The following is a 72,089-nucleotide window of genomic DNA, read 5'->3' as shown; positions in this document are numbered from 1 at the left end:
TACACCCCCCTAAACCATCATCACACAAGCTCCCACACAGGAATGCCAGCACTGGGGTACACGGTCACCCACCCATTGCACACCATGCCACACACAGATGCAATAATCATGCCTTTCCACCCCTGCAGGACCACTACCCAACGTCACCAGACAGGAGGGTCCATACATGTCCATTCCACCCACAGAAGAGGCCCACAGTGATGACAGCACCTCTGTCCAACTGGATCTAGATGACCAGCCCGGACCATTGTGCGCCTCGGGACAGTCAGTTCCCATCACACTGGCACAGGCCACCACAGACCTTCCCCCGTCTGAAAACACCAGCACAGCACCCACCCAGCAGCCCATACCTCCGTCCCCAGGACACGTCAATCAGCTGTGTGTCCACCACTACAGGGAACCCAGGATAACCCACCACCCCAACAACAACAGGGACCTGGGGGCAGTGGGCACACGGTCCAGGGGACAGAGGCCCAGGAACACAGGGGAACTGGGAGGGCTGCAGTGCGACGGGGCGGGACAGGCCAAGGTAACCCACTCTCCACGAGGCCCTCTCCTCCATCATGGGAGCATACCACCACTCCCAGGAGACAATGGCAACGGTCCTGGCCAAGTTTCAGGAGACCCAGCGCCTGCAGCAGGAACAGTATTTGGGCTTCAGGGAGGAACTCAGAACCATCAGCTCCACCCTGGGCACCATCGTAGGGGTGCTGAAGGAACTACTCAACACCAGGAGGGACACTGTGGCACTACAAGGGGCCCTTGACACTAGCATGGACGATCAACTGCCCACCACCTCTGCCGGCGCTAGTGGACAGGACGCCCCGCCACAGGACCACCACACCAGCACCCCATCCCCTGCAGATAGAGAACCACCCCGCAAATGGTCCCGGAGATCCAGGAACAAGACAGAGCACGATGCCAAGACCCCCGCCAAGAAATGATACCACCCTGATTGTCATCCCACTGTCACCCTGTCCATATTTAAACTGCCCCAGGTCCACTTCCTATGCCCATATGGGCAATGCACCTGTGAGACTAATAGACTGGACTCTGCCATGGACACTCCTCCGCCATCACCCCTCACCATTTAACTTCCCCCTCCAATTTTTTGCATTTAAATAAACACACCTAAAGCACAAAATGATCTGGAGTCTGTGATTTTGAAATATTGTATTTGCAATTACAGTGACAAAATGTTCTTGGAATAGTAATGTCAACATACCTATGTCACACAGCTCTAGTCCATGAGGAATCTAAGCAGATGACACACGTTGGGACCCACACCTGTGAAACCGTAAGGGAAAGTGACAACTAAGTGGCCATACACTGGGTGAAAACGACAGACAGGATAGAGGTAGTAGTGTAAAAGTACATGTAGTAGGCAGGAATGTATTCTCACCTGTGTTTCACTGGAAACATTGCTGGATCACTGAGTCCCTGTTCTGCATGTCTTCTTCCTCTGCTTCATCCTCATCACTGTCCAAGCTCCACAGCTGTCACAACACCGTCATCTGGACCATCCTCCTGCAGAAAAGGCACCTGTCGTCGCAAAGCCAAGTTGTGAAGCACACAGCAGGCCATGATGATGTGGCACACCTTCTTTGGTGAGTAGAAAAGGGATCCACCCGTCAAATGCAGGCACCTGAACCTGGCCTTCAGGAGGTCGAAGGTCCGCTCGATCACCCTCCTAGTTCGCCCATGGGCCTCATTGTAGCGTTCCTCTGACCTGGTCCTGGGATTCCTCACTGGGGTCAGTAGCCATGACAGGTTGGGGTACCCAAAGTCACCTGCAAATGGCGAGGGACAACTGTTAGACACACACTAACCTGTAGGGACAACCCCAGACAACCATTCCCACTGTCTTGCTTCCAGGGGCTCACCTAATAGCCATACACAGTGCCTCTGGAGTTGACCCATCATATAAGGGATGCTGCTATTCCACAGGATGTAGGCGTCATGCACTGAGCCAGGGAACATGGCATTCACATGGGAGATGTACTGGTCTGCCAAACATACCATTTGTACATTCATGGAATGATAACTCTTCCGGTTTCTGTACACCTGTTCACTCCTGTGGGGGGGGACCAAAGCCACATGGGTCCCATCAATGGCACCTATGATGTTGGGGATATGTCCAAGGGCATATAAGTCACCTTTCACTGTAGGCAAATCCTCCACCTGAGGGAAAACGATGTAGCTCCGCATGTGTTTCAGCAGGGCAGACAACACTCTGGACAATACGTTTGAAAACATAGGCTGGGACATCCCTGATGCCATGGCCACAGTTGTTTGAAAAGACCCACTTGCAAGGAAATGGAGCACTGATAGCACCTGCACTTGAGGGAGGATTCCTGTGGGATGGCGGATTGCTGACATCAGTACTGGCTCCAACTGGGTACACAGTTCCTGGATTGTGGCATGGTCCAACCTGTAGGTGATTATCAAATGTCGCTCCTCCATTGTCGGCAGGTCTACCAGCGGTCGGTACACCGGAGGATTCCGCCATCTCCTCACATGTCCCAGCGGACGGTGCCTATGAAGGACAACAGCGACCACAGAGTCAAACAACTCAGAGGTACGTACCCACAGTTTACACAGAACACCAATCTTACACAAAATGTGGCCTGTATGTGTGTTGAGACTAGGCTTAGGTATGTGTGACGCAGTTGGAAATTAGGCGATGTGGGCCCCTGAAATGGCGGCTGCCTGACCTCTAAAGTGGGACAATGGGATGTGAGGTAACTGCACTGGCGTTGTACACCGTCGCGGAAGGCGGTCGGAGACCGCGGCGCAATGCTGCATTGGTTAACATTGGACCATATGGGTTCCAGGAGCTAATGACGTGACCACCGTGGATGTGACCGCCATTTTCTATATGTTTAATCACTCGATACATGATCTTCGACAGGAGAGGACCTACACTGCAAGTGCTGCTGTGACCTCGGTCTGGAAGAGACAATAGCTCGTGCATCTGGGGAAAGGGCCCCTGTCTTCACATCGGAGGAGTTGGAGAAGCTCGTCGATGGGGTCCTCCCCCAGTACACGCTACTCTAAGGTCCTCCAGACAAACAGGTAAGTACACAGGGAGCATGTTGTATGGGCTATGCCTGTGTGGAGAGGGCTGGATGTAAGAAGGAAGGGGGCAGAGTTCTGCGTGCATGAAAGACGGTGGGTGCATGTGCCACATGGCAAGGGTAGGGATGGGGGCCACTCACTTCTTTCCCTGTACATTTCATGTAGGTCAGCGCCCACCAGAAGAAGGATATTTGGTGTGCCATCGCCAAGGACGTCCGGTCCCTGGGGGTCTACCACAGACGGAGCACCCACTGCCGGAAAAGTTGGGAGGACATTCGCCGAGGGAGCAAGAAGATGGCGGAGGCTCAGCTGGGGATGGCCTTCCAACGTGGGAGGGGTGCCCGTCGAACCATGACCCCCCTGATGTTCAGGATCCTGGCGGTGGCCTACCCGGAGTTGGATGGGCGCTTGAGGGCATCACAGCAGACACAAGGGGGTGAGTACACTATCATTCAGCGGACTTTGAGCGCAGTGGAGTTATCTGGGTGGGGTAGGAGGGCTGTGGGTTTCCCTAGGCCAGGGCGAGTTCTGTAGGCTAGGCCACTCCGTAAGGCATGGCCCTGTGGCCCCCCACCCCAGCTCTGTAGAGTGCCAAGTACAGCTATTCATGCCCCTGTGTCATCTACGTGTGCAGATGTCGTCCATAGCCTTGTAGGCCATTTCCAAGGAATTGCACTGTAGAGCCCAAGAGCGCGGCGTAGTGCAGGGGGCTTCTGTGTTTGTCTTGTCCGCCAACGGTAGCGGTAATCCATGCACTCAACATGTCTTTCTTCTGTTCCCCCCCCCCTTTTTGTGGTCTCCCTGTTCTTGTGTGCATTAGCATCATCAGGCAGAGGAGCAGTGGCACCGGAGCACAAGGGAGCTGCATCCCACATGGCCATGGAGGGCCACACTATGGACTCAGAATCCACCAGTGGGACGGAGGGCGAGGGGAGCTCCACGGCGGGGACAGGAGCTGACACCAGCGACACAGACTCGCCCTCTGATGGGAGCTCCCTTGTGGTGGTGGCAACATCTGTGCCCCCCGCATCTACAGGTACAGCCGCCACTCCCTTACCAGCACCGCCCTCCTAGCAACCCCTCAGCCTTTGCCCCGTGCCCGCTCACCCAGGAGGGTGGGCATCACCTTCGCCCCAGGCACCGCATGCCCTTCCCCAGTCACCCCTGCTGCCCTCAGTGAGGAGGCCATTGACCTCCTCAGGTCCCTCACTGTTGGGCAGTCTACCATTTTGAATGCCATCCAGGGTGTAGAAAGGCAGTTGCATCAAACCAATGCATTCCTGGAGGGCATTCCTTCTGGTCAGGCAGCCCTTCACCGAGCCTTTCAAACTCTGGCCTCAGCACTGATGGCAGCCATTGTCCCTGTGTCAAGCCTCCCCCCCTCCAACTTCCTCCACCCAGACCCAATCCCCTGTACCTCTGCCTATCCCAAGCACACCATCAGACCAGCCTGCACACCTCACCACACAAGGGAAGCTCAGGCAAACATAAGCACCACACATCCCACAGGCACTCACGCAAGCATCACACACATGCAGACACACCAACATCCACTGCCTCCACTGTGTCCCCCTCCTCCTGGTCTCCCTCCTCCCTCCCAGTCTCGTCTACACACACACCTGCATGCACTACCTCTACTGCCACTACGTCCCTCACCAGCACACCCACTAGCACACCCCGCTCACATGCAGTCACCACCCCCACTACCATTCACACATCCCCTGTGTCCTCTCCCAGTGTGTCTGAGACACCCCCTCCAAAGATACACAAATGCAGGCCAATACCCACCCAACAGCCGTCCAGCTCACGACAGCCTCCAGCGCATGCACCTGCACCCAAAGTCACCAAACGTACACCTTCTACTACCACCACCTCTTCCTCCACTCCCAAACCCCCTCCAGCTACCCGTCCATCTCATAGGTCCCGTACTAGCACCTCAGCCACAACATCTCCGGGACCAGTGGTGCCTGTAGTCACAGGTATGTGGAGTGCACCGGCCACCAGGACAGCCAGTGTGTCACGGAGCCACAGCACAGCCAGTCCCCCCGTGAAGCACCAGAAGTTGGCCAGTGCCCGGCGGGAGAGGGGGAAGGCTCCAGCCACCCAAGCCACTCCAGGGGTCCCGGTGGGAGTGTGGACCTCCCAAGGTGGGGAAGGGCCACAAAAACCCGGCAAGTCTGGGAAGATCAGCACGGCGGAGAAGACCGTCATCATCCCCGCTGCCCAGGAGAGCCCCGCCAGTCCCTTCCCCACTGTCCAGGAGGCCACCGCCAGCCCCAACCCCGCTGCCCAGGAGGCAACCGCCAGCCCCAGCCCAGCTGCACAGGAGGGCCCCGCCAGCCACTGCCCAGCTGCCCAGGAGGGCCCGCCAGCCACAGCCCAGCTGGGCCATGAAGGACCGCCAGCACAAGACCCGCTAGGCCATGAAGGACCGCCAGCACAAGACCTGCTGGGCCATGAAGGACTGCTAGCACAAGACCCACTGGGCCATGAAGGACCGCCAACTCAAGCACCGCTGAACAGGGCACCGCCAACTCAAGCACTGCTGAACATGGCACTGCCAACTCAAGCACCGCTGAACAGGGCACCGCCAAATCAAGCACCGCTGAACAGGGCGCCACCAACTCAAGCACCGCTGAAAAGGGCGCACCAACTCAAGCACCGCTGAAGAGGGTGCCGCCAAATCAAACACCGCTGAACAGGGCGCCGCCAACTCAAGCACCGCTGAACAGGGCATCGCCAAATCAAGCACCGCTGAACATGGCACCGCCAAATCAAGCACCACTGAACAGGGCACCGCCAACTCAAGCACTGCTGAACAGGGCACCACCAACTCAAGCACAGCTGAACAGGGCACCGCCAACTCAAGCACCGCTCAACAGGGCAAGCACCGCTGAACAGGACACCGCCAAATCAAGCACTGCTAGCCCATAAGCGGCTAGGTTACTGATGCAACTGGGACCGCCACGGGGTGAGTGATGCACTCTGGGCACCAGTCCCCCTCCAGAACCACTGGAGACATGCATCCACTACCTCTGTCCTTCACAGGATGAAGCACTCTGGGTACCAGTCCCCCTCCAGAACCAGTGGAGACATGCATCCACTACCTCTGTCCTTCACAGGATGAAGCATTCTGGGCACCAGTCCCCCTCCAGACCCAGTGGAGACTGTTATCCACTTGAGAGACTGTGGCTTTGCACTCCCCAGGATACAGCAGTGAGCAACCCACCCACTGTAGAGACTTGAGAGACTGTGGCTTTGCACTCCCCAGGATAAAGCAGTGGGCAAACCACCCACTGGAGAGACTTGAGAGACTGTGGCTTTGCATTCCCTAGGATAAATCAGTGGGCATACCACCCACTGGAGAGACTTGAGAGACTGTGGCTATGCACTCCCCAGGATAAATCAGTGGGCAAACCACCCACTGGAGAGACTTGAGAGACTGTGGCTTTGCACGCCCCAGGATAAAGCAGTGGGCAAACCACCCACTGTAGTGACTTGAGAGACTGTGGCTTTGCACTCCCCAGGATGCAGCAGTGTGCAAGCCACCCACTGTAGTGACTTGAGAGACTATGGCTTTGCACTCCCAAGGATGCAGCAGTGGGCAAGCCACCCACTGTAGTGACTTGAGAGTCTGTGGCTTTGCACTCCCCAGGATAAAGCAGTGGGCAAACCACCTACTGTAGTGACTTGAGAGACGGTGGCTTTGCACTCCCCAGGATGCAGCAGTGGGCAAGCCACCCACTGTAGTGACTTGAGAGACTGTGGGGGTCATTCCAACCCTGGCGGTCATCGACCGCCACGGTGTATGACCACGGAAGCACCGCCAACAGGCTGGCGGTGCTTCATTTGGGATTCCGACCGCGGCTGTAAAGCCGCGGTCGCCCAGCCGGGTCCGGCGGTTTCCCGCCGGATTTCCCCCGGCTGGGAGAATCCTCCATGGCGGCGCTGCAAGCAGCGCCGCCATGGGGATTCCGACCCCCTTCCCGCCAGCCTGTTTCTGGCGGTTTTTACCGCTAGGAACAGGATGGCGGGAACGGGTGTCGTGGGGCCCCTGGGGGCCCCTGCACTGCCCATGCCACTGGCATGGGCAGTGCAGGGGCCCCCTAACAGGGCCCCAGCATGATTTTCACTGTCTGCATAGCAGACAGTGAAAATCGCGACGGGTGCAATGGCACCCGTCTCACCCGTGCAACACCGCCGGCTCCATTCGGAGCCAGCTTCTGTGTTGCAGGGCCTTTCCCGCTGGGCAGGCGGGCACTCCCTTGGAGGGTGCCCGCCGGCCCAGCGGGAAAGTCTGAATGGCCTCCGCGGTCTTTTGACCACGGAGCGGCCAATTGGCGGTTTCTGCTTGGCGGGCGGCACCCGCCACCCGCCAATATTGGAATGACCCCCTGTGGCTTTTCACTCCCCAGGATGCAGCAGTGGGCAAACCACCCACTGGAGAGACTTGAGAGACTGTGGCTTTGCACTCCCCAGGATGCAGCAGTGGGCAAACCACCCACTGGAGAGACTTGAGAGACTGTGGCTTTGCACTCCCCAGGATACATCAATGGGCATGGAGCCCCCTCGTGGATCTGGCGTTGTGCACTCATCCGGCTGAGGTGCCCTCCCTTCCCTTCCCCCTGAAGTGCCTGTTGTATTTCTATCTGATGCCTCTGCAGTGTTCTCTCTGTTTTGATCTGGTATCGAGTGTGGGCCTCGCCCATGCATTTTGGGCCCAGTGGTCCACGGACTATGAATGGTGCAATACCTGGACTACTATTCTTGGTGTATATTTTGTTAACGGTGTATATATGTATATTTTTCCATACTGCGTTTTGATATATTACAATGATTACACTCATTTCCTTTTGTCTTTGCATTCTTCCGGGAGGGTTGAGGGGTGTAACTAAAATGTATAGATATGTATTAGTGTGTGTGTTGTAGTGGGTGAGGGTGGGGGTGGTGGTGTTGCGTGTGTGTGTCCCTGTTTTTTGCCTCCCCCCTCCCCTGTGTCGTAGGTGCAGTACTCACCGTGATCTTCGCCGCCGGCGTTGGTGCTCGTGATACAGGAGCAGGAAGACTATCGCAGGTAGGATTTGGAGTTCCGGGTCCATGGTGTCCTCCTTCCTCGTGGAGTGTGTAGAGATGAGCGTTTTCCCTTCGAAATCCTGTTTCTGCCGTGTTTTTATCCGTGGTGAATCCGCCCCGGAAAAGGTGGTGGATTGGCCTGTCATAATAGGGTGGGCGGTACATTGTCCTCCGCCTGTCTGTTGGCAGTGACCGCCACACTGTTTGTTTGTACCGCCGTGGCGGTCGGAGTGTTAAAGTGGCTATCTTTGTTGGCGGTTTCTGCCATGGTCGTAATTCCACATTTATTTACCGCCGACCTGTTGCCGGTCTTACCGACGCTTTAACACCGTCCGCCAGGGTTGTAATGACCACCTCTGTCTTCGCTGGATTAAATATGAGGTAGCTAGCTGTCATGCAAACCTATGCACCTCTCTGGGGTGTCTGTAAAGTTCAGTGTCATCTGCATATTGGTGGAACATGTTGTCTGTGTCTTCTCTTCAAAACACAGCAGTAGAGCCTTGACATACAAGTTGAACAGAACATGAGAGAGTGTAGAGCCTTGTGAGATGCTTGAAGGTATCTGTTTCCAATTTCGCTAATTGAGAATGTCTCAAAAGGAAGGATTTGAACCAGTTTTGTATGTTATCCCTAAATCTTTTCCTTGTTTCTAAGGTCTTCAGGAGTATATCATGATCCACAGTGTCAAAGGCTGCCAACAAGTCCAAAAGGACCAGTAGACAAGCCTTCTCTTCATCTAACCAGTGATGGATGTGTGAGAGTGTGAATTTTCTAATATGCTTATTAATGATTTTCATTCTAAGATGTGTAATGAATTAATGTGTAAAACAAGTAATTTTTTTAAATGATTGTTAGTGTTTGTTTTCTGTCCCTAACTGAGCAAAATTCCAACTAAATGTTGTGGTTATTTTTCATAATTCAAAGCTTACATAAAAGTGTTTTCGAAGTTTGTGTAGATGTGTCCACAGCTACCCCTGGTGGGTTTCTGCATTATGTCTTACAAGGTCATGTTTTAACCGAGCATTGTATACGTTGAAATGTCCTATTGTTTGAGAATGTCACTAATATTTGGTCTTTCCTCGAGGATGGACGAGGATGGAAGTAAAGAGAAACTGTAAATGTTTCTTCCTGAGATGAGGCATTTGAGAGGCGATGAAACAATGGAGCTACAGACGAGATAGAAGAGGAAACTTTACTGTTGAAGAAAAATGTTCTTGTTAACTTAGAATTGTTGTGTTTTAGGTCATCAATTTAGTTGTTGATAGGCTGAAACTTAACCACCTCATTGATTGACCAATCATAAGCTTATTAGGATTAAGTATAACAACTGATGGTGGGCAGAAGAAGACCAGAGATCCTATGTTAGAGATGAAGGGAGATTCCATGTTTGATACTTGAGAGAAGGATTCCGATGGTTCGAGTCTAGTTGAGTGGGTTTAGCTGTCATTAGGCCCAAATCTTCTGATGACATAACTGATGGTGTCCCCTGGCTGAAGCAAGCTATTTGCTCTTCATTATTGGTAAAGTATGTTATTGTATTGTATGATGTGTCTCCTTTGCTTTCCAGGTACCAGCTGCAACTAATGATTAAATTGTTGCACATTAATAATCATTTTTGTATTAATTGAGTTAAAGAGTTATTCTAAATTTGTGTTACTAAATTCTTTTCACATGAAGCCCAACATGTTGATGCTAATTTGTGGTTAGTGAGGGAACTCATTTGAAATGCTCATGACCTATCTTGAGATCATTTGAATGCTGAACTAATGCATACTTTGCCATTATTGCCGGTTTTTATATTATTATTAAGCGTGATTCTTTTGGAGATAATTTGTTTGGTTGCCTTAATCAAATTGAGATATATAGGATGTTTTAATCAACCGCTATTGATCCTATATGCTTATCATTTGTGTTTGAGAGTTATTTTCGTGGCATTAGCATTGTTAATCTAGGGAAAAAATCATTAATTCTTCTTAATAAACTGGTGTGGTTCTTGAGTGTAGTTTAATATTATAGATTTTGTTGACTTTTGTTGATACTCATAATACTCATTGATGACATCCCCTCAAACCTATGTTGCTTAGATCCATCGTCCTCTAGCGAATTATCCACTATTCAGTGTAAGTAATAGCTAGGATTAAGTTGTGCTGCAGAAAATGTCAAGTTTTTTTGACGCTGCTGTTTTGGTGGTATGGCCTTTGTAAAGCCAATTTGATAAGGAGGTAGCAAAGCATTATCATTTAGTTGTTTGTGCAACTGTATTGTGACACATTTATCAATGACTTTGCCAGGCCAAGTTAGGTTTGATATAAATATATAAATGTTTAGCTAAACTGTGCCTGTATTGGGCCTTTTGATTATCGGTGAGATCTAGCCTACTTTCATCCCACTGAAGAAAATTCTTTGAGACAGCAAGTCATTGACTAAAGTCAGCCAGTGTGCTGCTAGTCAGTGGACAGTTACCTCGTGTAACATCAGCAAAGTGATGATCTGAACACATTCTTCTCACTATACTACAGATGCCCTCTAGTTGGAGGTCAACAAAGATACTCTAAATTATTGATCTTTTGGGCTATGAATGGGTGGTTCTGACTGTTGAGTGGTGAAGGTTACTTATATTTCACAAATTGTAATTGAGAAGAAGGATGAGGATCTGTTATATTTCTCTTGAAAAGCTGTGATTGGATCAAACATTGTTTCTGTAGTGCCCACTTTCATAAAATGTGTTACTTCCTGGATGAAAGATGGTGTAGCCTTTTATATTATAGTTTGTACACTTTTTAGCTTTTTATAGTCTTTTTCCTGGCATGTGTGTCCCCTTGCCACTTCATTTCCAGGGATCTGATTTCTCGCCTTAATTTTAGTAATACTTAGTTGAACCAAAGTTTACTAGAGGTAAGTGTGGGATTAGTGTAATGCTAATACAGTGAATCCATAGAAGTATTACAATTAAGCATGTCTCATTTAGGAATCAAGAGATCATTGAGGAATTTCTCAATTACTTGTTATTGTTATAGACTTACATTTTAGATTTTGAAAATAACTTCTTACTTGTCTTGTCTGAAAAGTAATAGCAAAGGTAAATGGTCTCACCAACCTACTTTAGATGGTTATAGATGTGTTTTGTGTGGAGTGTTCAGTAAAGTTGTGTGTGGGTTTAGGGGTTCTGTGGATAATGAGAATCTAGTGTAGAAAGGGTAGAAATACCACCTTCACGTTTAAAAATAAATTAAAATAGGTAGTCTTAATTGGTGAGCAAATGAATGAATCACTTATGATAAGGTCAATCTTACCTCCTGTTTCAGAACCCTGTCAGATCTGAGTGTGTTGTACCCTGGAGGAGTTAGGGAGCCCACAATGATTTAATAGGAGCAATTAAGCTAAGATTCAGTTTTGTAAAAAGATCTGAATTGTGTTGTTTAATTAGGGAAGCAGTTTGTGAATAATAAGCATTATCAGATCTTACATTATAGAGCATACCCGCTATGTGTGATCTGACTAGGGAATTCTTGAGAACATCTTTGGAGCATTGGACTTTTTACTGGTTTGCTTCTTTCATAAGTGGGGCTTTAGGTTAGGGGGACACTTTGAAGAACACCTCTTCATGAGTCTGGCTTTCCCTGCTGGCACTTTTTTACAAGGAAACAGGATTGGAAAGATCAATATGTTGTCAGTTGAAAAATATTTTAAAAAGAGTCTTTTTGACTGGGCAACCCTCAGTCATTCCCTTAAATTCCCACCCAAGGCCCCATACAATAACTATGTGAAGGCAAGGGAAAAAGAAAGGTTTTTAGGTATAAAGTTTGAGTCTGGTGGCCTAAAGGCAGTAGCCCACAAAATTGAGCCACTGACGGGGAAGGAGTGCTACTGCGACTGAGGTGCTTGTTGAGAGCAAAAGAGCTGTTCGTACGTACAGAGGGAGAGAACAACTCTATGTCTAGTCAAATGAGTAACAATTACACTTTGTATCTTGTTCAAACCATGTGCTGTAGGCAGTGTGGAATACCCTAGATTGCCTTGCACGTGATAGCTATTGCCCAAAGTAAAAAGAAAATCAGCTTATCTGAGGCAGGCTGTTTCAAGACAAACGTTTTGCATACTCTGAGCATGGTTCTGTGGATTTTAAGAGTTCCTGGGTACTGATATATGCTGCCGCTTAGTCAGCAAAGGCTACTGGAAATTAACAAGACTCTTCTTAGACGTGCTAATCAAACAGGTTCTTGGTCAAGATTGTATGCATGCTCTTGTCTTTCTATGGATGGTGTGAATGTCAGTGTGTCTGAGCACAGTAAGAGATGTGTGTGGAAGAGAACTAAGGTCTTTTGCAGGGTGATTCAGTATAAATACTGGGAGATGATTAGACTGTTGGCTGTGTGAAGCAGCTTGTGCTGAACTCCAGGACCTACCAGCTGAGAAGGCCTGAGTGCACCTTTCTGAAGTCTTACATATTGAACAGCGCAACCAGCAAAATGCTTGGAAATCGCTAGCTTCTGATAAGGCCTATACCAAGGCAAAGGTGTGTCTTGAGGTACCATGTAGTTGTTTAAACCAGTCAGTATAACCAAATTGGTGAAGAGCTGAAATGGTGTCTCCACGTAGAACATGATGCTGACAGAGATTATAATTCACAGCCTCAGGCATGTGATTCTTCCCCTCACAGAAGAATATGCAGGCTGTGATCAAAGTATTATGGCAGAATGCTATGGCATGGTACAATGCAAGCCATATTGAACAAGGTGCGAGCATGCAGTCCTTAACCGGTGGTGACACCAAGACAGGCTTGTTACAATTCATGGAACATGTGAGCAAGTACTTTCCTTGTTGGAAATTTCTCCTTCCTTACCAAGCTAACCATTGGTAAAGTGTTTGTGCTCTCCATGTTAAACAAGGTAAAACTGGTATGCCTCTGATTAGTACATTTCATTTGCTTGTAACTCCCTAGTATATGGTACCATCTGTACCCATGGCATAGAAATTAAATGCTACATATTGTCAGCTGCACTCATTGTGCCACCCAGTACTGTAGGCCTGTAAAACATGCCTCTAGGCTTACTGCTGTAACGTGGGTGTTCAAGCTGACATTTCGACCTGGAAAAATAAACCATTTGCTAGGCCTAACATTTCTTTTTAATACTTATATATCACCCCTATCGGAGGCCTTAAAGGTCCAAGGGGCAGAATGCATGGTATTTCAAAATCAGGACATGTGTATGTTATGTTTTACATGTCCTGGCAGCAAAACATCCTGAACATCGTTTTCCACTGTGTCGAGGATGGCTTTCCCATAGATTTACACTAGGTTACACTATTACATTCAATAAGTGATAAATTTATTTTGGGAATAGCTAGGAAGATGGTTCAAGGACTCGTTTTAATAGTAATTTATAATCAAATATAATGGTCAATTCAGATTTTTTTAATACTATTTTGGAAATTACACTTTTAGAATGCTGGTATTTTTTCTGCTTATAGTCCAAAGGCTTTTCTGCTACTGTCCAGCTATTCATCTGAACTCTGATGGCTTTCTTGTGGGGAGATGTGTATTGTTCCCAGACAGTGGTCAAGGGTCTCTGGGTGTGAAGAGGTGCACTCCTCCCGTGACAGGATGGACTTGGGGATATGACCCACCCCTTCCTAAGCCTTAAATAAACCTAAAGTATCGCTGGTAGATGAAGCTTATACCTAAGCCTGCCTCCCTTTTGTATCTTTAATCAGGTTGGCTCACATCCCAGTGGGTAGGGGTGAATTGTCCAGAACATGTTTATGGGGAGGATACACTCTTGCACTCCACATACAGGTTGTTACTGGGAACAAAAGAGGGCCCCATAGACATCTCCTCTGAACACTACTGGAACTATTGAGGACAGAAGAAGGACAGCACCTACTGTTGAGACCTGTAAGGGGAACATTAAAGGCTGGGCCTGCTCCCACTTGTAGTTAGGACAAACAAGTGGAGTCCAAGGGTCAGTTGGCTGACCTCCTGTTAAGCTGTAGGAATACAATAGCTGCAAGAAGCCCACTTTCTTGGAACAATCTAGCTGACCAATTGAACTGGACCTGCCCTGGACCATGCTAGTGGCTTCTGTTGAATTGAGTCCTGTTTCACAAGCGCTGTCCCCGAGGTCCTGGAACTATTTGCTGATCCCACAGTGTACTCCTGCCTATGCCCAAAAACTGGGACTTAGAAAATCTACAAACCTTTTGTCTGGAGAACCTTTGAGGGACTCCAATCAACCTTCCAGCCAATCCGCAGAGGGTGCGTCATTAATTTGCTGTAACTCCCACAAAATTCTCTGCTTGACGTCGTAATACATTATTGCAGAGCCTGCTTTGCCTTCTTCTTGCAGCTTTCTTGACGCAACCATTGTTAAGGACCTGATCGTTACTAAGGACCTCCAGAACATGGAAACCCAAATTTCTCCCATCATTGTCAACGATTGATTGAGGACCTCATCCTCCTGCAACCCATTGCATCAAGCCTGGTTTCAGCTTCCGTCTACTGCCTTTGATGCTGATTAACCCATCAATGACCCATTGACGGCCTAGAGCTTTTCAAAAGTAAAGAAGATAAGTCTTCAAACAGGATTAGCCATTCCCTGCATTTGACCAGCAATCAACTGCAGTTGGACTTTGCTTTTGACTTTGCCCCAGTCAGCACAGCCAGGTGACTGAGATTGGAGCTTAACACATTTAGGTGCTATTTTCATTTAAAATGTCAAAAATGTACTTTCAGGCTCCCATTATTGGATTTTTGTCAGTTTATCATTCAATTTTCCCTATGTTTCTGAAATGAAATGGCATTGTTTGTATTGTATTATTGATGGTTTAACTGTTTTGCTACTTCTGAAAGCTTTACACATTTTCCTATTATAAATCTGACTGCTTATTGCCAAGCTACCATAAGGCTAAGCACAGGTTTATTTAGTGACTTTAGTGGCTCACCTTGACAAAGAGTGTGATCATTATTTAAGATAGGTTCCCCCCTTCAACTAATTCTCCAATTTCTTACATTCTACAAATTGTATTCTTGTATAATTTAAAACAGTAAAATCATTATCCTCTATGTCAAATGGTGGGTGTGTCTCTAACCACTACTTCAATACATTTTTATCTATACAGAGGGGGATTCAGTAAACACTTCCACGTTTGTCTGAATCATCCACAGATCTCATGTATAGTCGTAGGAGCTAGATACTCAAGGGAAAGCAGAGACACATGGCTTGGCACGTGCAAGTTTGAGAGTAGGTATCCTAAAAATGTTGACTTCCTGGGAATTGCTGCCTGCTAGACCTGATAACCTTGGTGTGGTATTACCCCAAACCTTTGCCTTTACTCCCTTGTTTTGCTGAATTGGATTTTGCTGGCAATAGGAATCTGTGCACTTTACCCATACTAACCAGTGATAAAGGGCTTGTGCTCTCTCCCCTAAACATGGTAAAATTAGAATACAGAAAATTGGCAAATTTAATTTATGTAAAATTCCTTAGTAAATGGTACTACATGGGCCCAGGGCCTGTAAATGAAATGCCACTGGTGGGAAGCATCACTAATTATGCCACCCTTTACTAATTGTGTCACTCATTAAAGTAGCTTGTAAAACATGTCTTAGGCCTGCCACTGCACCCTGTAATGAAGTTGTAAACTGCCATTGCGACCTGTCAAAATTAACCTCCTGCCAGGCTTAGACCTTCCTTTTTAATACGTACAGGTCACCGCTAAGGTAGGTTTCAAAGGCTCATAGGGCAGGCTGCATGGTTTAAAACATAGGATATGTGTATTTAAGTTTTGCATGAAAGTGAAAAAACTCCTAAAGCTGCTTTTCACTGTTGTAAGCCAACTCTCCCATACGCCAACACTTTGATCCCTTAATACATAAGTGATAAACTCAGCTTAGGAACATATAGGGAAATGGCTCTTCCCCTCAAATGAACTGCAATTTGAAATGTTCTTTAATGGTAAAGTTTGATTTTAAGATACTATTCTGAAAATGTTACTTGTAGAAAGTTGCCCATTTTTGCCTGAACCAAGCGTGCCTTGTGCCAGTATTCAGGGTTGCATGGCTGGCAATGTCTCTCCTGTAGTGTTTTGTGTATTCCTTAGAGGCAAGAGGACAAAATGGCCTTGGGTGTGGGAAAGGGTGTTCACTTCATGAGCAGGATGCCCTGGGGTTTGTACATAGACTTCTTGAGCTTCAAATGGTAGCCTCAGTGTTTGCCCACCCCCTTTGGGGCTTCTAAGGACCATCTCCCCTGCCATGAACAAATGCAGCTCACACATAGGCCTGCTTGCCCTTTGTTACCCTAGACAGTTTGAAGCCAAATCCAGAAACAGGAGAAGGTGAGATAAAGGGGGGGCACCACCCACCCACAGGCTGGCACTGGGGATAAAAATGGCACCTTCAAAGCATCTCAGGAGAACATTCTTGAACCTGTAGAGGATTAAATGAAGGCCCTGTTGAATTAAGAAGGAAGACTGGACCTGCTTGACTTGAACCCATGTTCCACAGAAGTGCCTCCAAGGGTCAGTTGGCTGACCTCCTGTTTGAGGTACAGGGACACACAAACTTCCAGAGGCCTCACTGCAACTGTCCAGCTGCCCAGCACCAACTGGACCTTCCTGGACGAGCCTGAGTCCTTCTATTGGCCTCTGACGGAGTGAATTGTGATCCCCAAGAGGTGCCTTCAAGTCCTGGACCCTTGTCTGGCATCAGAGTGCACTCCTATTGATGTAAAGGTGAAAATCCAAATGTTTGATGCTTCCACAAAGCTAAGTCTTTACACCAAATGACAAAAGTCTACGTAGCCTGACAACACAAATCTCCAAGACTGCTTTTTGAATCAGGCACAACAGGCCAGGTCGACTGCCAACGTGAAGCTCCAGCGACAACTTGCTCTTTGCACTACACTATCAATCATCCACAATGCTGGACCTGCAGCATGGGATGATATTAAATAATATCTTTACGCAGGTGAACCATAACATTGAACATTGGCAGATGGTCCTCCTTGAGCTCCTTCATTCCTCCACGCAACATGTCTGGAAATTAGAGGGGGATGTGGGACAGCAATGCGTGATTGATTCTTCATTTCCAATAGCCATTATCAAGGAAAGGAAGTAGAGGGAGATTCATTCTTTCTGACCTAGATGAAACTCAATGCTTAGAACATGCGTATGTGAGCCTGGAGTTCCTACTGGGGGTACAGATGACTTTAATACCTATAATTTGTTTTAGAAATATGAGAGACCCATACCACAAGGAAAGAGGTGTGAGGGAACATACACAATACATCCCACACTTCATGTATCTTCTGGGTAGAAATATTATTTATTTATCTTGGCAGACCTACTCCAGGGTACCTTTATAGAGATATTATCATATACCGGGACCCCCATACATGTTGGTTATAGATCAATTAAGGTGACTTTGTAGGTGATGTGGCAAAATCCTGGTTAGATTACTTCTTGTTACATGTGTATGCCATAAAAGGTAGAAAGAGGGCGCTTTTACACCCAGGGAGGGAAGATCCTATGTTTTCCCACCTAATAGATTGTGGGATCATTGCAATATGTTATCCAGAGGTAATACAAACAAAAGGTGACACTCAGCTCTCTCAAAACGATTCTGCAGGTATTTATCAGAGCTCACATCCACTTATCCAGCTTCAGTAGATCTCTTATCAAGTGTTTGAAGTCACTGGGTGAAGCAACGGCAAACTGTCCAGAAAAATTGGGCAGGGGCAGGGGCAGTGGGCATCAAATGGTAAATTTGAATCAGTTAATAGTTATTTTCAATAGTGCTGACGCTACGAAGAGGGTACAGAGTTCGGATGACACAGAAACCTACTCACAAGCATGCCTTTTCCTAGACACTGCTTTTCTAGTCCCCAGCTTAAATACATGTATTGTAGTAACTTAAGTACTCTTTCTCCTCCCAAGGGCAGAAAAAGCAACAGAAATATTTTCATGGAAGTTAAGGGCAAGTGAGTCACTGGTGAAAACAGAAGCAGCAAATACATCATGCACAGAGACAGCACCATTGAATTAGTCACTCCCCTTTTTCTCGTTTACCAAGAAGACACATTCCTGAGTATAGCGAGTTACTGGCTCAGGAGTTGCTTGTTAAATTATGAATATGTAACAGATGCTTGGGTAAAAGCACTGAAATATCATGAATATAGGCCAGAATCCCTGGCCCTCCCAGACACACCTACTCCACCCTCACCCTCTACTCCCTCAACCCAGGCCCCCACCCCACATGCACCACATCTATCCCCACACACACTCATGGCCCCTTCACCTGCTACACCTGCCACTTCTCCTGCTCATCATCCCTCACACCACACACCAACCATAGCGACCCCATCCTCAACAAACACAACACCCCCAACACAAAACTCACCCACCCTGCCCCACCGACCAACCCAGCAGCACACCAGCCCACAACCAGAACACACCCAGCAACAACACCCTCATGCACCACACCAACGCCACCCACCACAACCACCTGAACTGCCTGCTACTCAACATCCGCTCCCTTCACAAACATGCCATAGAACTCTGGGACCTCATCACTACACACTCACCTGACATCGCCTTCCTCACGGAAACCTTGACCAACCTCTCCTCAGAACCCGACATAGCCATAGCCACCCCCAAGGTATACAAACTCCAACGCAAAGACCGCCTAAACAAGCCAGGCAGAGGCATCACCATCCTACACAAGGACACCATCAAAGTCACCACCAGCTTCCAAGACACTATCGGCAACACTGGACACATGCACTTCCTCGTCCACATCAACATCAACTTCACCCTCAGAGGTACACTAATCTACAGACCACCCGGACCACGCCCCGCCTTCTGCGACACCATCAGCCCGTACGCCCTCACCTCCACAGACTACATCATCCTCGGTGATTTCAACTTTCACTTAGAAAACCCACAAGACCACAACACTACCTCCCTCATAGACAACCTCAACAACCTCGGACTCAAACAACTGGTCACCGTACCCACCCACTCAGCAGGACACACGCTGGATGCAATCTTCACCTCAAGCCAACACATAGCCTACACTCACACCACCGAATTCCTCTGGACAGACCACGGCTGCGTCTACTTCTCCTTCACCAAACCCCCCACACACTACCATCAACACACCACACCCTACCGCATGTGGGACAAGATCCCCATAGAACGACTAAACTCCTAACTGGCCCATAACACCCCCCCCCACACCAATGACCCCAACACAGGAGCACACAACCTCTCCAAATGGATCACTACCTGCGCAGACACACTAGCACCCCTCAGAAGACACATCACCACCCGCAACATCAAGAATGCCCCATGGTTCACCCCTGAACTCCAAGACTCCAAGCGCAAATGCCGCCAAGCTGAGAAAATATGGAGACTAGAACCCTCCTCAACCAACTTCTCCACACTCAAACCAACATTCGCACCCATCACCAACTCATACGCACCGCTAAAAGAGTTCACTACAAGACACGCCTTGACAACAACTCCCAAAACAGCAAAGAACTCTTCACCATCATCAACGAACTTGCCAAACCCAAAGCCAGCAACATAGACCCCACACACACACACAGCCCCTATGTGACTCCTTTTCCAACCACTTCCTCCACAAAATCCTGGACATCCAAAACAGCTTCACATCACACACACCCACCACACATACCCCTCTCCCACCCAACTCAACCCCCACTCAAAAGACCCCCCACCACACTATCCACACGGACCCCTACCACACACGAAGAAACCGAAAAAAACATGAACTCGATCCACTCCGGTTCTCCCTCCGACCCCTGTCCACACCGCATTTACAACAAAGCTAGCCCTACCATCGCCCCCATACTCTACAACATAACCAACTCCTCTTTTGACTCCACCACCTACCCAGTCCCCTGGAAGCACGCAGAAATTACTGCTCTCCTAAAAAAAAAACGAGCCGACCCGGAGATCCTTTCCAACTACCGCCCCATCTCCCTCCTCCCGTTCCCCGCCAAGGTTGCAGAGAAATTAGTCAACACTCGCCTATCCCACTTCCTCGAAGAAACCAACACCCTCGACCCCTCACAATCTGGGTTCCGCAAGAACCACAGCACAGAAACCGCCCTCATCGCATGCACTGACGACATCAGGACCAAAGTCGACAAAGGCGAGACCGTCGCACTCATCCTCCTAGACCTCTCCGCAGCTTTTGACACCATCTGCCACCACACACATGCCTCCACAACATAGGAATCCGCCACAAAGCCTTAAACTGGCTCCTTCCTCACCGACCGAACCCAGAGAGTCCACCTCCCGCCCTTCCACTCCAACACTACCAAGATCACCTGCGGAGTCCCCCAAGGGTCCTCTCTCAGCCCCACACTCTTCAACATCTACATGATCCCCCTAGCCAACATTCTCCGAACACACGGAATCACCATCCTCTCATATGCAAATGACACCCAACTCATCCTCTCCCTCACCCGCAACCCCACCACCGCCAAAACCAACCTACACGCCGCTCTCCTAGACACCGCCAACTGGATGACCACTAACCATCCCAAGCTCAACTCAAACAAAACCGAAGTCATCATCTTCGGCCCCAACAAAACCACATGGGATGCCTCCTGGTGGCCCACCTCCCTAGGCCCGCACCCACCCCCGCAACCCACGCACGCAACCTCGGCATCATCCTCGACCCCACCCTCTCCATGACACAGCAAATCAATGCTCTAACCTCCTCCTGCTTCCACACACTCCGCACCCTAAAAAAATCCTTCAAATGGATCCCCCCAGAGACCAGAAAGACAGTCACCCATGCAGTCATCAGCAGCAGACTGGACTACGGCAACGCCCTCTACACCGGCACCACACTCAAACTCAAACGCAAACTTCAAAGAATCCAGAACACAGCTGCGCGCCTCGTCCTTGGCCTCCTCCTACACGAACGAATCTCACCACACCTCAAATCCCTACACTGGCTCCCCATAGACAAGAGAATCACATTCAAGATCCTCATCTATGCACACAAATCCCTCCACTACACCGGCCCAACCCACCTCAATGAAAGAGTAAACTTCCACACTCCCACACGCAACCTCCGATCAGCCGACCTCGCCCTAGCCACAGTTCCCCGCATCCAGCACACCACCACAGGAGGCAGGTCTTTCTCCTACCTCGCCCCCAAAACCTGGAACTCCCTCCCCACCGACCTTCGCAAAACCAAAGACCTACTGGTCTTCAGAAAGAACCTCAAGACTTGGCTGTTCGACCAGTGGCCCTCCCTAGCCCGCCCCACCCTACCCCCCAGCACCCCTCCCAGCACCTTGAGACCCTCACGGGTGAGTAGCGTGCTCTACAAATTTCTTTGATTGATTGATTGATTGAAAGAAGCTTTCAACTATTCATCCAGGTTCAGGTGACGTCTGAGGTCTGTAATACAGTCACTCAGTGTTCAGACACTACATGATGGGATGCATAAACAGCCAGATAAGTCAGCAGTAGGCGTAGAGCAGCAGCACGGAAACGGAAGTGGGTATTATTTGATACTCTTCTTACTGATGAATAGCTTTGTCTCCGACATAAAGAGTCTGAACAACTGCATCCCTATTCTGAAGCAATAGGTACCCGCTAGTGCATAATTATGATGGCATAACCACGAGCATACCTATCTATGATATTCCCATTTAACGTCTACCTACATATTCCCATACCTCCAGGTCAACACAGATGTCCATTGGTCAATCATAACAAGCAGTATTTGATGCTGCCACTTTGCTCTGAATCATTCTGGTTAATCCTTATGCCTGGATAAATATTATTTTACGGTTGTGTAATTTGCGTAATTACAGAGATTTCGCATAGTGTTTGTTATGAAAAATTCCTGCGATCACACCTTTACGCCACTTCACGTAATTATACGCCATTTACAGTATAAGTTTACCGTGATTTCGCAATTCGCAGTAAAAAATACTGTGGACGCACAGGTTTCAAGAGAAGATGAGTGACTGTTGATCACTGGGATTTTGTTTAATGTGTTCTTGTGACAAATATTCATGCAAGGACACGTATTCCACTCTAAAATATAGCGCAAAGTGCTGGATTTTCATTTTGTGTAATTACTAGAAATTTCACTTAATTTTGCCTCAATTCTGCAAAATTGTGTGATAGCTAATTACACAAATTTCTCACACCCCTGGTAATCTTTTAAATACCGTGGGTCCTTCTGGTGGCTCTAGTCAGTCTGGAGAGGATGAAGTTGGTTCTTTACCTGCATGACCGTTGGATACAGCCTCCTTCATTTGATTCGTTATCATGGGGCCAAAGAAAGAGGGTTCAGAACTAGAGGATTCTGAACATCTGATACAGCACAAGAATTCTCACATAAATACCTCTTTCACATATACTGAACTTTAGTGGCGCAGGATTAGGAATCAAACGTAAGTAAGGTTCTCCCAAAGACCAGGAGCCGGATGTTGTAAACTCTTCTACAAATACCACTGCAGAAGCAGGAGGTTTCGGGGGGAAATATGGCTGTGAATAGCGGTGTAAATTTAAGATGTGTTCCTATTGCTGAAATAGTATGTTATGTGTTCTGGTTAATCATTTTGATTGCATAATTCAGATGACAGCAATAATATAGGGAAATCTGTAATGGTCACATGCTGTGTCCCTTTACTCCAATTGCTCTGCTGCTATGGGGGTGGGCACAAACCAATATGAAGAAAGCACATGCTCATTTAGTGGTCTCATGCTTGTCAGTGAGGCCTTGGACCACTTCACAGGTAGGCAGTGGGTCTAGAATAATTATTTGAGATAGCTGCTGCCCCACTGAACTACTCCAGGCTGTCAAGAAACCGGAATCAGCATTTCAAGCGATCAGTTTTGTGGCTTAGGTGGGTAGGGTAATGCCCCAGAGCCTAGGTTTGCTAAGGGAGGCTGCAGATTCTCTCCAGCGGTCTGAAATCATCTATTAACCTATCTTTTACACATAATTGGGCATCCTTCTCTGCATTCTGTCAGTCAACAAACTTTATTCGGTTACTAAAATCATAACCATCAAAGTATATTAATCATTTAAAACATCTGGGTGAAGCAGAATCCAATCTTCCCCTGATACTTATGTACCTTAAATGGTTTCCATCCTAAAATGTTTAATTCTAATATTTTTTTAAATAATACAATTAATCACAAACAGATACAAATCATAAAGATAAAAGATACAATACCACAGATTCAAAGCATCGTTTTCCTTAATTTTTCAGAAGCAGCTAAAAAGCTAGCAACACATAACAGACGTCACCATCTGGGAGAAGTTTCAAGTGCATCAAAGCTGGACACACTTGCATATGATTCAGCCTCCTTAAAAGAGACACCAGACAAATTTGTCTATGTTCTTTTTAGGGTCGAGCCTGCGTTGCATGCTCGCGAGACGCTTTTGTATTTAGAAAAGGGCTCTGAGCCCTTTCAACTTCATGTCAGTGTTTTTTATTGGTTCGTGGGCTTGCCTAATAAAATCTGCTTGCTTTCATTAGTCGAAGGCGCGCATAGGTCATGCATTTTCCGTTGGCTAGCCCTCCTCGAGCACAGCGACCAAGTACAGAAAACATGCGAGGCTCGCTGTTTTCCATCGGGCTTGTGGACCTCTTTTTCTCTAATTTACAAGCGCGATCTCGCTTGGCAGAAGTCGAGCGCTTTACATAGTTAATTTCACTTTTTCAGGTTGTTTACACAAATGCACTTTTACCCGATAGGTGAAAAGTCGGGTTAGGAGTTTACAACGCGATCAGCTCTAACATGAGCAAACGCGAGACCCGCTGCATTGTAAATGCTTGTTTATTATGGCGACAAAACATGATGAAGTGAATAGTGGCTTCGGAAAAGGTACCATCCAGGGTGAGGTTGTCTATTAAGTACTGTCAAATTTGTAAACCACAGTAGACCATGCAACACATTAAACCTAATAAAACAAGAAACTATGGTAAACATTTTGAAAATAAGTTTTCTCTGTATTCTCCAAGATTAGATGATTGGTGACCTGAAACACACACATATAATTATTTTAAAAAGTGTTTCCTGAGCTCCACTTTGATCAAGAGTTAATGATTTTAATCTGTTCAGTCGCTGTCAGTGTCGCAGTACAGATGGTGTATTGTTTAACTAATAGGACATCATGGTTTAGTATCTCTGTCAATAATGGGGCAGTAAGGTAGAGAATGAAACCTTTAGTTTCTAGACTAAGTAGATTAGAGAGCATTTAAGTAGAGCCTAATATTTCACAACAACAACATTCTCTTTAAATTAATACGGGTATATCCATCAGAGAGGTCACTTGGTGAAATCGATAGGATTTTGTGTTTCTCCCTCTTAATTAATTAAGAAAGCAAGGTGGAGCATTACTTTAAATTGGCCTCCTGATGAATAGCGACCCAAGAATATCAATGGACACAATATAGAGCACAAAATATCGTTACAAAACAGGTAAGTATGTGTAGATTTTCTAATCTAGCTCCATTTATATGTACTTATGTGGCACATGTTAGAGTACATATATGTAGAGTCAGGAATAGTAAATCCACACTTCCCTTTGTGCACTTAACTTTTGATATGTTGTCCCTCAATATTTTTTTCTCAATATTCTTGTACTAAGATATTCTGGGAGTCAATATTCAGTAGTATAATCCTTCTCTTGGTAGGGCAGTGACACAACTTTACTTTCCCAGATCCTTAGATGATGCCAGCGAAAAAATAAATTAACTCTCCCTGCATTTAAATAAGACAGAGTAGGTCTGTGATACTATCCACAGGTCCTAGCAACAAGCCCTGGGTGTGAAAGTACCTTAGTTCTTTTTGCTCCGTGACGGGCTTGGGAGAGCTATTTATTAGTGGACTGGCTTGCCTGCCCACCTATGACTAAAGCTGAAACAGGTCTCATCAAGGATGCTTTCTGTTTCCCTTTTTTCTTGTGTGTTTCCCCCCGTGTGTGTGAACATTAAGAGGAAAACAACTCTAATGTGTCTAGTGTCAATGCGCAGTGTGTTGTGCAAGCTCATTGTGCTCCTATTGTCAGTGCATGCCCAGTCTCGTTTACCATTTTTGTAAATAAACAATCGTTGACAAGCACAATAGACACGATTTGATGTACATCTTCAAAATCACTTTTCATTAAACCATGAAAAAGCACCGAGTGACTGAAAGGTTGGTGTGTCAAAAGTAACTTGGTGGCCCTCTGTTTAGCAGTTTAGTAGTTATGCATGCATTAAAAATCACATGTTAAATCCCATAATATATCCAACAAAAAATGGAACAATTGTGTGATCTACACAAAATCTGGAATGCTTCTCGATGTCCTCCAATATATTTCTTCTTTCTAACTTTGCTCCAGTTTAATCAAGGGAGAGGCACACTTATTAAGAGTCCAAACACCTGATTTTCTGTTGAGTGAGGTGTCAACATTTACTATAGAGATGTGCTTCTGTAGTTCGGGAATTGTATACATATGGGAGCAAAATAATGGCAAGTTTATATTCCAAGAAATGCAAAACAACCTGAAACGTCTTGAAGCAAGAACCACAGAACCCTTTGACAAGTGACTCTTCTATATCTTCAGACTGCCACTCATATCATCCAGCCAAGAAAACGTCTAGCTTCTTTTCTGCATGCCAAAACCATGTTTCAAAATGTTCTCTGTTATACTTCCTTCTGAACTTCAATATTGGACCCGAGACATAATATCGTTCTCTATGGTAGCCCCCTTTGGTTGCCCCTGTCCATGTTGTGTTTTTATGGTCATACCCCTTGAAAGGTACAGCAATCCTAGTATATGGAGGAGAATGTGACATCTTGCGAGAACTCACAACTCTCTTGGATGGGGTCCAGTTATTTAAAGCATCTCGGCCCAGGCTCAACTGGCAGTTTTTAAGGCTCTCCAAAGAAGTAGGGCACACTTGAAATCAGCACACAGAGACCGTGGAGATTTCATCTCAGGATGAGGAGCAGTCTTTATGTTGTAATTGGTGCAAGCAGGAACCTTTTGGCAAATGAAGCAATGTCTCTCAAAAGGGCTTATCAAAAGCACTTCTCAGTTGGAACCTTTGTGGTGTGGTGCGCAAACCTATAATTGGACGAAAGTTTTGCAAACAAGCTGAGGACATAATATAGAGTCACCAACCTTGACCAAAGTCACGAACAGTGAAGGATAGATAAAGTGCCAAGTTTAGTTTGGGAGGAAAACATTAACCACAATATTATCGTACAGGACCTTGTAGACAGTTTGATATATTAAGAGCAAGTTCAGGAGCCTCAATTAAGCCTTCTGCTGCAAACCTCTCAACAATTTTAAAAAGGTGAAGAGATATGGACTCACAGGCTCCAAGTATACAAGTGATGGTAATTGTGAGGAGACATTGGATCCTGATTGTAATCAGTGAGTTCTGTAGTACTGCTAAACTACTGTTTAGTATTAATCTGTTATGTAACCTGTGTTTGTTATTTCAGGTGGCGAATACCACCGCAACTAACTTAAATCCCCTTCTCTCTCAAACTGAGCTTCAACTTTGCATATTGGTGTGTGTGGTACTTTATATTTCTGAAAGTGTAGGACTGTACATGGTTTAAACCTCCTGAAGTGGAAATATTGTCATGTCTTCCTCTTCAAATCAACAGGATTTACTTTCCAGGGACCCTTCCCTAACCTGTCACTCAACATTATGCTGTATTCATTGGTGGTAAAGCACAAGTAAATTAGGTGTGGATCTAAGCAGTTACATTCTACTTCCATGTAAGTAATCAAGCCGTGACAGATATTGACCGCCTTGAAGTGTTTCCTCCTTTTGAGTGACTTGAACACCTGGGTAAATTATTCCCCCTTTGCTAACAAAAATGTTTTGATTGATGGCAATATACTACAGATAACTCTGCTTCTAACAAAATAATAAGTTACTCTACACTTGGAGATGGTCTCAGCCTTATGTTCTTCCAGATACCAAACCTTGACATGTAAAATACCATCCCCTTCAGGAGTTGGACCAAAATCCTTATGAGCTTTTCGAAACCTAACTAACTCAATGCAAGAAAAGTCCCAAAGTTGGCAAATTTGACACTTCTTCCTCAAAAACCTGCAGCAATATCTGCAGCATGGCCCTTCCCTAAGCACTTGCAGATATTAGTCTTTCTTCCTCCAGAACTGCTCCACATCAGATACACTAACCTTGATAGAAAAGTGACTGCCCTAGGCTCTTGAACTAGTGGGCTACCATCTGCTTGTCAATGGCATTGAGATATTCATCAGAGTATCCATTCATCCTTGTTATTTTAAGAAATCATGGAATGACTAATGATCATTCAAAACTAGGCGCATCACAACTGCTTTCTATCAAGACTTTACAGAATAAGGGTAGGCCGATGCAAGCTTACATTGCATTATCATCACCGAATGCTTTTCATAGGTACTCTGCAAATTGTTTCTCAAAATGTCTATGGCAAAAGGCAGCGACGGCTCCTTTGCAAAGGGGAAGGAGTGTCGCCCCACTGGCTCTGAGCCAGCATCTGCAGGGAGGGGCAGGGCTGAGCCATGGGGGTGGAAGGGGGAGTGCACTAAAGTGCACATGCCTGTTTGGTCGCCCGTTCTAGGCTGGCCAAACAGACATGCATTTAGGTTTCTCCAACCCAGTTCTATTTGCCAGCTGAGTCGAAGAAACAGCACAGACTCCCTGTGCCTGAGTGAGCAGCAAACCAGCCTGCTCAGGCCAATACCCATGCTGCTCTTATGCTTGCTAATAGCATGAGAGTATTTATGCAGGGATCTCTCAAGCTGCTTGCACCAGGAAGTGGACCACAAGTGGCTGACAGCATCAGGGAATTTTATCTTTTTGTTTTAAACATTAAAACCCTCCCGCGCTCCCCGCATCCCTCTACCCTGCACACCCTTTACATACTCCCCCCGCACTCCCCTCCAGTCACCCCACCACTGTTAATATAAATCTGCCACCACTGGCATAAGAGTGACTCTGCAAGCTTGGTTCTGACCCCGTAGGGGAACAAAGTCACTTAAACTCAACTACATATGAATCCTTACTGGAATACTTCTTCTGCTATTCCTTCCTTTCCTCTAGTGCATAAACCTAAGAAATTCAATCTGCAGGACAATTCTAGGCAAGTGGATAGTTGTATTTCAAGATATCATTGACAAAAATATCCTCTTCCATAAATATTGTGTCCAAAACATTTTTTACGAAAATATCATCACATATGAGTTTGTATTTTCTATTTATTTTTTAGCACAATATTTAGGAGGCATTTATGTCATCATTCGAAATTAAGCCCATGATATTTTGGTACCAGATTGTTCGAAAATGGGTTGCTGGTTGACTAGGGTGGGCCCTGGCAACACCACAGCCACAATCCTTTGAAGGGTGAACCACAAAAAGTCACTAAATTAACCTGTGCTTAACACTGAGCAGCTTGGCACAAAAAGAACTCAGTCTTAACTTGAGGAAATGTGTAAAGTAGGAATACAGCACACAAACACTAATAAGGTGAGAACACAACACAAAATAATCCCAAACTAATTGAGAAAAATAGAGTGAATTTTATTTAATTATTTGATACCAAAACAACAACAATTAAATTAGTAGAAACTAGTAGAAATCAGTTTTTAAAGATGTTTGAGAAAATCACACTAAAACACACAAAGTAGCAACTCTGGATATCTGGTTGAGCTGGACTGGGTGAAAGTCACAACTTCAGGCTGACCGTTATGGAGGGCATTTCAGATACAAGAAGTGGACTGGCTACTGATAGAGATCAAATGTTACTAATACATTAGTGGCACAGAAGTTAGCACGTGGGGATTAAAAGCCTAACAGAGAAATTAAAATGAAATGTAAAACATGCAAATTTGAAGTATGGTGGACAATGTGACTTACGTTCGTATTTGACATTGTGTTTTACCATGAAAGATTGTGCATTTATATTTGAGTGAATTACTGACATGAATTAATGTTAAAAGTATTTTCTTAGAAAATAGTGGAAATGAAAGTACATGATGAGTATTAAATGAACATGAAATAATCATACTTGTTAGAAATGGGGTCCTTGGATGACAGTCAGGTTACCCCCTGTTCAAGCAAAGACCCTCACTCTAGTCAGGGTAAAAGAGAATCACCCTCAGCTAACCCCTGCTTACCCCCTTGGTAGCTTGGCAGAGCAGTAGGCTTAACCTCAGAGTGCTAGGCGTAAAGTATTTGTACCAACACACACAGTAACTCAATGAAAACACTACAAAATGACACAACACAGGTTTAGAAAAATAGGAAATATTTATCTAAACAAAACAAGACCAAAACGACAAAATTCCACCATACACAAGTCAAGTTATTAATTAAAAATCAAAAAGAGTCTTTAAGTAGTTTTAAAAACACACTAGCGCTGCTAGAGTGAAAATGTACCTGGTGTGCGTCAAAAATAACCCCGCACGAGCGGGCGTGCGTCGAAAATAACTCCGCACGGCGGTACTCGAGTCAAAAATCCAGCCGCACGATGAGTTGACGATCCAGCCGCGCAGGTTGCGATCTCCCAGCCTCCGTCAGCGATGCTGCGCGTCGTTTATCCTGCTCCGTGCGTCGATTCTTCGGTCGCGTTTCCTACGAGCGTCGTTTCTCAGCCGCGGAGCTGGCGGCGCGTCGTTTTTCAGCCGCCGATCGGATTCGCGTCGATCTTTTCCCCGCACGGCGCTCTGTGCGTGGATTTTCTTGTCTTTAGGCTGCCAGCTTCTCCTTTCAGGGTCCCAGGAACTGGATGGGCACCACAGGGCAGAGTAGGAGTCTCTCCAGAGGCTCCAGGTGCTGGCAGAGAGAAGTCTTTGCTGTCCCTGAGACTTCAAACAACAGGAGGCAAGCTCTAGATCAAGCCCTTGGAGATTTCTTCTCAAGATGGAAGGCACACAAAGTCCAGTCTTGGCCCTCTTACTCTGGCAGAAGCAGCACTGCAGGAAAGCTCCACAAAGCACAGTCACAGGCAGGGCAGCACTTCCTCCTCAGCTAACAGCTCTTCTCCAGGCAGAGGTTCCTCTTGATTCCAGAAGTGTTTCTAAAGTCTGTAGATTTGGGTGCCCTTCTTATACCCATTTTAGTCTTTGAAGTCACCTTTCTTCAAAGGGGACTCACACCTACTTGTGAAATCCTGCCTTGCCCAGGCAAGGCCTCAGACATACACCAGGGGGTTGGAGCCGGCATTGTTAGAGGCAGGCACAGTCCTTTCAGATGAGAGTGACCACTCCACCCCTCCCTCCTAGCAGAGATGGCTAATCAGGAAATGCAGGTTACACCCCAGCTCCCTTTGTGTCACTGTCTGGTGTGAGGTGAAAAACAACCCAACTGTCAACTGACCCAGACAGGGAATCCACAAACAAGGCAGAGTCACAGAATGGTTTAAGCAAGGAAATGCTCACTTTCTAAAAGTGGCATTTTCAAACGCACAATCTTAAAATCAACTTTACTAAAAGATGTATTTTTAAATTGTGAGCTCAGGGACCCCAAACTCCACATGTCCATCTACTCTCTAGGGGAATCTACGCTTTAATCATATTTAAAGGTAGCCCCCATATTATCCTATGAGAGAGACAGTCCTTGCAACAGTGAAAAACGAATTTAGCAGTATTTCACTCAGGACATCTAAACCACATTACTATATGTCCTACCTTATCCATACACTGCACCCTGCCCTTGGGGCTACCTAGGGCCTACCTTAGGGGTGCCTTACATGTAAGAAAAGGGAAGGTTTAGGCCTGGCAAGTGGGTACACTTGCCAAGTCGAATTTACAGTGTAAAAATACACACACAGACACTGCAGTGGCAGGTCTGAGACATGATTACAGAGCTACTTATGTGGGTGGCACAACCAGGGCTGCAGGCCCACTAGTAGCATTTGATTTACAGGCCCTGGCACCTCTAGTGCACCTTACTAGGGACTTACTAGTAAATCAAATATGCCAATCATGGATAAACCAATCACATACAATTTCACACAGAGAGCATATGCACTTTAGCACTGGTTAGCAGTGGGAAAGTGCTAAGAGTTCAACAGCCAACAGCGACAGGTCAGAAAAAAATAGGAGGCAGGAGGCAAAAAGACTGGGGATGACCCTGCATAAGCAAAAGTCCAACAATACTTATATTGATTTTAATTAATTTGTTAACGTGAGTTACATGTGTGCAGAGAAATAAATGTACACTTTAATTATTTCCAAATATAATACATGAATAATGTTTGCAAATAATAGTTTGCTTTGCATATTTTATTCAAATAGTAAGGTGCGCAATAAGGTTGTACATGTGTTAATAGCACTAATATGTATTTAGGCTTTCTTAGCCAAGCTGGGCCTGAAGTTTCATTTTTTTTCTGCAGTAGTAGAGGAATAGGGCTGATTCATTCTGTATTCTGTTTCTTTTAAACTGCATTAATTCTTAGGTTGTTGACGTGCTGGTGAATGTCCTATTGTATTAAAGACAGAGAACATGTCTTGATAGATAACAAATGTAACAATATTTGCTCTAGCTGTCGAAAAAGACAAGAAGCCTTATTAAATTCATATGAGAACTGTTAGAATCACCCTGTGAGTTGTGGGAGAGAATTGTAAAGTTGCAATTGACAACAAATGTTATATTTTGGCAGAACTGTATGACTTCATTGATAGGACTTTGTATCTTCCCTGAGAAAATCCAGAATATCTGCAAACCTGATATGCATCTAAAATTCTAATTGGAAGTTGGTTGATATGCGAAAGATGAGCCCACCTCGAGGACCAGTCAGAACCGTGTGGACATTTCTAGTTAGGGAGAGACTTATGAAACTTGTGGTTAGTCTGCAAGAGTTCTCCTGGGGTACTTGTGCTGTCAACTTTGGTTTTTCTCCAAGTCTTTTGCCATATTTAGTATTTATGTTATGAGATTCCCTTTAGCCATATATATCCTGTTGCGTATGCTGTCCATTACTAGTATATCCAATAAATTCTGTACTGTCCTGATCCTGCTGGCTATGGATGCTGAGAGACGGGGAGCGCTCTTTTCAATTAATCTTACCTGTCTGCTGTTCCATGAGGAGACGTATAATCTATAATGTGGTTTCTTGTTTCCTTTTCAGTTTAGATGATTACACCTGTGTATTTTTATAGGGAATTACCCTAGTTAGATGATTTTTCAAATTATTTTTGTCATTTATTTGGTTTTGCCCGCATGTGGTAGGCCGTCCCCATGCATGCCAAGTCCAAATTCGTATTAGAGATAAGGATGACACAGCTTTGAAAACTGATTGTTATTAACTGAATTTTGATGATTTACTGATGTCACCATCATCTGCTTGGAAATGTGATTTGGATGTGCATATTATTGTTTTGTTAATTTGTGTTATCCTATTGGAGTGTATAACAGTATTGATATTCAGTAGGCTCAATTTCTTTAGACGTTATGGTCAGCCTAAGGTTTTCATGTATGTTTATAACTTAGTTTTGCACACCATTTACCGTCCATTAATTTTGTGGTTGTAATAAGGCTTTGAACTTTTTTCAGTTTGGAGTTTGATTTTGCAGTCAAATTAGTTGTGCTGTTTAAATTGTTCATGTTTCCCATGTTATGTGTGTTAAATGGATCCAATTACCACACTCCTCACTGAGTCCAAAGATCTGATCAACTTCTAGTAGGTAGGACAAGTTTTGGTGTCTCACCAGAGTGCGTGCGGTTTCTGAATCAGAGGCGGTAAGAAGACCTCTGTGGGCACTCCAGAAGTCCAGTCATCGCTTACCTTCAGGCTTAGAAAAACTATTGAAGAGCTGTTCTGAGAAGGTAAGTTCAGTAAGGCAAGACTGCAGGAGGTGTCTGGGGGTGGAGCTTCATCATCGGATGGTCTTGGGTCAAAGCTGCTGTGAAAATCCCTCGGTTTGAACTTAGTTGCTGGAATGGAAGTCAAAAATCTCCAATGGAACAAGGCAAAGAGCTAAAGCCGAAGACAGTTACACAAGGATGGATACCCCTTTAGCAAAGGGCAGCAGAAAAGGATGTTACTTCGGAGAAGAATGTGGCGGGAGAAGCTGCAATGTCAATCCAGCCAGTGATGCACCTCTAGTGGATAGGTAAGCAAGGTGGTCCCGCTCTCCCCCCTGCTTCTCAGAGCACTTTTGAGCCAAAATGTGTCTGTTCTCAGTTTTATGGCCACCTGGGCACTTTTAGCTCCACAACCAAGGGTCCAAGACTGATGGGACACCACCTGGGGGTTTAGGACTCACTCAGTCTGGGTCCAGGTGCAGGTTCAAGATGATGGGAGCCTTTTATGCCCCTGTGGCTCTGAGCAGGAGGTCAGCAAACTAGGACTTTGGGTCACTCTGGTGTCCTGGGTGAAGTTGCAGGTCCAGTTCTCCTTTCATCCAGATAGCAGGTCAGCACAGCAGGCCAGTAGCTCCTTCAGAGAAACAGCCCAGCAGAGTAGCATTCATTTTAGCATCCCAGCAGTCCTTCTTTGTGGCAGAGTATCCACAGGCCCAGAAGTGTACTGAAGAGTTGGTGCCTTCTGCCCTCTTTTTATACCCTGGTGCTCTGGGTCTGGAAGGTGGGAGAAGCTTCTAGGCAGTGGCTTACAAGTGCACAGCATTCCCTTCTGCCTCTGCCGTGGCTTCAAGCTTGCTACAGTAACAATGTGGGATCGTTAAGCCCTTTGTGTGAAGGCAAAGCACAGGCTATTCAGTTGCAAGTAGGGCTGTGCTCAGCCCCCCATCCTGCCAGCACACCTAATCCCTCTATAGTGTGACTGTCTGGAAGGAGTTCTCTGTCTCTTACTGTCAGTTACACCCAGTCACGTAACCCAAGACAGGCTACTAGGGCAGAAAAATGGCAACTTTCTAAAAGAGGCATGTAGGAAGCTGGCTCTCAGTGGATCCCCAATTGGTATTGCAGAGGCAAAAGTAGAGTAGATAGGACTAATGCTCTATTTGTGGTAGTTGGGGTGAGAGGTTAGGCTAATCAGAGGGTAGTGTTGATCATTTGTTGTACTCATAGAGGCAATAAATGAGACACATACTCAAAGAATACATTTGAGACCAATTTAGAAAAATAACATTTATTTTTATATATGTTTCAAAACCAAGAACTTTGTAATCAGGTAAGTAGGCTTTCAAGCATAAATACTTTGCAGTTTCATAAATCAAAACAATGCATTTTTTCAGTTAAGCAATGTTAACCTATGGGAGGAAAACAAGAATGCAGTTCTGCAGGTAAGTACACAACACACAAATCCAGTCTTCAGGGTTTTAGGTCAACACCAGACAAGGTTCAAATCAGTACTAATAGTGCATCCACAGCAGCACAGTGGAGGCCGGATGCACTTTGCCAACACAGAGTCGGATGCCCAATCTTCACCAATGGAGGCTGGGGATAACCAAAGATGCACTGGCTGCTCACAGATGAGTAAAGCAGTGTCAGAGGTTGATCTCCTGGGCTTGAGCTAAGCACAGAGGCAGGAGTGTGCAGGAGGGCACAGTGTCAGGCGCCCAATTCAGAACAATGGTGGGGAACAGTTTTGGAAAAAAGCTGCAGGCTCGCCCCAGGAAGCTGAATGAAGAAAACCCACAGCTGCCCACGTATGTTCTGATTCTACATTACGAAGGACACCAGCGGTCCAGCTCCTCCAGGTGTCCATTGGCATCAGGAACAGCTAACCAGGCAGGTCGCATACAGGGGGAGTCTTCAGTTTGAGACTGCAGACTTTGAGGTAGAGTCCAGTCGGGGTCAGCGAAAGGTGGACTTGGACTCAGGCTCATCACCGGGGAACCTTCACAGGCCTGGTGCGTCACTTGGACTCGGGCCATGGCCATCGGGTTAGAGGTGGATCCGGAGGCGATTTTGCATTTCCTCAGAGCAGAGTTAATTTTCTCTGCTGTCTTCTCTGCTGGTGTGACTCTGTAGTGTGCAGCTCTTTTTAGGTCATCAGGAATCTGAGTTCTAAGGTTCAGGAGTGCTACCTAAATACTGAATTTAGGGGTGTTACAGTGGCTACCAATGGGATACTCACCTTTAGAGTGGCTACAAACGTTTTACAACCACTTCCGTTGGGAATTGGGCATAACCCTAACCCTAGTGGCCTTATTTCTTCAAAACAAGATGAATGAATTTAAAATGTAATGTCCACTTCAGATCGTCCACTTTATGGGTGGGACTAGAATGAAGTGGGCACTCCTAATTTAACTAATTTTCCCACCAGTTCAGCAGCCAAAAGTGGGGTCAGTAACTGGGAGTCGGCCTTCTCAACCGTTTGGAGAGGCCTGGGTCACATTACAAAGGTGGCAAGGCCTTTTAAGCTCCCCGCCCTGGAATATCCATCCTTCCTGGACAAGGTGCTAGCACCTCTGCCCAGAGCAGGCCTTTGTTCTGAGCCCTCAAGAGCATTTCCTCTCACCCCAGGGGGCCAGACCTCTGTCTAAGGTGGCTGCACTGGTTTTGACCAGTCAGTGTCCATGCTAGAAGTTGGTAGGTTTTCAGGTGACACCTTTAAGGTGCCCTCTGAGTGCATGTATTTATAAAGCCATTATTGGATTAATTGAGGGTTTATTAATATGAAATGTTTGATACCCAACATCACTATCTCCAGTGCAGCTATTATGTAGCTGGGGAACTCTTCATGACCCTATTCATTTACTATCACTGAGAATTGACAAAGGCATAGCAGGGGCATATCTGCTCATGCAGGTATGTTCTCACATGTAGTATAATGCACCCTACTTTTAGGGATGAAAGGCATGCCAGAGGGGTGGCTTACATATATAGTGTAAAAGGGACAGGGCACAGAGGCTGTATAAGATATGTTTCCATTTTAGTTCTGTACCAAGACACACAGCCTGCAAAAGCGGTACTGTGTGCACTTAGTGGGAGGGTCCCTGAGGGTGGAACAATTGGTGCTGCAGCCCTCAGTGGCCTACCTTTAGTACCTAAAGCCCTAGGTATCAGGGGTACCATTTACTAGGGACTTACAGAGGTAGCTAAAGGTTTGTCAATTGTACTTTTTTAAAAAGATATCTGGCACTGGAGGCCTGTTTCCGTTGAAATTGCACTAGAAACCAGGCAAAAACTAGGGGGGGCGGGTGACCATGTCAAAACAGGCACTTTCCTACAAAGCATTTTCAAAATTGTGATGAACAATCCAATTTTACCATTAAAGAGGGTTTATCATTAACGCGTCACAGACACCAAAAATGGCATAGCTTCCAGCTCCCATTTGGAATAAGGAATACCCAATGTTATTCTATGGGAGGGTTAGACCTCACAGTGGTACAAAATTTATTTAGGAATGTTAGACCTGAAGTAGTAGTCTCCCCTGTCTTTTCTGCCTCTGCTGACCATGTTTTGACTGTCTGCTGGACTTTGTTTTTGCTGTTTTTGGTACTCTGGGCAATTTACCACTGCCATATTTGATTTACTAGTAACTCCCTAGCAAAGTATGCTAGAGGTGCCCGGGGCCTGTAAATCAAATGCTACTAGTGGGCCTTTAGCACTGGATGTGCCACCCACCTGAGTAGCCCTGTAAACATGGCTCAGACCTGCTACTGCAGTGTCTGCAGTTTTAAACTGCTGATTCGACTGGAAAGTGTACCCACATGCCAGGCCAAACCTTCCCTTTTTGTTCATGTATGGTACCCCTAAGGTAAGTCCTAGGTAGCCCCAGGGGTAGGGTGCAGTGTCTGTTAAAGGAGGGACATGTTCTGATATGTTTTACATGTACTAACAGTGAATTACTGCCAAATTCGGTTTTCACTGGTGCAAGCCCTATCTCTCTCATAGGTGAACATTGGGGCTGTACTTAAATATCTTTTAAGTGTAGTTTCCCTTCGAGAGCAGATAGAGATTTGGAGTTTGGGGTGTCTGAACTCAAAATTTAAAAATACATCTTTTGATAATGTTGGTTTTTATATTGTCTGTTTGAAAATACCACTTTTAGAAAGTGGACATTTTCTTGTTTAAACCATTCTGTGACTCTGCCTGCTTGTGTATTCCCTATCTGGATCAGACTGACAGTTGGGCTGTTTATGAATCCCCTCCAGACAGTGACACAAAGGGAGCTGAGGTGTAGCCTGCATATCCCGATCGGGCATCTGGGCTAGAGTGGAAGGAGTAGTGGTCACTTACACCTGAATGGACTTTGCCTGCCCTCACACGATGCAGTCTCCAACTCCGTGGTGTGAGTCTGGAGCCTGGCCTGGGCAAGGCAGGATCCTGTGAACAACAGAGACTTTCCTTTGAAGTTGGCCTACTTCAAAGGCAGAAAGGAGTATAAGTAGTAGACCCAAAACCCCAGATTTTCAGATTACTTCTGGAACCAAGTGGAACCTCTGCCAAGGAGAAGAGCTGAAGAGCTGGAGGAGAAATACTGCCTCTTTGCCTGTGACTGTGCTTGCTGGGTTGGCCTGCAGTTGCTGCGTCTGCCTAAAAGAGGACAAAGACTGGACTTTGTGGTATATTCTTGCTTGTAAAGAATCTCCAATGGCTTGGACTGAGCTTGCCTCCTGTTTTGAAGTCTCAGGGCCATCAAAGGCTTCCTCTTCCAGCACCCTGACTCTCTGCTGAGACTCCTGCCCTGCTAAGTGGTGCTCTATCCAGTCCCTGAGACCTTGAAAGGTGAAGCTGGTAGAACAAGGACTGAAATCCACACACAGGAAGCAGTGCAGGGAAGATTTTGATGCACCATCAGCAACACGGCTGCAAAAATTATGCGCCACCCACCTTGCGGCTGAATTCAATGGACCGACTGCATCGCGGCTGGGAAAAATAATGCATCACCTGCATCGCGGCTGGAGAAGCAATGCAAAACCCTCTTGCGGCTGCTGAAAACAATGCAAACCCTCATGCAGCGCGATTTTCCATCACCATGCGGCTGGATTTCACATGCATCATCGCTGGGCGTCAAAATCAACTTAAACCTGTGTGAACCTGAGGTGCCCCATCCAGAAAACGACGCACGCCCTCACTTGCAAGTGAGAAAATTAGGCATTGTTGACTTTTTCGATGCACGCTCGCCCGGGCAGCTTTATTTTTGACACAAACCAGGTACTTTGTGTAACAACAAGGTTTCCATTGTTTTCTGTAGAGTAAGACTCTTTTTATTTTAGAAATTCATATCTTGACTTGTGTATATTGGTTTCTTGTTGTTTTGGCCTTGTTTGATTTAAATAAAATATTGCCTATTTTTCTAAAATGTGTGGTGTCTATTTTGTAGTGTTTTTACTGTATTGCTGTGTGTTGGTACAAATACTTTACACATTGCCTTTGAGATAAGCCTGACTTCTTGTGCCAAGCTACCAAGGGGGTGAGAAGGAGTTATCTTATGTGAGTAAGGGCCAGATGTATCAAAGGATTTTACCCATTATGTGTCTATGGGAAAATGTGTTCATAAATATGGCCATAACTCCCTTGCCCTAACTACAGTGAGGGTCCCTGCTTGGACAGAGTGCAAACTGACTGCCAACCATGGACCCCATTTCTAACAAGGACTTTTTCATTACCAAGACATGTAGAAGTTTGTGTCCAGCCTTTTAATTACACAGCACCCTACCCTATGGCCTACCTAGGGCCTACCTTGGGGTGATGTGTTTGCATTAAAAGGAACATTTAAGGCTTGGCAAGGGGATTTCAATGCCAAGTTGACATAGCAATTTAACATTGCATTCAATCTGCAATGGTAGGCCTGGGACATGTTTAATGGGGGAACTCAATAAGTGCTGCAAGCCCACTGGTAACAATTAATATACAGGACCTGACTATGTGGTATACCACTCTACAAAGACTTGTATGTAAATAAATATGCCAATTCCGTATAGAAGAATCGAACTATGTTTTGGAGAGAGGACACAATCAGTTTAGGACTGGTTAGCAGTGGTAAAGAACCAGGAGTCCTAAGGCCAGCAAATCCTAATTCAACAAAAAGTAGAGGGGAAAAGGCAAAATGTTTGGAGTAACCCTGCAGAGGGGACCAGGTCCAGCACAACCCCCCTCTAGCCTAAGGTCAATGAAAACCTTATACCTTGGTGGGCTTCCCTGTTTAGGCGATGGGACGTGGATGGTGGCTCTCCACTGCAGAGCACTTGTCAGTTCTACATTAATCTGAATACTGTTGGATCCATCTGTCTACACACTCCTGAGCAACTGGACTGATCCATGGGGAACCCTTCTCCTCACTGATGGACCTCATCTGTGCAGTACCTAACCTTAATTTGCTCACAGATGCAACCTAGTAGGTAGGCAGTACTACCATGGCCAACAAAGTGATGTGGCCCATTTCTTCCTTTGAATCAAATGTCTGTCCCCAACCCAAGGAAAACTCTGCTCATAAGGACAGCAACTAACTGAGGTCTCTGACAGCTGTTAGTGTCAACAGCCAGGCCCCAGACCATCCAGGGGTCCCTTCTCTCTCTGGTTGTTTCTCAGAGTGGGGGGCAAAGTCTCAGGGTTAGGCACCCTGTTTCCACCCCTGTCCCACAAGTCCAGAGGTGGTAGCCTGAGACTGGTCACCCAACTCAGAGTCTGCGCCCTGAGACTAATCAGAGGTTAAGTGAAGTCCTCCTCCACCGCCCCTCCATTCAGGTTTCCCTACCCTTTTTAGAAGTGGTATGCCCAGATGTCTGAGCTTTCAGGGTGCCCTGTATGACCGCCTCTGTCAGCTCCCCTGACACCGGTGGCAACACATTCCCCAGAAGGTAGTTTATGGGCATCACAGAACTAACTATGACACTCCACTGGGTCACCTCCCCACTTCACTCCAGGAATACCAGGGCCGTAGCAGTGGGATGAAGAGCTGGCCTTGTGCCTGGCTAATCCTGCACACCTGACTTGTGTACTGCTCTGGAGATACCAGACTTTCAACTACCATGGTTCAGCTGACCCAGTGTCCCTCAGAGCAGTACCTAGGACCCCATATACATTTACCTGATAGAGATGAAACCGCCACCCCCAGAGATCCCCAGTTTACTCTCTGAGTTTATCTCCCAAGTAAAGAAGACTAGGGCATGTTCTACTACCTGTCTCTAAGTCCTTTGGACTGCCTTCTCCCTTATTCTTAGGAGGGATATGGGAACCCTTTCCCCTCACACTATACTGAGACATGTCTGGGTCACTGCGTACCACCCTCACTCTGTTCAGGGGACCATAAACCACCCTCCTTAGCATCACTCCCATGTACCTTGTCAGACACTCTGGTACTCACCCAAAGGTCTGACTCCCTTGCGAGCTCCCTGATGTAAGTAAGCTTGTAGTCAACCAGGTGTTGATGTAGTTCTGAAAAACAATGACTGAACTTGTGCTCTCTTGCAATTAGATTGCACAGACCTTCAAAAGTGTTTATCTCATTACCCTTCACCCAACCATCCAGGGCTTTGGAGAAGTAGTCAACAAAATCCATCCAGGACTGGCTTGGGAGTTTGTAGCTGTCCCTGACCTTTGTCTGGTCACCCACCTCAAGTGTGAGTTATGGGTCCCTCTTCACTATGGGCATGTGTTTCTATACGCCACCCCCGTACTACTCTAGCATCTTATGTACCCTCAAGGCTACCTCATATGCAGAAAACCATCTGGTATTGTCATTTTTCATCACGTAATTGGGCACCAGGTCTAGTGATGTGTGGACCCATGCCTCTCCCGTGGACACTAGGATAATGCTGCCATCATTGCTACTGCATTCTGAGGCATGTTTCACCTTCAGGTTCAGCTCCTTGGTACTCAGTTCCTGAACCCACACTAGTTTATTTTTCTCCTCTGCTTTTTGTTTCTCTTTCAGAGCTAGGCTTTCTCCGCCTCTGCACTTACTGCTTGTGCAGCCAGTTCCAGTTGGGCCTGTTGCAGATGGCATTCTCCCTCAGGTCTCTTGTCCACTAGGTCCTTAGGGGACAGGGCTGGGGAACACACATTACTTCCTGTGATGGGCCCATTAGGGACCTCACTCCTGTGGATCTCCCACTCTTCTCTGGTTCTGGGGCTAAGGTAAAAAGATGATCCTCTCTCTGCAGCCCGAAAGCTTTTGCAAGGCAGTCCTCGTCAGCCTGTATTTCCTCCTCTTCTTTATCCAGTGCATCAACCTAATCATTACCCTCTAGTTCAACACACATCAAGTGGACGATCAACTGCCACAGGCATTGTGTCCTTTGCTGCAGCTTTCTGACAGACTCTATACAAACAAAAAGTCATATACAATAAAGTAAAATAGTATTTCCTGAAGTCATGACATACTGTAAAGAAGTCGCTGTTTCTTCTAACATACCAATCAGAAGAGCATTACAGATAGTTTATTTAATTACAATTCTGGCTTTTTCTATGCCCACTTTTTGAGACAGGTGTTAGATTGATATAACCCTTTATTCCATTGATCCCTGTATGAACAGGTGATATAATATACTGATTTTAAGAATTACTATATACAGTCAGCTATAATCTCTTGCACTTTTCTCAAGATAGAACAGATCACTCTAGCTGGTTACCAGCAAACAGCTCAAGAGACAACTTAATATAAAAGAAAAAAATGAAAAAGGGGGTAGGTCGCACCATTCTAAAACAAGCATTTGCAATGCAATAGGGTCTCGCATTTCTCCGAGTTACAGCTATTAGCAATTGTAATCTCCCAACCAGATTTTTCTTGTCACATTGAATGGAAAAGAACAGCGCGATCGCGCGGCTACAGTTCACCCGTAGTGAAACCTATCGGCAAAAGTGCAATTATCTACGTAACCGGCAAAAGCGCAATTAACTATGTAACAGGGTCGATGTTATGCAAAGCGCTCGACTTCTGCCAAGCGAGATCGGGCTGTGAACAAAAGACAAAAAGTAGTCCACAAACCTGACGGGAAACAGCGAGCCTTGATTGTTTTCAGTACTTTGTCACTACGCTTGAGGAGGGCTAACCACTAGAAAAGGCATGACGTATGCATGCCTTCCACTAATGAAAGCAAGCAGATTTTCACAGGCAAGCCCACGAACCAATGAAAGACACTGACGTGGAGTGGACGGGGCTCCGAGCCCTTTTCTAACTCCTAAAGCGTCTCGCAAGCGAAACGCATGCACAAGCGCATGCGGCGCTGGTTCGACCCTAAAACAACCAGCAATTAAAATCTAAAATACAGGAGAATCGAATTTTAAAAGTTTGAATGGTGGAGAATGTGCAGTCGAAGGTTTCACATTCTTTTTCATATTTGGTATCAATAGGTACACATGGCCACATTCACAAAAAATATAACACATTATGTCATATATAGGCTGCACTAATTCATATCCAAGCCATAGGAACGAATTCATTACATTTTCCAGAAAAAGGTCATTTTCTCCTCCCTTTCCTTAGAACTGCATAGTAAACTTATTGAGCATATGCACTAAAGGTTAGGAAAATGATAAATTATTTTTTTACATTTCTTTATCCCCAATACATATTTACCAAGTACGATACTCTTTCCAGTACATGAGTGCAAATGTAGCACACAGTGGTGCATTATACTGTAATATCTGCACCATTTACACCTTAAAAGTAACAGAGTATATGCCTAGTGTTGCGATAAGTGAGGAAAACACGCCAGACGTTTTGGAAACACCTTCCGAATTGCTTGTCCCTTTTAATTTTCTGACATTCCTCCGGTGGTAGTTACACATCAGTAACAGTATTAGTGCATAAATGTGAGCTCAATCTATTTTCCTTCCTCAGGGTGCCTGTCCACGTCAATTCTTCACTATATGTTATTTCAGGAAGCCACTAAAATGTGCTTTACAAAGCTTTTGACTCTTTTTTGTCATGCGTTAAATGATGTTTTGTCAGACCACTATATACATTTAAAAAAAACCAGTTTGTTTGTCAGATCTTTTCTTTGCTAATTTAGGTCTTTAACAAGTATTAACATCTGACACCCTGCTCTACAGTTTTCATGTAAGTGGCAGGTTATCGACCGTGTCAAATTTAGCCGTCAAATAATTTCAGCCTCCTGGTAGCACTATGTGCACACTTCACATGTACAGAAGTGCATAAAGTGTTTTCTAAACCAAGATGAGGTACAAAATAATGAAGACAGTAATTTGAAAAGTAAATTTGTGTCCAACCCTCGAGAATACCTCATGCTACACATTTAAATTACCAACTATTCTGAACAAGTCACGACAAAGCCAATAGTACTAACTGTTTTAAGAATGCCCACTATACCCCTCATTTGTGTACGTACTAGGGGTATGATAACATATCTTGTTATTTTACCATTACTATCGGTAAATCTGGCCAGGTACTAAGCAATTACAAGTTCAATTACATAGAATGGGAAATTACTGTGTGGGACACATTTTTCCAGTCATATAACTGCACGGAATTTCAAATTCCATGGGGATTAACCCACACATTTACCACCTCCGCATGTGGAAAATGTATGTTGGACTTCTAGTTGAGTGGAGGCAGGGAGGAGTTTTGAGGTTTGGGGAGTAGAGGAGGGAAAAGGAATGAAGTTTGGTTGATGCTTCAGCTAAAGCCTCATGATATTTTCATACAGACTTACCACATGGCAAAATAGTGCCTGGTTCCCCCACGCCAAGAAACACCAGGTGTGAAAAAACAACCCACTTGGAATCTAGTGGAGCAGAACTCCATCAGTTAATTCATGTAATGAGGGCCTACATTTATAACCAATTACCAATAGTATACCAGTAAACAACTAAATCTCAGAAAGCGAGATAGACTAAGATACCTGGAGGGGTAGATAGCCACAATATTCAGATTCTGAAAGAAGTCCTCTGGTTCAAAACTAATCTCTATGATTGATTTGCATACAAAGACACAAAGACTTGCTAGAAGTGACCCTCAGAAACCAATTCTCCCTGAAAAGAATACAATTGTAATAGGCTCTCCATGAAAGTAAAGAATTGCACTGTATTCTATCTGAAAAGGGTACACATTACACTAAGGGGCATATTTACAAGAAAATGCAGGTGCGGCTCCTCCGTTATGGTGGATGAGCGTGGCCCCCCTCCCCACCAGCCGCAGCAGCTGCAAAACTTTTACAATAAAACAAAAATAAACTGAGTTTAATATCGTTTTATTGTAAAATAGGCCGGGCCACAGGCTATGATGTGCATGGAGGGGGAGTGCACAGCACTCCCCTCAGTGCACATGTGTGTTTGGCCAGCCAACTCAGGGTGGCCAAACACACATGCGCACTGTGCTCTCTCCAACCCAGCACTGTGTTGCCGGGTTCAAGAAAGCAAACAGAGATTCCCACTCTGCCTCGGACCGCCCTGACTTTTCATTCCGGCCAATCCGAACGTTGCTGTCATGCTGCCAGCAGCATGACAGCAGTATTCGGATTGGCCTCAGTCCAGACTCGGAGCCTGTGCGTGCAGCTGCAGTGGAGGCCCTTTTAACGTGCCATGAGCCACTCTTGAGAAAGTGGTGCACCGCTCCCGATACACCACTTTTCTTGCATCGCCCCGGCCCATCCTAACAACACCAAGGTTGCACCATATTTACAATATGGTGCACCATGGCAGTCATTAGGACAATAGTTTCAAACTTTGTGACACTACTGTGGTGCTTTGCTGCACTAGCATCAACAATTTTGATGCTAGTGCAGCAAAGCACAAGGAGGCCCATTGATTAATATAGATGTATCATTCTAAGACCAGCTCTGAGCAGGCATTAACAATGATGGAAATGTAATTCACTACGCCATTTTTTCGGGCTTCCCTGCATCAGAATGCCCTCCTTGCATACATTCTGCCTGACAAAGTGGCACTATGCAAGCATTGCACCCCTTTGTAAATACGGTGCAGGCGAAAAGCCAACTTGGCGTCGCCTTAGCGTAAAAATAAATTACACTATGGTGGCACAAGGTGGTGCTAGGGACTTGTAAAGATGCCCTTAAGTTTCCCTGAGCAAAAGGTTTCCACAGTTGACATGTTTAAATTTATTTATACAAATATTATGTTATGTTATGTGTATGTGTAAAATGCATTTTCACCCACATGCATATCCTGGCACTGAGAGCTGTGTATGCTTAGCCCTTCCCGTGGCCAGTTGGTTAATTCAAAAGTCAGCCCTTTAGCTTCTTGCAGAAGTCAAGAAGAGAGGAAGAGGCTCGGATGTGGAGTGGGAGGTTGTTCAACACTTTAGGAGTAATGAAAGCAAACACCTGTCTTCCTGATCTGGTTTTCTATATACTTGGGATGTGTGCAAGCAGCAGTCCTGTGGGGCAGAGTTGCCTGAGTTGCCTGAGTGGTTGGGAGACTTCAAGAAAGTGTTGGGAGCAATCATTTATATACATTTCTATGGACAGTGGAGACTAATGGGACTCAACAGGAAGTGGTTAGGAGATCTGAAGGAATTAAAATAATTTATTAAACAATTATTTACATCAAAGTTAATAATTTGTTATGTATTCAATTTTAGGCATTATTACAAGTTTAAATGATCCAATAACCATAATTGCATGATGAGGAAAAATAGAACATTACTAAGAATTACTCAAAGTATACAAATTGTGCAACAAGTGGGCTCCATAAAGGAAACCCCCTAGTCCAAACTAAGCAGATATAGGTCGGGAAAGGCAAATAACGAAAGGTGTCAGCTGCAGAATACCACATGGAGCCGAGTCCAGTGTCATCACACCTTAGCACCCTCGGAATGCACACTATCTGATGAGCAGACAGTGCACATTCCGACAGTGCTGGGGATGGGGCTCCCAGCACTTGTTATCTGCCTTCCTTTTCACATCAGTTGAACCACCATAAAAAAGGCTGGTGGAGAAAATGGTTGTTATCAGCATGGTTGTAATCAGCAGGGAGGCACTGACTTCAGCACCACCCTGACTGATCACAACCCGGACCGCCGTCAGCCTATCGAGATCAGAGATTCTGGCGGAGACAGCAGTCTTTTTGGCAGTCTGACTGCCAGGGTTGTAATTTGTAGTCGGACTGCCACAGCTGCAGGGGTCTGACCACCACCACGGGTCTGGTGGTCTTGAGACAACCGACTTGTGTTCTGGCCCAAAGTTGTCATACTTGGGCTTTGGAGATAATCAGAGGTGAGAAGGGACTTCCCATTTTAAAGTCAACAAGCATCTCCCTCTAGTCTAAAGAATGCACACCATTATTATTCAACAAGGTACTGATTTGCAATATTACAGCTTAATCTGCCTCTCGGGAGCCAATCATATCAATCTCCACTCTGAGAGCAGATAAACTCACCTCTTTCTCAGGGCAACACAGTGGTCCATGCATGGCTATGTCCATTAATTGTTACATCAGACTCATTGGCAATAAAAGTCTCTCTCCCATCCTGCCACTTTCTTCTTCTTTTTTTCAGTGAGAACATCACTAGTACTGAGTGGTGCTGGAACAGTTTTCAGAGTGGGGTGCTGCCATTACCAATGGATTGGGATGCAGCCCAGAGTGATTTCAAGTGGCTGAGATTAATTCAAGCATTACATATATCACCTTATTGTTGTTGAAGAGCAAAGGGCATGCCCAAATGTGAGTTCCATGCTCACTGTGCCACTGAAACCAAGCTATGTATGGCTGGTGAGCACTAATCAATAAAATGCAGTCCTAGGTTGATTGCGTTCCAGTCCAAGGAGGAACTGGCCTGGCAGTTCAGGCTGGACTGCTCCCATTGTAGCAGGGTTAAGAATTATTTGCATATGGCTGGTCCTAACTGAGATGGCATGGTGAACGAAAAACAATGGATGATCTGGCCCTAGTGATTGCCAGATCAAGTAAAGTATTCCATCTGTCACCTTTTTGTAGTGTTGTTAATGTGCCACGCCCATTCAGAAAGCAGAATGGAAAGGGTGTGGTATGTAGCCAGAGGTGCATTGTGAAGCACTGGTGTAGTAGCACACTGCCATTTACAGACAGCACATTTTCCATTGAAATGGCCACTAATTTTGCATATTATATTGTATAGCACACAAAGGACAATGTGTAGAAATTGGGTTTCAGAGACTATTAGTTGTACATCATGAAGTAAAGTGTGTTGATTTGTTTTGAGTTTATTAGAATCTTTGTTTCCATCACACTTTAGAAGTACAAACAATGTGCTTTGTTTGTGTTTCCCTAAATGCCGATATGTTTTGAAACAGATCAATAGTTCATTCACAATTATTTAATTTTGTGTTTTGGAAAAATGATGACATCCTACATCCTTTCCTTTCACTTCCTGTACCCCAGCAAGATTGTCCCCTAGACCCTTTTAGCAATCAGAGAAATAGAAGTAAACACCAGGTTTCAAATAAGCAGCAATATTTCAGAAGACAGTCTGACATTTGGACTTTGCACTTAAACGCACAGCAAATGTGGCAAGATAAAAACACAATATAAAGGCATCTTTCTTGCTCAATCACCTTCTGACCTCCAGCATGGTTATCATTGTGGGGTGCTGCAGCACCCCTCATAGTCCTACTTCGAGCACCTGGTCTTCTAATAAATAAACTATTCTCTAGCTAGCAACAGACATCTAAAAAACACATAGGCCTTCATTACAGCCCTGGCAGACAGAATAAAGCAGCGGTGACACCGCTAACAGGCCGGCGGTAAAAAAAAATGGAATCATGACCACGGCGGGAACCACCAACAAATACAGCCACTTTAACACTCCAACTTCCACGGCGGTAGCAACAAACACCACAATGGTAACAGCCAACAGCCAGACGGAAGACAGTGTACCGCCCACTCCATTACAACCCGCCCATCCGCCAGCTTTTCGTGGTGGTACCAACGCCATCAAAAGCACGGCAGAAACAGTACTCTGAAGGGAAACGACTCACCTCTTGAAACTCAAGGAAGAACCAAGACGCCATGGAGCCCGAGCTGCAGGTATTCCCCATGCTGGTGTATCTTCTCATACACCAGGAGCATGAACGCCAGCGAAGAAGACCACGGTGGGTACTGCACCTAGCACACAAGGGAGCGGGGAGGAAAAAGAGAGTGACGCACGCACACACAAAACTCAACACCCCCACCCTCACTCACAACACTATACACACAAACACATGCAACAACATTACATATACACCCTGTAAACCTGAGAAATAACGCAAGGACAAAATGAATGGAGTCAAATGAGTGTAAAATTAGTAACACTTAGAAATACGCTCATAAAGAAAAAACAGTATGTACAATATCTACAATATATACAAAAGGCGAGACAATGCCTACTCCAAAATTGTCCCTGGCGCACTGGGACAAAACAAATAGGCCAAGCCCAAACTTGACTCCTGCCTCAATACGGAGAGAACACTGCAGGGGCATCAGGTCGAAAACACACAGGTACCTCAGGGGGACAGGGAATGGGGGGGGCACCTCAGCCGGAAGATGGTACAACGCCACTGCTCCTGGAGGGGGCTCCATGCCCACTGCTTAGTCCTGGGGAGTGCAAAGCCACAGTCTCTCAAGTGGGTGGTTTGCCCACTGCTTGGTCCTGGGGAGTGCAAAGCCACAGTCTCACAAGTGGGTGGTTTGCCCACTGCTTGGTCCTAGGGAGTGCAAAGCCACAGGTGGTTTGCCCACTGCTTGGTCCTGGGAGTGCAAAGCCACAGTCTCTCAAGTGGGTGGTTTGCCCACTGCTTGGTCCTGGGAGTGCAAAGCCACAGTCTCTCAAGTGAATGCCTTCTTCCAATGGTTCTGGAGGGGGACTCCTGCCCAATGTGCTTCATCCTGGCAAGGAGGGGCTGAGTGAATGCCTTCTTTCACTGGTTCTGGAGGGGACCTTGTGCCCAGCATGCTTCATCCTGGCACGGAGGGGCTGAGTGGATACCTTCTTTCACTTGTTCCGGAGGGGGCCTTGTGCCCAGTGTGCTACATCCTGGCAAGGAGGGGCTGAGTGGATGCCTTCTTCCTCTAGTTATGGAGGAGGCATTGTGCCAGTGTGCTTCATCCTGGCAAAGAGGGGCTGAGTGGATGCCTTCTTCCACTGGTTCTGGAGGGGGCATTGTGCCCTGTGATGCAGATGTTTTGGAGTGCAAGGTCATAGTCTATCACCTGAGTGTCACAAGGACAGTTTTTGCAGGGGCCAGGACAATCTGCAGTCCATGTAGTCGCCACTAAACACTGCTCTCCGGCGGTGATGGCTGCTCAGTGAATCACAGTTGCGCTGCAGGTGGCGGTGCTCCCAGTGGTTGTGGTAGCCTCCAGGCCTTCACCTGCAGCCTCGGATGGCTGCCCACTGGGGCTGCTGCTGCTGGCAGTGGTGCTGCTTGCGGCGGGGCCGGTGGTGGTGCTGGCCGCAGTGCAGGTGGCGGTGCTGGCCGCGGTGCAGGTGGCGATACTGGCGGTTGTGGTGGTATCCTCCAGGCCTTCACCTGCAGCCTCGGACGGCTGAAGTGCAATGACTGGTGTTCTATGACCCTTCCTGCGCTTGGCAGATGGTGGTACCTCCTTGCTTCTGCCAGTAGTCTTTGACTTGGCCTTGCTGGCTGGTTGCAGATGTTTTGGAGTGCAAGGTCACAGTCTATCACCTGAGTGCCACAAGGACAGCTTTTGCAGGGGCCAGGACAATCTGCAGTCCATGTAGTCACCACTACACACTGCTCTCCGGCAGTGATGGCTGCTCAGTGAATCGCAGTTGCTGCCCACTGGGGCTGCAGCTGCTGCTGGCAGTGGTGCGAATGCCATTAGCTGCACACCTGAAACCCACAGGACCCTGCCCAGTAGTAGATGCCCACTAACACTATTAGGGTTGGAGTACTTCAGAGCCTGCCCAACAAGGGACCTACCCTGCCATGTTCACCCTGGCCTAGGATCACCCATAGCCCACATCCCCCACCCAGGTAAAACCTTAATGCGCGCAAAGTCATGATTCTGAATCCTTACTCACCCCCTTGTGGCTGCTGTGATGCCTTCAAGCGCCCATCCAACTCCGGATAGGCCACCGCCAGCATGCGGAACATCAGGGGGGTCAGGGTACGACAGGCACCCCTTCCTCATTGGGAGGCCAGCCCCAGCTAGGCCTTTGCCGTCTTCCTTCCCCAGCGGTGCAGGTCCTCCCACCGTTTGCGGCAGTGGGTGGTCCGCCTGTCAAAGACCCCCAGGGTCCGCACCTCCTTGGCGATGGAACACCAAATACCCTTTTTCTGATGGGTGCTGACCTGCAGGAAAATATGCATAGAAAAAGGGATTAGTCATACCGTCTGGACTGTTACACTTATGGCCCACAATATCCCTCCCATCCCCTCACGCACAGACATTGACCACCAGACATGCAGCACTCTGCCTAGGACCCCCAGCACCCCCACACGAGGCTTACACACACAGCAATCCATACATTCATTGCTCACGTATCATGCCCACAGTGTACTCACCTGTTTGTCTGGAGGACCTTAGAGTAAAGTGTACTGGGGTAGGACCCCATCCACCAGTCTCTCCAACTCCTCTGAAGTGAAGGCCCTTTCCCCAGACACTCGAGCCATTGTCGCTTCCAGACACAGGTCACAGCAGCACTTGCACTGTAGGTCCTCTCCTGTTGAAGGTCAGCAGACATTGGCACATCAACTGACTCTCGAATTCACATACTGTTTCTGTAAGGGAAGAAATGCAGTTTTTATTTTAACATATGTGTGAATATGACCCTCTGCTCACCGTTTTTCACCCTAGAGTTCAACCGCTGAGGATGAATAGGAGATGGAGACATCCTCCTGTGTACAGATCCCTGGTGGACCTGGCTACTATGGAGGACAGGCACATTATCCTGACCCACAGAATTGATAGGGCCACAATCCAAGAACTGTGTGCCTAATTGGAGCTAGACCGGATTTCAGCTATCCACCACCCCACAGGTATCCACCCTCTAGTGCAGGTCCTGTCAGTGCTCCATTTCCTGGCAAGTGGTTCCTTCCAAGCTTCAGTGGCTATGGCATCAGGGATGTCTCAGCCAATGTTCTCCACTGTGCTGACCAGAGTGTTGTCTGCCCTGCTGAAACACTTGCGCAGCTACATCGTATTCCCCCAGGTGGAGGATTTGGCCACAGTGAAGGTTGACTTTTATGCCCTGGGACATATCCCCAACATCATTGGTGCCACTGACGGTACACAATAGCATCCCCCCCTCCCCAGAGAAATGAACAAGTGTTCAGGAATAGAAAAAGCTTTCACTCTCTGAATGTGCAGATGGTGTGTTTGGCGGACCAGTATATCTCCCATGTCAATGCCAAGTATCCTGGCTCTGTGCATGATGCCTTTATCTTGAGGAATAGCAGCATTCCATATGTGATGTCTCAACTCCAGAGGCACCGGGTGTGGCTAATAGGTGAGCCCATGGTCCCCACCCAGTTGATGTAGGTATATGGGTGTGGGTTTGGCCCCAAGGGTGAGTGTGTGGCTAACAGGTATCCCTCGATATTTACATGTGACTCTGGTTACCCCAACCTCTCATGGGTACTGACCCCGGTGAGGAAATGGCAGTACAATGAGGCACATGGGTGAACAAGGAGGATAATTGAGAGAACCTTTGGCCTCCTGAAGGCCAGATTCCGGTGCCTCCATCTGATTGGTGGATCCCTGTACTACTCACCCAAGAACGTGTGCCAGATCATCGTTGCATGTTGCACAAACTGGCCTTGAGACGCCATACACCTTTCCTGCAGGAGGATGAGCCTGGAGATGGTTGTGTGGCAGCGGTGGAGCCTGTGGACAGTGACGATAGGAGGCAGAGGAAGAAGATGTGGACAGCAGAAGTACAATCATTCAACAGTACTTCCAGTGACACACAGGTAAGACACTGTGACTTCACTTTCCATTGCAGTTTTGTGTTTGCCATTGAACATGGCAGCCTGATTTCCCTATGCCCATGGTCACTTACTATACCCTTTGGGATCTCTATTTTCAAATCTCTGTGCTCCACTCTGGCTCCTGGTGTGTTTACTGCTGCCCACTACAGGTTATACCTATGTTAATATTACAGTAGATTAGAAATGCAATGTTTACAGTTTCTGAAACTAATACATGTGCCATATAATCGACAGACTCCATACTTGAATTTGTTCAAAGGGTGTTTATTTTAGTGCTAATAAGTGGAGGGGGTATTGCAATGGGTTGGGTTGCTGATGGAGGAAAGTCCAGGTTAGAGTCCAGTCTATTTGTATCACAGGAGAATTGTCCAAGGGGGCATAGGAAGGGGAGCAATGGCAGTTCAAGGTGGAAAGGGTGACAGAGTGGGACAGAGGGTGCCAATCAGAAGAGTCTTATTTCCTGGTGGTGGTCTTCACAATGTTCTCTGGCTTCTGCCTGGATCGCAGGGACCATTTGAGGGGGGGTTCTCATTCTGCAGGGGGTGGGGTGCTGGTGGCCTGTTGGTCCTGTGGTGGGGCCTCCTGTCCACTAGTGCCGGCAGGGGTGGAGGGCTCTTCTTCGGTGTCGCTAGTGTCAGTGTCCTGTTGGTGTGCCACTGCCTCCCTCATGGTGTTGGCCATGTCTGCCAGCACCCCTGCAATGGTGACCAGGGTGGTGTGGATGTCTTTCAGGTCCTCCCTGATCTCCAGGTACTGTCCCTCCTGCAGCCGCTGGGTCTCCTGCAACTCGTACAGTATCTGGCCCATGGTCTCCTGGGAATGGTGGTGTGCTCCCAGGATCCCTGCAAGTGCCTCGTGGAGAGTGGGTTCCCTGGGCCTGTCCTCCCCCTGTCGCACAGCAGTCCTCCCAGCTTCCCTGTTGTCCTGTGCCTCTGTCCCCTGAAACGTGTGCCCAATGCCACTGACCCCAGGTCCCTGATTGTCCTGTGTTTGTGGGGTTGCCTGGGGTCCCTGTAGTGGTGGACACACTGCTGATTGATGTGTCCTGGGGACAGAGGTATGGGGCAGCTGGGTTGGTGCTGTGCTGGTGTTTCCTGAGGGGGGAGGCTCTGTGGTGGTTTGGGACTGTGGCAGAGTCACCGACTGTCCACAGGTCCCTTTTTGGCCAGGTTGGTCATCGTGATCCAGGCATGCAGAGCTGCTGTCATCACTGTGGGCCTTTTCTGTGGGGGGACTGGATGTGGCTGGCACCTCCTCTCCGGTGACGTTGAGTGGTGGTCCTGTGGGGATGTAAATGCAGTTTTATTGTATCTGTGTGTGCCATCGTGTGCATGGATATGTTTCCCTCTGTGGTTGTTATTAGCAAAGCAGCTTTGGCTTGTGTGAGTTGTGCTTGGTTTGGCTAAGTGATTGTCACTAGTGTGCGTGCTGTGGTGATGGGTGTCCATGCAGGTCTGTGATGGGGATCCCATGCATTGGTGTTGCATGCAGGGCTTGGTATTGGGATGGGTGGGTTGTGATAGTGGGGTATATGTGAGGTGGTGGAATGATGGGGGTAAGGGTAGGAGTAGGAGTTTGTGATGGCATGCAGGTAGGGGGGGAGTAGTAAAGATTTGACTTACCAGAGTCCATTTCTCCTGCTACTACTGTGAGGCCCTCAGGATGCATGATCTCCAAGACTTGCTCCTCCCATGGTAGTTAGTTGTGGGGAAGTAGGTGGGGGTCCACCTCCAATCCTCTGTACAGCTATCTGGTGTCTTGCAACCACAGAATGCACCTTCCCCCGTAGGTCGTTCCACCTCTTCCTGACGTCATCCCTTGTTCTGGGGTGCTGTCCCACGGCGTTGACCCTGTCCACCACTCTCCGCCATAGCTCCATCTTCCTAGCAATGGACGTCTGCTGCACCTGTGATCCGAATGGCTGTGGCTCAACCCGGATGATTTCCTCCACCATGACCCTTAGCTCCTCCTCAGAGAACCTGGGGTGTATTTGTGATGCCATGGGTGTAGTGTGAGTGATATGTGTGGGGGTGTGTGGGGTGATGTGTTGGGGTGTCTGCTGTGAAGTGCGTGGATGGTGTATGGGTGATGGTGTCATGTGGCTCAGATTCAGTGGGTGTGCCTGGCTTGTCTCTCTCTCAGTTGGCAATATTTGTTTTCGTTGTAAGGGGTTGTGGGCATTGTGGGTTTGTGTTTTATATTGGATGGGTGTGTGGGTGTGGTGTGTGTATGTGTGTGTCATGTGTGTGTAGTTTGAATTGTCCAATGTGGTGTAGTTCTGTTAGTGTGTGTATTTTGAGCGCAGCGGTGTGTACCGCCAATGGTTTACAGCAGTTGAATGTCCGCCACAGTGATTCATGGGTCATGATGCTGTGGGCGTATTTCTGTTGGCATAACAGTGTGGGTTTTGGTACTGACAGTTTATCACTGATCTTTCGGCTGGCGGACTTGTGTGGGTGTCTGTTTAGTGGTGGATTTCTCTGTTTGGATTATGATACCCGTAACGGTATTCCGCAGCGGTCATGGTATGTTGGCGCCCGTCAGCACAGCGGTAGGCGGCATTTACCACCAATGTTGTAATGAGGGCCATATTGTGCAAAACAAATGAGAATAAAATGTGGCAGCCTCCCAACTGTCCACACGGGGTCACTCACCTGAAAAGCAGGATGTCTGCAGGGGCGATGGTATGCCGCCTACCTCCTGGAACACCTCTCGGCACTTACTGATGGACAAAGAAACCCCGGCAGGTGTCCCAAAAGGAAAGGAGGAGTGGAAGAGAAAGAGACAAAACACTGCCACATCTTGCCGGTCCAGCTAGGCACCTTGTATCTTCGGGGGGCAGGTCGATGCTGACAGAGTGATAGTAGAGATAGTGCACTCAACTTCCTTGAAACTGAATCTCTCTTTCTGATATGGGCACGGGAGCGGTAGAAGAACACTGGGATGCTTCAGCACTTTTCTTGGATAATAATAACTGTTGGCTCAATTACTAACACTGCATTACCAAAAACCCAAACCGAGTACCATAACAATAAGTACTGCGACCCTAGGGTTGGCTTCACAGAAATTCACTGTTGCACACTACAATTAGAACTGTGGTTGCACTTATCATGCACAAGAAAGACAAACAAGGGCACTAATTATATCATGTATAACTTTCCTGCATGCATAGGGTTAAACTAAAAGGAACAAAAACAATACAAGAAATACAAATGTCCACTCTGTGTTTAAACACTAAGGGTGTCACAGCTTGGTTTGGTTTCACTGTGTGTGTGAAAAACCCTTCAAAGGCAAATTCCTCAAACCTGAAACACAGGCATGAATGACACAATTTAAATCCAAGAGTTATGCTATTAGAGAAAGAAAAGTAATGTAAATGTTCTTTTAAAATTGCAATGTCACTTTTTGTAGTACTTGAGTTCAAGCAGATTTTCTGAAACACATTTAGGTAAGTAACTACAATAATAATGTAGAATGATTAGAAATGCATTTGTCTCTTCAAGATAAGCACTCTGCCAAAATACGAGGTCTGAAATACACCAGCTGTTCTAGGAAAGCGCGGAGCTCAAAGAACAAACTCCCTGGAGAATACTAGTCACTCAGCTGCAGTCTTTTCTGGAGTGCTGGAGGAATGCCTGGTGTCAGCTGGTACAGGAATGAAGAAAAGAATTGCCTCAAAAGTCCTGAATACGAGGATGACAGCAGGGTCTGGACTGCCAAATCAGATGCTGAGATCAGGAAGCAAAACAAAGCCAAGAAGGGAGGCATGCTTCACTCTGCAATTTATAGCCAATCAGGAAAGAAGTTGAGTTTCCACATGTGGATGAGTCACCACACCCTATCAGAAGCACATGTCTACACCTGCTCACATTAGCAAACAAGTATTGGTAAAACAAGCATTGATAAAACCAATTGTGTACCACAGCACATCATGTTTACTTAGAAACATGAAGGTTTAACCAAGAACAGAGATATGATTTAACCCTAATCCCTGGGGATGCTGACAGATAACGCAGGAGGCACCTTGGGGATTCCTGACACCAACCACAAAGGTGTAAACATCAACATTCAACAGGTCAATAGGACCAAAGCTAAATTAAGCTACATATCACGTTGACTCTGGTGCTGCTAATGGCTAATAGCTAAATACAGTCATGTGATTAATGTGTACGTTATTTAGCAATGTAAATCTCATTTTGTTAAAAACATTGCTCTTCCCCTACCCCAGTCCTCCCCTCTGTTGGCTAGAATGGCCATCACATTCAACGCAAATGAATGTCCGGGGAAGACCATGTCACTATGCTGGGTCCCTCATTCTATCCTAAGAGTTCTGCAACTCATTCATCTCTTTGAAAGCCTTACATTTGCTCTCTCCCATTTCAATTTTTTCCTTCTTTTGCCTTCTTCTTTCCTCCCTTTTCTTTTTTACTTGCAGGCATCTACAAAGCAAGTAAGCAAAATATACTAATGCCAATAATCAGAATAGGTTTTATCTAGCACCTATAAATTCCATTACCAATGCTTTCAAGTCAGTTTTCCTACAGCAGAAACTCCTTTTCCTAAGGTTCCTAAAATACTAGGTGCTTCTAAGTTTTCTAGTTCAAGTTTCAAGTCAGAAATATTCTTTGCAAATCCCTCTATCTCTCTGCTCTTGTCAGGCACATAAGCACAACAGTGCTGTTCTTTGAACATCTTACACACGCTGCCTTTTTATGCTAATACTATGTCTCAAACCATTCTGTCTTGCAAAATCAAAGATCTAAAAGCTACTAATTCTCTATCTACTTCTAACAAAGCACCAGATGAACTAGTTCTTGACTTACCCACTACTTCAGAAAGCTTTCTAATCTTTTCATCGTTTAAGACTACTCCTTTATCAGGAGGAATACTCATAACAACTAAAAGGATTGTTGACACTAGCACAATAACTGTTCATGTAACAGCAATCACTAATCTACATTTATTGTTGGTAAGGAAACACATGTTTGTCTGCAGTCAGACCATTAGTAGAATATGACAGCAAATTGACTGGCAATATTATGCAATTGATTCTACTCGAACAGAATGAGCACAACTCATTGTGGTTGTTAATTGTGGTTATTTCATTCAGCTTATTTTACAGTCTTTGTAAGACATACCTAATCCTACTCCGTCTTTTTCTACAATGACCACCCCACTCTTCTGCCACAGCCTTTGCCCTAGGAAATCTTCTCAATTCTCTTTTATTCTTTTTTTTTTTAAACAATAGTTATACATTCTGTTGAAGGTCAGTTTAGTTCAAACACAGTTCTTCAGTGACAGGATCAAATTTGATTAAGTTCAAGAACGAATCATTATTACTGCTGTGGCAAGGGGGATCAAGAGGTTGTGCTGTTTGTTCATGTGGGTCATATATTGTTGCATTTGGCACATTGAACATAGAATAAGCCAACTCAGGTGATGAACATCTATGGCAAGGTACTCCTTATTTATTTGATCTCATGGGTGCCTGTTGATCTTCTTCAGTGTCACTCACATTACTTTACCCTGTTTCTTCTGTGATGGTTTGTGGTATGCGTATAACTGACACACTAAATCTCAGTCGTTCTCTACTTTTTGGCCACTCATCTCTTTCTCTGGATCTCCCACTTCCTTTACATGCTCCTTCACCAGGGTCACTTTTCTGCGATGATTACTCTGTTGTTACAAATAAACAGGGTAACCCAATATTACCCACATAACGGGGTAATCTAAACTATAAAGCACACAATGTTCATGGAGGAATCATTTGCACACACATATTTCAGCGATAAGAAAAATTATTAATGTTGTAATGAATTAATCTATGGTGCTCTCCCACTCTGGTCTCATCTCCTCCTGAGAGGCTTCTGCACCACTCTACAAGACTTGTGGAACTTGGACAGCTGGGGAACACCGGTGCACAACACCCAACACCCCCTCTAGTCCTTGCAGATGGTCAGGTACACTCTCTGGAGGGGAATGTAACCTGATAGGCAGTCCTTCATACTTCACTTCTGCTTTTGTGACCAGGATCCATAATAGGGTCCTTTCCACCTCAGCTCCAAGCACAACTTTCGAACATGATTCTTCACCAGAACCCAATTGCCAGGGTTATGGTCATGACATTGCTCTTGATGAGGAAGGGCAGTAGCAGCTCCAACTTCGTGAGAGACAGCACTTACCACATCAGTCAGTGCGTTGTAGGAGTTGTGAATCATGTGGAAATGCTATAGTGGTGGTCTGGCATATTTCATCAATCTTCAAAGCAATCAGTCCATAAATCAACATTACATAGTGTTTCTTCCAATACCGGCATCATAAAATGTAATCCTAAAAAATATTCTTCAACTAAATGTCAAATCATGAATGTATGGGGTTTGTTCTATTATCAGCATAAAGAAGAATAAACATTGAGAAATTCATCAACTGGATGCAAAATGAAAGTAAAAAACAACTGAAACAGCCAACACGTGTTTCAGGACTCAGTCGCTTCTTCTGCAACAAAACAACAAAACAATGGATTTAGAAAAAAATAAACATGTGAGACATGATCCAACAAATACATTATTGGTTTAAATAATACACAGAAACACTTCAATTGATGCAAAAAAGTTTTTGTAACAATTGTTTTTATGCAATCCATTCTACATAAGCAGCCTCCACATGATTATGTGAAACAATTGCTGTATATTGCATATTATTGTGAAATGTGTGCTTCACATTCCTTCCATATCTGACCCCTCAGAATTGACAGTCATTAAAAATCATCAACCATATTCTGTTGTATGTCCACAATTGTGCCTAAATCATGGTTACATGAAAACTCAATAATTTAATATAATGGATCTGAACTGCGTTCTCCCATATGTGTGAAGAAGGTCCTTTCATTTCCTCCCTTACATAGAATAGAATCTCAGATTGAAAATCACAATCTATTACAATAGTCCCACCTTATATAAACAGGTTAATAACCCAAAACACCATTACAATACCATCAAAAGCCTACCAAAAGAGCGTGACCCTACTAACCAAAAAATTGTTTAATTAGATGGAAGTCATTTACAAAGCCCACTTAAGTCCTATCAATTACATACTATAGTGCCTGAAATAATAATAAATCATGTTCAAAATCAGGCCCAATATAGCCAAACCCTTAAAACGAAGCTGAAATTAATCTTGGACTTACCACAAACATATCAAAAGTAAAAAGTAAAATATACGCTATTGCCAAATTATATTGAACAAAACCGTGATCTATCCAATGACCCCATCATAAGGTAATCTAAAAAGAAAATTAAAAAGTTCAAAATTGTATAACAAAATCTGAGATATCTGTTCTAATTTCTTATACACATTATTACCACAAAAAGATTATCACAGCACTGGTTCATACCTGTTCATCCACACATCAGTAAAGAGAAATGTCCAGATCAGATTGCATAGTATAAAACAGAGAATTAGTCAAGGCCACCTATATATACCTCCTTCAAATTACCCACAAATGAAAATATTATGCTCCGCTCCAGAAAAGAAAAAAATGATCTCCATACAAATTGTTCCACGTTCAAAGGAGATAATTGTATAACTCAAACTTTAGAACATCAATCATAATGAGTAATGATTATAGAAAAATAGTCCTATGGATACCCTAACAATAATTCAAGATCAAAATAATCAATTAATTAAGGAAATAACAAAAAAATATAAATCATAAAAGATAAACCGGAGAAGAGAAAAATACCAATTCGGAAATTTCTAAATCACAACATTTAAATTGCATGATAATCTAAATGATAAACAATAACAAGCATTTGCAACACAATAGGTTTAGCATTTGCTTGAGTTAAAGGTATTGCATTGTAAATGCAGAAATTGACTTTTCTTGCCACATAAATTGGTCAACCCTGCCACCTAATTTGGTGCTACCTGTCACATAATTCCAGTGGCCCTCAATAGAACTAAAGAGCTTCCATTTACTGCGGAGAGTCTTGCCCTCGTGACCACTGCGGAAGGTTCCCTGATGACCTTTGAAAATTTCTTAGATTGTTTTTAGTACTGTTTTCTTGTAAATGTTTGCATATGGTAGTGGATGTGAGGACAGGAACCTGTGTCACCAGATGCAAGGAATGCAGCCGTACCTTCATTTTTTTGTGAAATGGAAAAGCACATGATGACTAATCTTGTTTTTAAAACTATTGTGGTATTTTAAAATTAAAGTGCCATACAAGGCACATCAATCAATTTGTTTGTATGGGAGTGTGTTTGCAGTGACTGTGTTTTGTTTGTGGGTGAAAGATAGCACTTGTCTGCTTTTACCCCAGATGTATTTATGTGCGTGAAAAGCACTGTCATGTAATTTGCTTTTTTTTAATTAACACCATATAGTTAGTGTATGTATATTTAAAGGTAGTCATTTTTTGCAGTTTATTTGGACAAATTTCCTTTATCAAAATAGAAATGTTAAACATGCCGCTTTGAAGAGAAAAAGAGACAGGTTTCTAGAAGTTGCATTTCAATCCCGCAGTCCGTTAGAATTGAAACATAGTGGAAAGAGGGGTTTAACATGTTTTTCGTTATATTAAAAGCTAAAGTTTCCAGAGGCTGAAATGATGAGAGCTGAGCGCAGCGTCCGTGTAGCGCGAGCCCCGCTGACCATGTCAAGCAGAACATGAGCTGTTGAAGGACGTGCTCCAACCAGTGCTCGTGCATTTCCCACATCGCTGTCGACTTTCAATCAATACAATTTGTGTTGTTGTGCAAAACAAACACGATACTCCTGTTTGCCTTATGCTTAAAGCAGTAGAGTAAGCCTGACTATAACCTGGAATGCGAAAGCAGACAAAACTGAACCCCGGGAAACACATTCAGTCTCACAAGCAACAAAGTCACATGCCTATATGTTTTTGTTGTTTATTACTTCCTAACAATTATTGTAAAGTTTACCAAAACTGCATATCAGCAAGTTATGCAGTAACACTATAGTGAGAATTGAGCTTTTACAGAACCTATAGTAATTTTAATGAGTTTCGCAGTCTCTCTCCCCTTCTTTGAGATGATGGTGTCACAAATGGCTGAGGAAAGTAGAGAATCTGCCGCTTTTCTTTTGAAATAAGCCAGTTGGAACAGATGAGCCAAAAGATTAGCATGACCATAAAGATTGTCATCTCCATTACTAGCTGCATGTTTTTTTGTCACAACGCCATACAGTAAATTACCGAAAAACACAGGATGTGAAATCAGCAACCAAGACAAGAACCCTGATTCCTGGTTCCCTGGTTCCCAAGACTGGTTCCTAAGACTAAAAGTCTACAGCAGCATCAGTAATAAAGGTTTCTGTCCACCTTAAACCGTGTGCACATTTTTCTTGTTTGAGACTGTCCCACATCTTTGACTTTTAACACATTTCACAACTATGCCGCGCTAAGCCAGTGACCATCAGCCGTGCTGTTTAAAACGTAAAAACCCAGGAGATGAAGCGCAGTGTTAAAGCAGCTACTGCGGTCAAAGTACCACAAAAACAAACACACTTTGAGGGAAGTGTTCATGTTCGGTGCACGTTCAGAGTGCCCTGCTAAGCCACCAACCATCAGCCGGTGCGGGTTAAAACTTAATAACCCAGGAGATGATGCACAATGTCAAGGCGCCTACTTTGGTCATACTACCACCAAAACAAACACATTTTGAGTGAAGTGTTCGTGCTCGGTGCACGTTCAGAGTGCCGCACCAAGCCAGCAACCATCAGCCGACATTGTATAAAACTTAATAACCAGGGAGATGACACACCATGTTAAAGTGGCTACTGCAGTCGTACTACCACCAAAACAAACACATTTTGAGGGAGTTGCTCCTGCTCAGTGCACGTTATGAGTGCCTTGATAAGCCAGCAACCATCAGCCGATGTTGTATAAAACGTAATAACCCAGGAGATGAAGCACAATGTTAAAGCACCTACTGCTGTCATACTACCACAAAAACAAACACACTTAGAGGGAAGTGCTCGTTGCACGTTCAGAGTGCCTTGAAAATCCATGCCAAGGAACGCGGGAGCCAGGCAGAGGAGAGAGGGTGCAGAGATCCGACAAAGACCAAATGTGACCATGATAACAGCTTGATTTATAGCCTCATTTACAAGTAAGCTAAACGGAAAGCAAGAATGCTCTGCAAATGAAAAGGGAGGCTTCCCTGTATTTACCTCCTTTGGGGCCCAATTATCTCGAGGGAAGATCTCAGATCACGCTACGGATGGCCCTCATAGTCCTTGGGCCCGACAGGCTATGGATGCTCTGTAATTCACACAGGGCGGAGTGAGGCAGAGGGCAGGAATGCCAGGGGCACTCTTCATTCGAAGCAGGGGTGAAGTGGGAAAGTAAGGGAAACAAGCATTTGGAATGCAATGGTGTCGTGTTTGCTCGAGTTAGAGCTCATAGCGTTGTAAATTACTGACTGGACTTTTAATGCCACACAGACTGAAAATAACAAGAGGAAGAGAGCAAGAGCGAGAGCAAGCTGGCCCTGGAAAAGCCCCCCTCTGATGTTGGTTTATGTTTACAGAGGGAGCTGGTGGGGAGGAGGGACTGAACACACACCCACAGTGCAAGGCAAACAGGCCAATACTGAAAGAAAAAGTCCCTTTCAGAAGAGATAAGCAGGACACAGCGTAATTACACAGTACTTTGTGCTGCTCCCAAAGTGAAAAAAGGCAGGACAAAGAGGCAGAACTGACCACTAGCAAGCAAGGATTTTTGAAGGACACTGCAACTAACAAATCAAAATGCTAGAACTCACTATATTGTATACTTTAGTATACAGCAGGCCGAACGCTAACGCTCAAACTAAAAAGGAAAATGCATTCTATTAATCCAAACACATTGGAATCAGTCTAAAAATCAAGGCTTCTAAAACACCATCCATCAATCACTATGTCAATGATGTGTAAAAAAACAATTAAAAATAACTATTAAAGGCAAGGATCTGTATTCTTGCTCAATTCATTGAAATCTAAGTATAGATCACGCTGAAAATAGTCAATATGTTTATGAATTACGAAAACACAACAATGTAAAAGAATGATAAAATAAGTAAATTCAGTCTGCCTATGATAAAAATGAAGCCAAATTATTATAGTATGCGTATGCATATGGAATTCTATCTGTGAAAGCCATGTGCCACTAAACAATAGTAAAAATAAAACGATTCAACCTAAATTAAGAGAAATATCCCAAAAACATAATGCAAAAAAACTATCTCTCAAAGAATTAATTGACAATCATCTTATTGTTCATGAAAACATTGTAGGAAGGGGGCTGAAATCTATATTAAAGCATACAATTCACTGTCTAAATTCAACCCCATCAGGACCCTCATTTTTTGTTGATCCAGGAAGTCTATCTTTCTCTAACTTTCGTTTCTACAGTCCCTCGTCCTTTGTTAAAGACAATGGGGGTCATTCTGACCTTGGCGGTCCATGACCGCCATGGCGGAGTGCGGCGGAAGCACCGCCAACAGGCTGGCGGTGCTTCCTGGGCGATTCTGACCGCAGCGGTAAAGCCGCGGTCGGAAAAGGGGAGCTGGCGGTTTCCCGCCGGTTTCCCGCTGGCCCAGGGAACCCGCAATGGCGGCGCTGCTTGCAGCACCGCCATGGGGATTCCGACCCCCTTCCCGCCAGCCTGTTTCTGGCAGTGTCCACCGCCAGAACCAGGATGGCGGGAACGGGTGCCGTGGGGCCCCTGGGGGCCCCTGCACTGCCCATGCCACTGGCATGGGCAGTGCAGGGGCCAACAACAGGGCCCCACAAAGATTTTCACTGTCTGCTTAGCAGACAGTGAAAATCGCGACGGGTGCCACTGCACCCGTCGCACCCCTTCAACTCCGCCGGCTCCATTCGGAGCCGGCTTCATTGTTGAAGGGGCTGTCCCGCTGGGCCGGCCGGCGGTCTTCTGGCGGTCGCCCGCCGGCCCAGAGGGAAAGCCGGAATGGCCGCCGCGGTCTTTTGACCGCGGTGCGGTCTTTCGGCGGGAACCGCTTGGCGGGCGGCGACCGCCGTCCGCCGCGGTCAGAATGACCGCCAATGTGTTCAAGACTAACAAATCTAATTCTTTACAGTTCTTTGAAGCCATTAATCTTTCTAAAATGCAGTGCAAAAGGATATTTGGAGTCATAGTTTTTGATGGTAGGTACATGTTCTTTCCATTGTTCCTTCAATTTCCTCGTAGTCAAACCAACATGCTTCTTATTACAAATGCATATTTTCATGTATACACAATTTGCTATATTACAATTGATAAAAGACATGATTGTGAAAGCACTGTTTTTCTTGATAACTGTGAAACCCATTGTACTGTCAAGAACATACTTTCAACATGCACATTGACCACATATATAACAACCTTTTGGTAGCATTGGTTACCAGGTGTCAGAAGCATGTTGTGAGTCTGTATGTTTCTTTTGAGCTGTAGAATCATTGGTTCTCAATGTGGGTGCCTTATGAAACACAATTAACATTTTCTTAGGTAGAAATGCTGCAATGTCTGCATCGAGGGAGATAATCCTCCAATGTTTCAAAAGGCATCTACAGATTAAGGCTTAAATGTCGGAGGAGGGAATACTCCATCACAAATGTGACGGATATCTCGTCCGCTGTATTACGATCCCCATAGAGTATAATGGGATCGTAATACAGCAGATGGGACATCCATCATGTTAGTAATGGAGTAATCCCCTCTGCCGACATCTGTATCAGGCCCTAAGTTATTTCCATTGCTGTAGGTAGTAATGAATCTGATAATATCCTTACTTTCATTAGATCTGCAAATTTTATCTTTCAGTACATAATTTCTATCAATTTTTGCTCACTCGCTCTTTTGATAAATTTAAAGATCGAACATTGTACCCTCTCTGCAAGAATCTCCCTGTAATCACCACAGCCTGTTTCTCATATTCTGTTTGCAAAGAACAATTCCTCTTGGCTCTCAAGTATTCACCAAATGCAATATTTTTAATCTGTTTTTCAATGGCCTGATCTAGCATGTAGTACAGCATTAGTGGAAGTCAGCTTCAAATACAATCTTGGTACCGATTTCCCATCATTGACATAGAGTTCCAGATCTAAAAAACATAGCTTGGTTCTGCTACATTCCAAAGTGACATTAAATCTATTGTTATTCAAATGCTCATGAAAACTACAATTCCTCAACAGTTTCCTTCCAAATAATTAAAACATCATCAATTCTGCATCCCTAATGCAACAATTTCCCATTATCTTCCTATATTCCATTCCAGGCATGCTTGCTCTCATAAAGACCCTTAAAAAGGTTTGCATATTAGGGATCAAACCTGGATTCTATCACTCTCCCTTTCTTCTGTTGAAACAATTAGTTTTGTTATAAAAAAAGAAATTGTTGGTTAACACTATTTCGGATAGATTCATAATCATTAGGAAATGTTGGTACGGGGAATGCGGAAAAATGAAGTTGAAGGTCGCTGATTCATGGTATGAGTTTGTGCACCTGTAGTTTGGCTACAGTGACATTGTCATTCCTCTGTGACGGGTCGAGTATACCCATTGAGAGTAAATGCACACTATGGCCCTGACATGCCTCAGCAAATTACAGACAGGCAACTCAATGAATGTTAGACCTGTCAACTCTTAGCGTAATTTCCACTGTCTTTTTGGCTTATAACCTCCTGTTTAGAACCTGTGCTGAATTTAGTTTTGCTAGCTTTAGGACTCTGGGCACTTTACCACTGCTGAAAAGTGCTAAAGTGCAAGTGCTCTATGTCTAAAATGGTATTGGTAATTGGTTTACCCATGATTGACATATTTGGTTTACCAGTAAATCCTTAGTAAAGTGCACTAGGTGTGCCCAGGGCCTGTAACTCAGATGCTACAAGTGGGCCTGCAGCACTGATTTTGCCACCCACATGAGTAGCCCTGTAACATGTCTCAGACCTGCCACTGCAAAGTCTGTGTGTGCCGTTTTTACTGTTAGTTCGACCTGGAAAGTGCACCCACTTGCCAGGCCCAGACCTTTCTTTTCACTACATATAAGTCACCCCTAAGGTAGACTCAAGGCAGCCCCATGGGCAGGGTGCAATGTTTTTAAATGGTAGGAAATGTACTGGTGTGTTCTATTACAAGGCCTATCTCAGCCATAGGGTAACATGGGGATCACCTTGAAAAATATTGCAAGTGTAATTTCCCATTGGGAGCCGATAGAGGTTGGATTTTGGGGTCTCTGAAATCACAATTTAAAAATACATCTTTTGGTGAAGTTGGTTTTTAAAGTGGGCATTTCCTTGCTTAACCATTCTGTGCCCCTACCTGTCTTTGGAATACACGTCTGGTGACAGTTGGGCTGTATGTGAATTCACTCTAGACAGTCACACAAAGGGAGCTGAGATATGCCCTACATATCCTGATGGGTCTTCCTGGGCTAGAGTGGTAGGAGGAGCTGACACTTGCACCTGAATATGGCTATGCCTGTCCTTACAAAAAGCAGTTTCCAATCCCCTGGAGTGTGTCTTGGGACAGGGCAGGAAAGGCAGGGTCTTGTGTATTACAAAGACAGAAATTAGTATTGAACCTCAGAGACCACAACTTCAGAATCCTTCTGGACTGAGGACATTCTGCCAGGAAGAAAAGACAGATGCTGTAGGATGGGTTGCCACTCTGCATGTTGCCTAGCTGTGCTGGCTTGCTGCCCGCTGCGTCTGTCCTGGGAGAGCAAGGACTGGACTTTGCTTTCTACATCCTGCTTTCAATGGTTCTCCAAGAACCTGGACTGAGCTTGCCTCGTGTTAGAAGTCTCAGGGACATCAAAGACTTCATCTGCCAGCATCTGAGTTCTCTTGCTGAGAGTACTGACTTGCCAAGTGGTGCCAAATCTAGTTTCTGGGCCCTTGGAAGTGAGTTCTGTGAAACCAAGAAGAAACCAAGTATACCGACTCCAGAGCAACTTCTGAACCGGCCCTGATATCCGACTACATGTCGCTGCCTGCACAGGAGCTGTGGCTCCCACTGAGTGCAATGACTGTGACCAACACCAAAGGCCTGATGCCGCTGCAGCACCTCCAAAGTCCCGCCACAGCGGGAGTCCCGAAGTCCATGACACCTGACTCTGACTCGGTCCCAGGACCTGTGGCCCCGGGGTGTGATTGTGACACCACAAATTTGGATTCATTGACCCCACCCGAAATTAAGAAATCACCACTGACACGCATCACCTCCCCTGCAATGATAAGGTCCGACACCTCACCTCCCTTTCCTAGCAGTAAGGAACTGACTTCTAACCAAAACCACACAGCTCCAGTAACACTTCACCTCTTTGTTTCTTCGTTTTCCAACTGTAGTGTGTCTATAGTCTGTGCGACTCCGTGACCGGCCCGTACTCCCTTGCGAGTGGTGTCGGACTGCTGAGAACGACTCAGTCAACGACCTTGAGTTAGCTGTAGTTGCAGCTATTGTGTTTCTAAGCGCTTTACTAAGATTTAGGCCCTCATTATGAACACGGCGGTCCAAACCGCGCTGCCGGCGGTGGCGGTAAAAACCTCCAACAGAGGACGGTCCGGACCGCCAAATAATTAACCAATCGAAACACAGGCATCCAGAAAACCGCCCACTGCCAGTAGAGGAGTCCCGACGACGATGGCAGAGTCCGCCCACAGGTCGACGGACAGGCCCAACCCACCCTTCAAATAATGAACCACTAGGCCACCGCAACTTCCAGGGCGGGAACCACCGCCAGGCAAGTCCAGACGGAAATGAACAAAATATAAGGAAACACTCACCGGAGGCCCACACAGCACGCTGAAGAAGACATGGATAGAGAGCTGCAGATCATGCCAGCCTTGCTCCTTGCCATATACCTCCACGACCGAGACCGCAGATGAAGACGACGACGGTAAGTACCGCAACCTACGAAACAAGCGAGGAAAGGGCACAGTTACATGCCCACCCACTCCACCCACCCTGCAACGCCCCCCTAACCCGTCACAGCAGCACAACCCATACACCCCACAGCAAGAGGTACTTACCCGACACAAGGCAAATCTAACCTGACCATAGTACATACAAATGGCCCACACCCACAAACAATGAAACAAAAGACTAGGGTTCAGGAGCTGGCCGCCAAAACAAAGGCAACACATAAATATTTATTCCAGCTCACAGAGCCAACTATTTACAACAAAGCCAATGGCCAGTCCGTATTGCAAGAAGTCCCATGGGCCACAATGGCCCCAACCTGACTCCCAAAAGTGCACAGTACTCCATCTAATGGGGCAACAATGGGGCATCCAGGCACCTCATGGAACGGGGGCAGGGTGTGGAGGTGGTGGGGATTTGCGACAGGGGTGGGGCTTGGACTTGCGCTTGGAAGGTGGAGAAGGTGTGGGTTTGGCTTTGGAAGGTAGGGGGGTGTTACAAGCAGGTGGAGCCAGATGGACTTGGCTCTGCGCTGGGCTTCTTCTTCTCTGGGAAAGGGGCACGGGAATGTGAAGGGCGGACAGGGGTGGGCTGTGAAGTGGAATGAGTGGAAAGGGCAAGGATGGGTGCATGCTTAGGGACAAGACGGGGTGGGCCAGTGGGTTGGAAGAGGTCAGCACGGGAGAGGAAAAGTTTTTTCAGAGAAATTGGGTTGGGCCTGGATGAGGGCGTGGGAGTGGAGGCAGAGGGTGTGGACGTAAGTGGTCTAGGGGTGCGTGTCGTGGGTGCAGGTGACTGGACAGTATGCTGAGGTGTGGTAGATGTTTGATGGGTAGGTGTCTTGGTGTGTTTGTTTGTTTTTGGAGGAGGGGGGTGGACACAGTGGGAGAAGACAGGCTGCCAATGTGGATGTATGCTGTTTGGGTGTCTGCAAGTCTGGTGAGTGTGCTGCATGTGTCAACTACAGTAGTTGTGGTGAGTGTAGGTGTGGTGTCTGTGGTGCATGTCTGGATTTCTGCTATTGTGGTGACTGCAGTAAGAGGAGCAGCAACAGTGACTGAAGGTGCAGTGCATGAGTGTGTGCATGTAGAGGGGACAGACAGGGAGTCAGAAGAGGTGGGCGCACTAGGGGAAGTGGATGTTGCTGTGTGTGCATGTGTATGTTGGCTGTGTGAATCCTTGTGGTGGGAGGTGTGGTGCTTGTGTTTAGAAGTGTGTTTCTTGCGTGTTGAGGTGATTGACTGCGTGTCAGATTGTGTGCTTTGGACATGTGAAGGGAGTGGGGTGCTAGAAGGGGTAGAGGAGGTTGGAGGGGGGACAGAATGACCAGAGAAACTGGCTGCCGTCAAAGAGGAGGCCAGAGCCTGAAAAGATCTCTGTAGGCCAGACACAGCACTGTGAATGCCATCCAGATAGGCATTTGTCTGCTGCATCTCTGATGCTAGCCCCTGGATGGCATTGACGATGGTTGTCTGCCCTACAGAGATGGTTCTCAGGAGGTCAATAGCCTCCTCTGTGAGGGCAGCAGTGCTGACTGGGGCAGATGAGGAGGTGCCTGGGTCAAAGGAGACACCCACCTTTCTGGATGAGCCGGCACAGGCAACTCGGTGGGGAGCAAAAGGGACGGCGGTGATGGTGTGAGGGGTGGGGGAAGATGTCACTGTAGTGATGTGGCCACTAGGGTCCGCCACCGCCAGGAATCCTCCATCGGAGGAGGTATTGGGGTCACTACCTCCAATGGTAGTTGCCTCCCCCATGGTACTCCCCTCGCCCTCCAATCCACTGGTCCCCTTTGCTTCGGATGATTCTGCCTCCGAGGATCTGTGGGCCGCTGCATCCCCACTTGCCGGTGCCTCAGCTTCCTCGCCAGATGTTGCTGATGTACAAAAACAACACAAGAGAACAGGGATGGGGGGACAAAACAGGAGAGACACTTGTAAATAGCTGAAAAGAGTGAACATAGTGGCCAGACCTACACCCACCCAAAAGCCACCCCCAACAGCCAGCCCCGTTCACTATGCCCATGGCCATGACCCTGACTACTGACTAGAACCCTGCTCTACATCCATACCCTGAACTACCTAAGGACCGGATGTGTAGGAGACATGACCAAGAGACCCCTAAACCCTACGGGGGCCATCATGTAGATGGACAACAGTCAGAGTCCCTGCAAGTAAGCAGCATGAACCCTAATGCACACACAGACATCCATCAAGGGTTAAGATTGTGGCATGAGTACTCACCCGCTTGTGACTGCTGTGCAGCCTTCAAGCACCCATCTAGGTCTGGGTACGCCACCGCCAGGATGCGTAGCATGAGGGGGGCAGGTGCACGATGGCCACCCTCTCCACGTTGGGAGGACTTCCCCAGCTGGGCCTCACAGATTTTTCGGGCCCAGCGCCACAGGTCCTCCCACCTCTTCCTGCAGTGGGTGCTCTGCCAGTTGTAGACCCCCAGGGTCCGCACCTCCTTAACAATGTCATGCCAAAGTGCCCTCTTCTGGTGGGCGCTGACCTAAAACGATGACACAGAAATGGAACACAGAGGTCAGGCACTTGCAAAATAGGTACTGCTGGCCATAGGTCCACTATGGGACGGACAGTACTGTCAGACTTACAGGACATATGCACGAAGCAGGGTCAGAGGTGCACACATATGTCCTTACAACACCTTCCATTACACCCAAACAGTGCCCCCCAAACCCTGACTCACCTGTACCTCTGGCCGTTGGTAGAGCTTGGTGTACAGGGGCAGGACCCCATCCACTAGCCTCCCCAGTTCATCCTGGGTGAAGGCCAGGGCCCTTTCCCCTGCAACACGAGTCACTTCCATGACCAGAGGCAGGACACAGCAGTACACACAGTAGAGTACCTGTTCGCACGAGATCAGGGAGTCAAGTGAAGTTGGGATGACGAATTCGCGTACGTACTGTCGGTGGTGTGCACCGTCACCGCCGACGGCGATCATGATACGCCGGGAGTCCCCATTGACATCCATGTTAACCGATGATGGTGGGAACGGCGGTAAACACCACCTTACGCTGTTACGTCAACCACTAGCGCTATGAGGTCACTTCCACAACGACCTGTTCTGGATTACAGGGGGCAGACATTTTGGCATTAACTATGCATCTGTAAAAAATAAATTTGCACAATGCAGGCCCTATTTTTCACATAAAGCACCTATGCATGTGACCATTGAAAAAACCACACATGACAAACACTGTTCCCTCATTAAGGTGTAGATGAAGATCTGTCAAGCACATCAAACTTATGAGTCCCTACAATCAAGTATGCAGTGCACAATTAATGACAATGTGTGCCTATGTATGTTTGTTCCTCACACATGTTTAAAATCCCTCCTAGGTACCGACCCTTGTGGCGAGGAAGGGCACCATCGGTGTACAGACCACTTGTGGATATGCGGATCATGGTGGAGCATCAGCTCATTATCAATTACAGACTCACCCGTGCAACTATTCTTGAACTTTGTGCATTACTGGATCCTGCATTAACTCCGGGAAATAATCAGCATGCCATCCCTACTGAAGTGCAGGTGCTCTCCACACTCCATTTCCTGGCCACGGGCTCATTTCAAGTGACAGTGGGCATGGGTGCTGGATTTTCACAGCCAATGTTCAGCATGGTACTAACAAGATTTCTAAATTCATTTGTAAGACACCTGCAGTCCTATGTGAGGTTTCCCCAAAGTACTGACCTCCCTGCCATCAAGTTGGACTTCTATGCATTTGCAAACATTCCCCATGTGATTGGTGCCATAGATGGCACCCACATACCGATCATATCCCCAAGAGTCAGTGAATAGGTGTACAGAAACAGAAAGAACTTTCATTCCATGAACATCCAATTGGTTTGTACTGCAGACCAGTACATCTCACATGTGAATGCCATGTTCCCAGGTTCAGTCCATGATTCATTTGTGCTGAGGAACAGTAGTGTGCCACCCAAGATGGAACAACTACAAGAGGACAGAGGGTGAATCATAGGTAAGTGTTTCTGTCACTAACTGCCACCTAGTAGACAGACAGGCTGTCTGACTCAGAGGCTTGACACTGACTACTCTGTATTGCACCTTTTTCTAGGTGATTCTGGCTATCCCAACTTACGTTGGCTCCTGACACCAGTGAGGAATCCTGAAACAGATGCAGAGAGGAATTACAATGAGGCCCATGGACGTACTAGGAGGGTGATAGAGCGCACAATAGGTCTCCTGAAGGCTAGATTT

The sequence above is a fragment of the Pleurodeles waltl genome, chromosome 1_2, assembly GCF_031143425.1.
Source record: "Pleurodeles waltl isolate 20211129_DDA chromosome 1_2, aPleWal1.hap1.20221129, whole genome shotgun sequence".
In the NCBI taxonomy this organism is placed as follows: Eukaryota; Metazoa; Chordata; class Amphibia; order Caudata; family Salamandridae; genus Pleurodeles; species Pleurodeles waltl.
The sequence above is the reverse complement of the archived record's forward strand: the minus strand, read 5'-3'. Positions refer to the sequence as shown.